Source organism: Marmota monax, unplaced genomic scaffold, assembly GCF_021218885.2.
Source record: "Marmota monax isolate L192 unplaced genomic scaffold, Marmota_monax_Labrador192_F-V1.1 WCK01_AAM20220418_F8-fsc00005, whole genome shotgun sequence".
Classification (NCBI taxonomy): Eukaryota; Metazoa; Chordata; class Mammalia; order Rodentia; family Sciuridae; genus Marmota; species Marmota monax.
In genome coordinates, this window is record NW_026692254.1 from 28,982,385 (window position 1) to 29,041,950 (window position 59,566).

Sequence of the window (59,566 nt, forward strand, 5' to 3'; positions counted from 1 at the left end):
ACAGACTGAACAGGCTATAGCAACTGAAAGAGGATTGTGAGAAAGGTAGACAATCCATTTAACCAGATAGAATCAGCTGGATCATCTCTGACTCTTAACAATGTTAAATATATTGTCATGAGGAGGCTGACCTCAGGTGCTGAAATAGTCCCCTACTATGTTATGAAGGGTTAGTTGGTCTTGGTAAAACTTATGCAAACAACCACTTTCGCAAATACCATCAAGAAAGAGGACACAAGAAGAGTCCAAGAACAAAAAAGAAACAGGATTAACATAAGAAAAATCTGGAAAAGGTACATGCAGCTTAAATGGAATCATGGAGAAATGAAGTTTTCAGATTCAAATTTGGCAAGATCAAGAGAATGTACTTACTAAATAACAGGAAAGCGCAAATCACTTTAATGATTCATATGCTCTACTCCAGAATAATAGTTCAGCAACAATGCTAACTGAAATTACTGCCTATGGTTCCAAAGCATGATTATACTGAACATTTAATATATGCTGCTTCATGTTACCAGGGAAATACAGCATAGTGTCTATAATATGAGACCCTTACACTGGAAAAGTTTCCAATCTGCTGGGGGATCTTGAGGCCATATCCATAAACTTAAACAGTACGAGACAGCCAATACCGAGTGGCAGTAGAATAATTAATTGTGAAGATGGTAAGACTCAAAGACTAGCAAAGATAAGGGTATATATACAATACTAATGTGAAAAATTGCTGGGGATTTAGCTCAGTGGTAGAGTGCTTGCCTAGCACACATGAAACCCTGGGTTCAGTCCCCAGCATGTCAGGGGGAAAAAAAAAAAGATGATAATGTGAAAACCCAGGGAATACAGAACAGGGATGCTTAATGTTAGCTGAATTCAAAGTTTCAAAGGTAGGAGAGACATAAAATTTATGGTCCAAGCAACAGACATTTCTGAAAATAAAAAGTACACTGAAACTAATTAGCAGGTGGTAATTATCTAAAATAGGCATACAATGGAACACTGTGATGGGAGGTGAACAGATATAGTAGGAAAATGAAAAATCTAGGGAAGTATTCCTTCACTGAACATATGAACACTGAAGGGGAAGTTTGAGGGAATCACTACAAACTTGAGTTTAAAGATGGAACAATCAAGTGAAAGGGTCCAGGGGGAAGAGAGACAAAAAAACTAGGACTGAGGATAGGCAGTTGGTGTTATGAGAGTAGATAAGTAGCCAAGAGATGATCTCATTATCAAATTCTTAAAGTTTTATAGTTCTCATACTGTTTTCTAATTCCTTTCATTCACCACGTTGAGTCTCCAATTTGCCACACACTCTGCTAAATCTCAAAGAGCTGATACGTCCATTCAATTACCAAATTAAACCTCTCTGGCATTTCTTGCATTTTTCAAAGAGCATTTAAAACATATTTACTAATAAAATCTCATATATTTAAGTCTTATTTTTAGTGCTAATCTACACAATATATAATTAGGAACATAAAATACCTCTTCCCAAAAATAATCTTTTTCTGGTTAATGAAATGGTTCAAATGTTTTTAACAGCTTTGAATACTTTTTCAGAGAGTTTTATCCATTGCTTAAAACTGGAGCATCTAGTAAAGGAGAAAGAATGATACTTTTACTGAAACATGCAAGTGAGGAAAAGTATTGTTTTCCTCCCATTTAGTGTCTAAGGAGGAGAAATTGGAAAGGAAGGAGATACAAATCTAAGGGTGTTTATATCTGGCTAGACAGGATTGCAGAAGACGATGTGATCCCAACTTTGGCCAGGAAAGCACACTATCTCCAGTGGACTGATAGGGCTGAACAGCTATCTTTCTCTATAGATGATTAGGTAGAAAGAAAGAAGGTAATATAGTAATATTCTGCCATTCCACACAAGGAGCTGTTTCAGCACTCTCCTTTTCATGAGAAAATGTAAATATTATATAAGGACAGGTTCAAAAGAGCATTTGTTAACAGTGACTTGACAAATTTCACACACTGTTGAGACCATTAAGCACCCATATCCAAAGTTAGAAGGCTAAAGCCTAGTTAATGGATTCAAGGGTGGCACTGTGCTCTGCAGGGGAGGGCTGCAGAAGTGTGTCTCTGTTCTCATTCCATTAGCATAACAGCTTGAACTGACTTCCACCTCAGTTGAACAAATAATAGAACTAGATCATGTAGCCCAAAACAGAAAACTTGCCTATTTTGAGACTTATGCATTAATACAAGAAGAGAATAGAAAGACTTAATGAGTATTTTGTGCTTAAAACATACTGGCTTACCCTACACTTCCTGTTTCCCTATCGGTCTCAATATTAAAAGAAAATGCACAACTGAGCTTTGCAGTCGTTGCTTTAAACTCTGCCTTAAGTTTGCATTAGAGAAAAGCAGAGCCACGCACTTAAAAGAACACATTCAGGCAAATTAGAATTTAAAGACAAGTACAATGCTTGCCATCCACCACCCTGTCCTGCCTCCTGCACATGCCCTGGTATACAAAGGACTGAGAATGTCTGAAGTGTACAAAGGGCTATGAGTTTTTACAGGCCAGTGAGATTTTCTGAATCTCTCAGGAACACTAGTTGGGTTTATACACATCTGAGTCACGCCCTAGTGAAGAATCAATTTTATGACTAAGAGATTGCCTATGAACGTCAATGGCTACTTTTGCTTCACAAAAACAAAAACAAAAACAAAACAAAACAAAACAAAAAAATAACAGTATTAGGGCAATCTTCTTAGCTGAAGGGCTCTTCAACCCAAAGCTTTTATACCCCCACAAGGAGTACTAAAACCATCCAAGGAAGGCAAATCTCAGGAGCTTTCTGGACAAACACAATCCAGGGATAAGGGGTTCAATGTGCAAAGTCTTTTATTTAAAATTCTGAAAAGTTAAAGACTTATGACCACCTCAGTATGTGCCATTCCCATTATAAGGAGGAATGACAGTTTCAAACTCGTGCAGAGCTGCATTTTCATTTACAGAACTCTGTAGGCACTTTAGAAGTGAAGCTTGGCTTCAAAATACAAACACTGGGGGCTTTGGCTCAACCTTTTAATATAAAAATTCACTGATGTACAAAAATGTGAAAGTGTGACAATGACAACATATGAAATTCTGTGATTGAAAGTCCCCTTGAGTGCACTCTAGTGCACACGCACCCGCCCAAACAGATTCTGGCGTGGAAACATAAACTAACGTAAACCAGGGCTACTGAGAAGCGCCAACATGTGTGTTCTCCATTCCACCAATCACAGACCAACAGCTACTCCAAACATTCAGTAACAAAAAGTACGGCATCTTCCCAGGAACAGCAAGGCAGACTTCTTACTCACGATGGACCAGCACGAATAAACCCAGCAAAAAAAGTACTGCATACTACAAAATAAAGACAGAAACACAAGTCAGAGATGCTTTTAAAAGTTCTTAAGTTCTCAGAATCAATTAATAAACTAGACTTTTTGGCCATGATATATTTAAACTATTATTTTTTCATGTTTCAACCATAATCCACTTAAAGTTTCCGAAATTAAGCAAAAGATCACTGTTTAGAGGCTTTAACCCAGGACCTCATGCATTCTAGGTGCATAAACTCTACCACTGAGTTACACCCTCAGCTTGAAGTCACTTTTTTTTTTTGGTGGTGGTACTGAGGCTTGAACCCAGGGTGGGCACTTTACTATTGAGATACATCCCCAGTCCTTTTTATTTTGAGATAGGGTCTTGCTAAGTTGCCCGGGCTGGCCTGGAACTTGTGATCCTCCTGCCTCAGCCTCCAGAGTAGCTGGGATTATAGGCATGCACCACAATACCAGGTCCAAGATCACATTTTTAATGAAACATATGGTATAATCTCTCACCTTAAATTTAGGATAGTCATTCATGAGGATCGTCACAATTCCAATATAAGGAACAAATCTAAAATAAACAAAAACATGATCATCACAGAATTTCCTAAGCAAAGCAGCTGTTATCATTTACCAAACATCCATATCTTTCAGAGAAAACTAATTTTCAGTTCACAAAGATCCTTTGTATATATTATTCTATTTATTCCTTCCAATAGCTCATGATAGGGAAGTTAGGAATATAACCATTTTATAGATGAGGAAACAGCTGATCATGCCCAAGGCACATAGCTTCCTTGTGGTGAAACTGCTACTAGACATGAGAGGTCTTAGATCTCTAGTTGGTAATACTGATACAGGGTGTGTCTTAACAAGCTTTAGGGAGCTGTCAACCTAGTTGGGGAGACAAGGCAAACACAGCCAGAATATTACAAGGTATTTCATGTTAAGTGGCCACAAAGTAAATGTAAGAGCTCTTATATAGATGTACTTAGGATTTCACTGCCCTCTTATTTGAACCACCTGTAATTTGGGTTTGGCCCTCTTAATCCTGAAATTTAAAACAGTTTAAAACACCATACAGAACAAACTAATCTCAGCCTCCATCTTTCTTTACATGTCTACAGCATTTGACGTCGATGACCACAACTTGTCTTGAAATCTCTCCTCCTTGGATATTTTTTATCTATCTGTAACAAATTTGTTTCTCCACCTACCTCTGCTATCATACAGAAGAAAGCCAAAGCGGAAGCTGATCTTTGTACACTTTGTAACAGCCCACAGATTTGTATTCAGGGCACGGACAACCTTCGCACCTTCATCCCATGCCAAAGGCAGCGGAAACAGAAATTATCTCCCATGTAACACTTCCACCATCAAAGCCTAAGGTAAATTTCAAGAATGGACATTTTGTCTTTGGTGTATTTCACTTCCTAATTCCAGTGGCTTGGGAGGCTGAAGCAGGAGGATCACAAGTTCAAAGCCAGCCACAGAAACTTAGAGACCTTGTCTCTAAATTTAAAAAAATACAAAAAGGGCTGGGGATGTGGCTCAGTGGTTAACTGCCCCTGGCTTCAATCCATGTTTTAAAAAAAAACCCACAAAAATACAAACAAACAAAAACGTCCCTTACTCCTGTCTCCTCTCCTCACCCTTTTCCTGTTCTCTCTTCCCACAAACTTCCCTTCTACATACATTGGTGTTTCTTAAAACTTAGACCTCCTTTGTCACAATCATTTGAATGACTTGTTAAAAATGCATATTCTTGCCAGGCACAGTGGCACATGCCTATAATCCCAGCAGCTTTGGAGGCTGAGGCAGGAGGATCATTGAGTTTAAAGCCAGTCTCAGCAAAAGTGAGGCACTAAGCAACCCAGTGAAACCCTGTCTCTAATAAAATACAAAATAGGGCTGGGATGTAGTTCAGTGGCTGAGTGCCTGAGTTCAATCCCTGGTAACCCCCCACCCCCACCCCCAAAATGCATACTCTTCAATCTTCCCCAGATTTACTGGGTTAGGAAATCTCTGAAAGATGATCTCCAAATGATGTTCTTGCACACTCAATTTCAAAAAGTCTAGCTCTAGTGTGAGGTACACAGCACAGGTGTGTGGTGAAAAGAATATCAACTCTTGGGGCCTATGTCTTAGTTTCAACTCCTGGGTCCTTCAAGAGCTGAAAAGTGACAGTCTCTATAGAATGGTATTGCTAAGCTCTAGGAGGGAAGATAGAGGCTGTCTATATTGTTTTATACATATTTTTTAAATTGCAATATATGTCTTGTCATTTTTAACCCTTCATAAAAGCAATCACTTTCAGTGAAGGTAAATCATCTAATTTAAGGACATAATGGCAAATGCCTCACAGTAAAATGCAGATTAAGACCTATAAAAACATCTGTTTTCTATAAAACATCAAGCTAATTCTGATCTGATGACCAGCAGCCATTCTCATAGGTAGAAGCTTTCTTCTGTTATCTCCACACAATGGTATATATGCCCAAAGAAACACAACCACAGACCACAATTTGCTTAGGAGAAATTCATGGAAACTTTTTTGTTGTTGCTGTTTTTGGCTTTTCCTTGTACAGTATAGGTTAAAATGAAAGCAACCTCATCTTTTTTTTTTTCAATATTTATTTTTTAGTTGTAGTTGGACACAATACCTTTATTTATTTATTGTTTTATATGGTACTGGAGATTGAACCCAGGGCCTCGAACGGGCTAGGGGAATGCTCCACCGCTGAGCCACCACCCCAGCCCCAAAAGCAACTTCATCTTTACGGGTAATATAAGAAAAACATATGGCAAGCCAAACCAAAGAGTTAATTACTTCTACCACTCCTTCCTGCCATAGACAGAGATAGCAGAATTAATAATGAAGTATATAAAGCGGTATCATCAATTATCTTAAAGGCATTAATCGTACTTTTTCCCTATTCTGCTCAGGTAAACTCATATATTAAAGGAGAGTTGATGATAAGCAGAACAAGGTTTAAAGTAAATAAAATAAATACCATTCACAAGGCCAACTCCAATAGCAGCCTTCGCCAAGTTAACACCTAAATGGTAGAGTATGGTTGAACATATTTCCCTGGGAACTCTTGGGATCAAAGGTGCTATTCAGAAATAGCCTCTTTGGCTGATGTTTTTTTGGGGAAAAATGATTAAAAAGAAAAGATCAAACAGTAAAGGAGATAAGCTTCCCAACCCTGAAAAAAAAAAAAAAATAAGAGGAGAACCCAGAACTGTTTTGTCAGATATTGAAAGGGATCTTAAGGGAATTTGGACCCCAGCAGCCAACTAAGAGAATATGCAATTATCCAAAATGGATCATTTTGTTTCTAGAATGATCTGTGACTTGTTTCAAGTAAAAATACATTTTAAAAGACTTATTTATAAAACTGATTTCAGTCAACAGAGAGCTCAGATACTCTGCTCCTTATATCTTATATCTATATATTTTAAATTTTGGCTTAACATGTAATACTGGTACATTTTTTCAACATTTTTCAAATCAAGGGAGTTAGCATTTCCATTTCTTTATCATTGCTTTGTTTGGAAACTTCAAGCTTCTCTATTATAGTTCTTCCTTATATTTTTGTTCTTTTCTTTTCATTATTAATACTTCTATTTCCTGATCTTCTGCCAGGCTTTTAGCCTTTTCTCTTGTTGCTCTTTGAAAAAGAGGTCCTCTCTTGTGTTTTTCAACTTCCTGAATTTAGAAAGAATCACCCCTACTAAATGCTTAATGGGGCCAATATCAGTTTCATTTTCTAAAATTGTTTTTACTATATGTTACAAGATGAATGAACCCTAAAAATTAGGACAAGTGAAAGAAGCCAGACATAAAAGACTAAAAATGGTATGGTTCTGTTATATGAAATACCCAGAACAGGCAAATCCATAGAGACACAAAGTAGATTAGTGGTTGTCAAGGGCTGCAGGGAAGGAGGGGATGGGAAGTGACTGCTAATGAGCATGGAGTTTTATTTTGGGATTGATGGAAATGCTTTGGAATTAGTGGTGATAGTTTCACAACCCTGTGAATAAAATAAAATCCACTAAATTGGACACTTTAAAATGGTGAATTTTATATCCCAATATATGAAAATTCTATTTCAATAAAAAATTTTTCTTAGATAATTTTGATTTGGGGCTTTAGGCCCCAGTGTACAACTGTTCAAAAAATCAAAACATTTTTTAAAATGCCTAAAGGGATGTTTGTACCACAGTCACAAACTTGTCTGCAGAAAAACTCTATTGTCAAGGTTTGGCACAGCCTGACTTATCAGCTTAGTGTTTTATAAATACAATTTCCACAAGAGAATGTGATAAATTACATTACATGTCAAAGTAAGTGGTGGTATAATCAATGGAAAGTGAATTTGTACAGTCAAGAGTCTGTCCTCCTGCTGTTCATGTACTGTATGTTTATACTTCATAGAAATTTACTTAATACAGAGAGTAACAGACTATTACTTTCTTTTCTTTTCCCTCCCTCCCCCCTTCCTTCCTTCGTTCCTTCTCCCTCCCCCCTCCCTTTTTTGTGGTACTAGTGATTGAAACCAGGGACATTCTACCACTGTGCTACAGCCCCAGTTCTTTTTATTATTTGGCAGGGTCTTACTAAGTTGCTGAGGGTCTTGCCAAGTTGTCAAGACTGGCCTCGAACTTGTGATCTTCCTGCCTCAGCCTTCTGAGTCACTGGGATTACAAGCATGTGCCACCACAGCTGGCTGCATTGTTTAATTAAAAGCCACCAAAACATTGTATATTTTTAAAGGTGGCAGTACAGAAATATTGGTATGTATAGTTTGGGATTTTTCAAAACTTCTTCAGAAAGATAAGTTACTTCAGTGAAAGTCTGGCTTCCCCAACGTTTTAGAACATGGTATCTTTTATTCAACAAAGGGCCAGAGTGAGAATACACAGCTGTAATAAATACTTTAGAATCAAGACCCACATAAAGGGAGACACATGTAGAAGCATACATAAAAGTATGGCAAAATTTGTTGAAAGACTTTAACATATACATGTTTTACCCAATAGTTCCACTGATTGGAATTACTGGCATTACAGTAATCCCAGCATCTTGGGAAGGTAAGGCAGGAGGGTTTCAAGTTAAAAAACCAGCCTTAGTAACTTAGCGAGGCTCTAGGCAACCCTGTCTCTAAATAATATACAAAAAGGGCTGTGGATGTGCCTTGGTGGTTAAGCGCCCTAGGTTCAATCCCCAGTACAAAAAAAAAAAAAAGATTGCTCGGGCAGAGGCACTGAGATATATATAACAAGGATGTTCACCATAACATTGTTCACAATTAAACAAAAAACTAGATTAAAAATAGAAGCAAAAACTAGATACAGTCAGAATATCTAAATAACAGGAGAATGACTAAATAATAATATGATCTATTAAAATAGTTGTCCTCCATACATGTGTTAATGTATCTAGAAACATATCTATTAATACCTGCATCTTTATCTCTCTATATAAAGACTTAAAAGAACTTAAACCAAAAGGCTAACAATAAATACTTATAGAAGTAGAGAAGAAGGACAGTAAAGTGACTTTGCTTTTTGATGACTGGTATTTCCTTATGTATCTACATCTATCTGTTTTTTTGCAATTAAAGGGAAAACAAAAATACTCAAAGGGGTTGACAAGTCTGAATAATATTAGGGGCATCTTTGGAATTGTGGGAGATGGGTACTATTATTTCTTGAAGCACTGATGACTTAATTTGGATTTGTCTGTCATAATAAATGAAATTCTCCTAAAGCAGGGGCATAAGTACATGTGTGTATGCGTGTACACATGCACACCAGCCCTGAAGGTTCTAAAATCTGATCTTTTTGGCTCAAAAAAGAGCATCTCTCATGCTATAACTGAGGCAACGTTCACTTGTAACCTGCACTTCAGTCTGTACAGTACAATTTTTCATTGTGGTGGCCTGCTTATCAGTGTAATAACTCTGGATTCACACAGTCTATTATAGGTCAGAAGGACCACAGATTGTGATAGCATTAAGAGTGCCATGAAGCACTGAAATAGTGAGAACCAGTAACCACCCTGTTCAGCAATGTTATGCCAGTAATTCTGGTGTGATGGTTAAGAGGGTAGGCCCTGGAGCTGCCAGCCACTTACTACTATCAGTGTGATTTTTGATAAGTAACCTAATTCCTCTGAGTTTCCTCATCTGTAGAATGGGAATATTAGGGTTGTTCCAAGGTTAAAATGAGGTAATACCTATAAAGCATTCACAATCAGTCTCTGATAAATAGTAAACCCTAATGAAGGTGAGTTATTGTTAATACTATTAATAACATTAAGGTAGTTAACAATTCCATACTTCTTTATACCAGTAACTTACAATTCCTGTTCTCCACTGATCTGTTCTCCTGATAAAATCTGAAATAAACAGGCTTAATATAATTTTTAAATTTCATATTACCTCATCAATTTCAAGACTAGAAATAAAACAGTATGGAATAAATGGACATGATAAAATTAATTTAGATGAACACTTTTAAGTTGTTGACTCAGTAAATTCCTAAGAAATTATTTCAGGAAGCAGGATTAATACTGTTCCAAATCCTCACAGCCTTACCCAATACAGACAACAGAGCATAAAAAAAGCACCCAATATTTCTTTTCTTTTTTTTAATTTTTTTAAAATATTTTTTTAGTTGTCAATAGACTTTTATTTTATTTATTTATATGTGGTGCTGAGAATTGAATCCAGTGCCTCACACATGCTAGGCAAGTGCTTTACTGCTGAGCCACAACCTCAGCCCCGCACCTGATATTTCTTGAGCAAACTGAATAAATATGAATTTTTAAATTGTCACATCCAATTCACTATCTCTTTTATTGTACCCAAGTTCATCCCCATATGGGTAAATTTTAAGAAGCACATTTTTCAAATGACACAAATATGATATGGTGAAACCAGGGCCAAAATGCTACGTATTCAGTTGCAAATGATCAGATAATATGATTGAGAGGGCCATGTTTCAAGTGACATAAAATTTCAAGACGTTCCCCTCTATACTTACCCTCTGGCTCTCCCCACAACATCTTTTTTCTCTAGCCAGTGTTGTCCTTGTTTATAGAGGCCTCGGTCATCAACAGCATTATTATCTCCTTTGGTCAAAAACTTGATATGCCCATTTTGCCTTGAAAGAGTAAGGTAAACTCAAGTCATTACATACCTCTTCATGGCATGTGAAAGCACAAAATATGCTCTTGTTAACCCAAAATTCCTGTGGCACTGAGGTACATTATCACAATTCCTAGCATTAAAATAACTCTTTAACTAAAAAATATAATTACTGTGTTTAAAATAAAGATTAAAAATAAAAAGTTCAATTTTTTTTTAGAGTGAGAGAGAGAATTTTTTTAATATTTATTTTTTAGTTTTCGATGGACACAACATCTTTATGTTATTTTTATGTGGTGCTGAGGATCGAACCCAGCGCCCCGCATGTGCCAGGCGAGCGCGCCACCGCTTGAGCCACATCCCCAGTCTCAAAAAGTTCAAATTTAGGAACTGAAATACTATGCAAGCATTAAAATTAAAAACAAAGTTGTAGAAGAATATTTAATGGCACTGGAAGATCATACAAATTTTACTAAGTGAAAGAAAGGTTACAAAACACCATGTACATACTGGGGAATGAAACTGACCAAATTATGTTATGTGCATGTATGAATATGCAACAACAAATCCCACTGTTATGTATAATAATAATGCACCAATTTTAAAAATAGCACACAGAATCCATCTCATTTTTAAATTTTAAAAAAATTATATGTGTGTGTATGTGTGTGTGTTATAGATAGATAGATAGATAGATATTTAGTTGTAGGTGGACACAACACCTTTATTTTATTTATTTATATGGGATGCTAAGGATTGAAATCAGTGCTTCACACATTGCTAGGCAAGTGCTCTACTGCTGAGCCACAACCCCAGCCCCAGAATCATCTAGTTTTTACAATAAAATACATACAATAAATTTTCTAGAAATATTAACTGAGTAAAGCAATACAGGATGTAACTGACAAAATGTAGACGTTCGGAAACAACAGAATGACCTAGTTATTTCAAATAATTTGCAAGAAACAAAGAAAGTTGGAGAAAGAACCTCTAGATGAAATAAGACTATAAAAACACATCAACCTATTTAGCCAAGGACTTTATTTGAATCCAGATTCAAATAAACTGTTAAACTTATGACCTATTTGGGAATTTGAACAAAGATTAGAAACAATGATGTAAGCAATTACTGTTCTTTTTTTTTAAAGTGTAACTGAGATAGAATAGAATGAATAAAGAGGTAGAAAGGAGACAAAAGAAAACAGAGACTGTAGCTGTAAATCTAAAAGCCCCACGATCAGACTTTACTCCCCAGACCTGATTTTTCCTCTAGGACTATTACTCCCTAATTTCTGAGAAATCTATAAATCTTAGAGTTACTGTAAATTTACTCATGTATGAAAATTAGCTAATTTTGATTAAAGCTTTATTAAGTGCACATTATGTGTTTTCAGATTAGATAAAACAAAGGGAGATTCTGGCGGGGGCGGGGGGCGGGGGGGGGAGGAGACCAGGGATTGAACTCAGGGGCACTCAGCCACTGAGCCACATCCCCAGCCCTATTCTGTATTTTATTTAGAGACAGGGTTTCACTGAGTTGCTTAGTGCCTTCATTTTGCTGAGGCTGGCTTTGAACTTGTGATCCTCCTGCCTCAGCCTCTGAAGCCACTGGGATTACAGGTGTGTGCCACAGCACCCGGCAAGGGAGATGTATTTTAAGAAACCTATAAAACAGGCACATTCCAAATGTTATGTAGATAGAAGAGACAAGTGAAGATCCTGGAAAACCAGACCACCATAAATATCACGTAATTCATGACCAAAGAGCTGAGTTTGGCAAAATGTCCTTGTTACCAAACACCTACCCACTCTCCCGCAGAAGAGGTGGGGATGTAGCTCAGTGGTACAGTGCTTGCCTAGCATGCATGAGGTCCTGGGTTCAATCCTAGTATCACACACAAGAACAATAAAAAAGAAGTATCCAAGGGCTGGGATTGTGGCTCAGCAGTAGAGCGCTCATCTAGCACTTGTGAGGCCCTGGGTTTAATCCTCAGCACCATGTAAAAATAAATAAATAAAATAAAGGTATTGTGTCCAACTACTTCTATTAAAAAAAAAAAGTTAGAAAAAAAAAAAAAAAAAAAGAAGTACCCAAGACCCCCAAAGCATTTTTAACTCTTCAGAGGGTGGTCTTCATTCAGAATGTATCTTCAGCTTTCACCTTCTAATGAAGCTTTTTTATGGTATCAGGGATTGAACCTAGGGATGACTACAACTGAGCTACATTCCCAGACCTTTTTATTTTTTATTTGGAGAGAAGGTCTTGCTAAGTTACTGAAGCTGGCCTCAAACTTATGATCCTACTACCTTAGCCTCCTGGGTCCCTGGGATTACAGGTGTATGCCATGATGCCTGGTTCTAATAAAGCTATACTCTGCTAAAATCCAAATCTGTGACATGTCGACATGTCATGTACCTGGACGATCCCCATAGAGGTCTCCTTTGCTTCTGGAGAAAACTCTTCAGAACCCTTTATGGTGACATAACCACACTAATTGTTAAGTTTTATAAAAGTTTAGTAGTAAAGCTTGGTAGATACTTACTGAAATGCTTATACATGACATGATATGATATCAAAGATTTGATTCAAAATAATATAGGAGAGGGGGAAGAGGAGAGAATGTAGATGGGGCAGAATTGGTTCCACATTAATTATTATTGGGAATGGTGATAGATACATGGGGTTTATAATACTCTTCTGTGCATGTTAGAAAATTTCCAAATTCAAAAAACAGAATATAAAAAAGTGTATTAAACAATATATAAAATAACATACATAAAGGCATAAACAGTGGCTATCTATGACTTTCTGTAGATTACCATTCTTTTTTTCTTTCTCTAACCAACATATATTACTTTACTAGAAAAAGAAGCTAACTTTAAAAGAAAAAACACCCCAATTCTTTTTTTTTTTTTTAAGAGAGAGGTGAGAGAGAGAGAGAGAGAGAGAATTTTTGATATTTATTTTTCAGTTTTTGGTGGACACAACATCTTTGTTTGTATGTGGTGCTGAGAATCGAACCCGGGCCGCATGCATGCCAGGCGAGCGCGCTACCGCTTGAGCCACATCCCCAGCCCCCACCCCAATTCTTCATGCTAGGATATACAGGAATAGAATCTTGCTTGATCAGAAACTGTTAATTTAATTCTACTATGAGGCTGATAGTAATTTAAATTTTTAACTAAAAGCAAAGCATATTTTATAGTCCAGCCTAAAATTAATTCAAGTATTTGAGCTAACCACTGTACTAGAAAAGAAAATTAGCTTCAAATTTCTACTGACTAATATTCACTTTAATTCTAAGTCAGAAACTGCCTCACTAGACACTAAATCTGCAGATGAAACTAAATTGGGAGGTGTTGCAAACACCAAAGACAGTTAAGTGCAAACTTCACATCAAAAATGGTATTCCAGTAATAAAAAAATGCAAATATATACAGAGAAAAGTAACCTGTAGCTTACAATTCAGTAAGTGAAAGAATGTCTGAGAAATCTTGGAGGGTAAAAGAGGGTAGGTAACAGAAGGGTCTGGCTGCTATAGTCCAAGTCAGGAGCATCAGGAAGAAAGAATCAGTTCAACCAGGAAAACACATCAACTGCATAGATGCTGAAAAGTGAAATCAGATATGAAGACAAAACAAAAAACAAACAAAACAAAAAAAAACCAAACAGGAAATGGGAAACTCTGCATGGAAGGAAGGGAATGCTACTGATCTGGTCTATTTCCAAAGACTTGATGTGTCAGCAAAACAATCAGATACAACCAATTTTCCTCTACTAGCCTGTAATCAGGAGAGATCACAATAAGTTTTTTTGAAAAATCATAGCTATCCATCCACTTAATGGTGGAAAAAATATTCTCTGGTGGTGAACAGCTCTTATTAGACCTATTAAGACATACTCTAGCACTTCACAATTCATTGACTCAAAATAGTGATTGGAGGAACATTTATATAGGACTCCTCCCCTGCTAACACAGGGACCAAATATTTAATATGATCTACCACCAAGGAGCTCAAAAGCATTAAAATTTAATTCATTCATCACAATACTGTGACACTAGGAAGGAAGAAATAACCACTTCAAAGATGAGAAAAAAATAAGACCCCAAAAGCCAATTAGGGGCAGAATAACGAATCTGTATACAAGAGAAAACAAAATAAAACAAAACTAAGGGCTCAAATCAGTCATCCCAATGGCCAAATTTCCCCTTTGAAATAATTAACTGGTCTCATGCCAGTGTTCAATATTATCATATTATAATACTTCTTAAAGACTGAACTTACTTATATTTATATACATTTGGTTGTCAACTGACCTCACATTTAAAGACAATGTTAACACTATTAAACCAAATAATAACTGCCAACACCAAAAGGAAAAAAAAAAACCATGATTCCAACAGGTGTTTTCATCACCCCAAAAGAGGAAACTGAAAACTTCTGAAAATTAATAGAATCTGTTACCTAAACAAGATGGTAATTTGGGGGTATCTCATGAATATAAAATAAATCACCCAAAACCCCTGATTATAAGTGCCATACACCTTAAAATTTTCAGAATTCTGTTAAAAATTATTCTAAAATATAAGGAACTTGTAATTAACATATTATCTGTCAATAAATCTGTCCTGAAACAAGATGAACTTTAAAATATATATATTATTTATTTACTTATTGATTTATTATTTATCTGTTTATTTTACAGTACTAGGGGTTGAACCAAGAGACCCTTTACTGCTGAGCAAAATCCTATTTCACTTTATTTTGAGCCCTTTCTATTTTGAAACAGGGTCTTGTAAAGCAGCCCAGGCTGTCCTCAAACTTGCCATCCTCCTGCCTCAGCCTCCTAAGTCACTGAGATGACAGGAGTGCACCACCCCACCCAGCTGTAAAACCTTTAGAATCATGTCAGGATGGATGTGGGGCATAACATCTAGGGAAAAAATTTCACTCTGTGTCTCAACCGCCTTATCTGTAATATAAAGAGCTAACATTGAGCATGGTGGCATAGGTCTGAAATTCCAACAATTTGGGAAGCTGAGGCAGGAGGACCTCAAGTTTAAGGCCAGCCTCAGCAACTCAGCAAGACCCTGTCTCAACATAAAAAGGGCTGGGATGTAGCTCAGGGTAAAGTGCCACTGGGTTTAATGCCCAATATCAAACAAACAAAAACAATCTAAAGGTTTATAAATATCTTTTCTGGTTCTAAAATGTTACAATTCTATATTTAAAGACATAGTTCATACTTCAGAAATTTTGAGTTTTAAAAGTTGATGAATTTATTCTAACTTATTTGAAATGTATGTTATAGTTACATTGTCTTATAGTTCTTTTTTTTTAAGATCAGAACTGCTTTATTCCATTATATCATAAGAATTTTTATAGGATCAATTTTTTATCATGATTATGGGAGTTATATCCATGCTTACTAATTGACAGGGAAGTAGAGAAGAACCAAGAAAAACCTCTGGAAAAATCAAGGAAATAAATAAATTAATAAATAACTACTTCAAGTTTTCCAAATGTTCAAATCCTCAGATGTTCATAAAAATGGACTGGGCCCAGTGGTTTCTTGTTCTATAATAATTGTTATGCTATCAAAACTAAAGACTAAAAATAATAATAATAATAATTAAACACTAATAAATGTTTAAAAACAGGAAAGAGCAGAGCATGGTGGCACATGCCTATAATCCTGGCAATTCAGGAGGCTGAGACAGAAGGATTGCATGTTCAAGGCCAGTCTCAACAACTTAGCATAGCCCTAAGCAATTTATTGAGACCTTATCTCAAAATAAAAAATAAAAAGGTCTGGGGATGTAGTTCAGGGATCAAGTACCCTCCCCATTCAATCCCCAGTCTCCCAAACAAATAAACAAACAACAACAAAAACCGAGAAAGACATAATGTGTACCTACTTTTCATGAATCTTTAAGACTCGGTGAACTATAGGAATTTCTCTTCCTTCTATTCTAAAAACAACAATTTCTCCCACTCGTATGGGATCTTCAACTCTATTTGTTAGAAAGAGAAGATCTCCTCTATGAAATGCAGGTTCCATGCTGCCGCTGGGAGAGAAAGAAAAAGCATGAGGTTAAATTTACTTTTTAAATTAGATATTCAACACTAAGTCAAAAGTATCAACCTTTTACTATACACAACACTTTAAGAACTATCTCTTGGGGCTGGGGATGTGGCTCAAGTGGTAGCGTGCTCGCCTAGCATGCGTGAGGCACTGGATTCGATTCTCAGCACCATGTAAAAAAAAATAATAAAGATATTGTGACCACCTAAAACTAAAAAATAAATATTAAAAAAAGAACTATCTCACCAAAATGCATATTTTTCTTAAAATACATTTTTAGAAACATTAAAAACTTTGCTGTACATTGAAATCACAGGGATCTTTAAAAAAAAAAAAAAAAAAGAAAGATGCCTGCTTCCCATTCCCAGACTTTCTGATTTTGGCATATGACCTAGGCATATGACTTTGGCATGGCCTGAACTAATAAAGAATTTTTAAATTATTGGTCTTTACTAACTAGTTCCATTTCAAGCATTTCTATTCAAAGGAGCTTAAGTCTTGAAAAGGGCAGTGTTGCTAATTCCTTAACCTTTTAAAATTTCAAATGACAAACAGAATATAAAAGAATGAACTTTAAAATACTGCCCTTATACCCACCTCATCTGAAAACACTAAACATATTCAAATAAGAACTGGATCATCTTCTTTTGCCTTTTATAAAGATAGAGACCAAGATGACCTTATGGGCTCAACCCATCATGGAGAAAAACAGCTCATCAAGTCAAAGAACTGTCAGCTACAGAGATAACACTGTGTTACCAATTTATTTATTTTTAAAAGAGAAACAAGAAAAAAAAAAAAGGTGGTTATGGCCGAGATTTTTAGTCAATTCTATGGTAAAAAGTAAGAAAATTCTACAGAACATAGTCTTAACTCTCACGTGTTTTACCTTACACCATGTTCTGATAAGGTCCTTAAATATTTCACTAATTAATAATCTCATCTCTGAAAAAATAGCACATCAGTATAATTTCAGGACACAAGCTTCAGTTTTTAATTTCAATAGTTCTGAAGTAAGACTAAAATAGGTAAGAAATAAAATTCAAAATAGGAATATCATTGAACATAATGATGCATGCTTTTAATTCCAGCGACTTCAGAGCTGAGGCTGGAAGATCACAATTTTGAGACCAGCCTGGGCCACTAAGCAAGACTCTGTGTCAAAAATAAAAAAATAAAAAGGGCTAGATATGTAGCTCAGTAGTAGAGCACTCCTAAATTCAACTATTAGTACCAGGGATAGTGGGCAGAAATAACTTCAAAGTACAAACATTTTTGTTTGAAGAATTCCGTTCCTCTAAACAAGGGAATAATGGAAGTGATTCCCAAACTTCACTGCACATTGGAATGACCTAGAGAACTTTAAAAAAAAAACATGTCCAGGTCAAACACCAAACCATTTATACCAGAATGCCTGGAAATGGGAGGTAGGTATCATTTTTCAGATCCCACCGATTCCAATGCATAACAAAATTTGGAAACCACTAAGAACATGGGTTTTTGTACATTTGTTATTAAAGCTCTTGTTCAGGTTCCTTGAGGAGCAGTGAGTTCTCTTCTTCGGCAAATATCCAGTCAGAAGGAATGCGTGTCTGGTGAAAACATTAGAGAAGATATTCAAGACACAAAAACTTCAAACTTTCACTTTGATTAATTTTTAAAATTAGTGACACTTTTTCTTCAAATAAAACCTTACCTGAAAAAGTATATAAATAAAACAGATAAAATTTGAGCTGCTCTGGTTGAATAGCTTGTCTTTATTGGGCCCTTATATACAAAGTGCTATTCTAAGTCTTTTTCAAGCAATTCCTTAAAACAGCTTTATGATATAGGTACTATAATTATTCCAACTTACAGATGGGAAGGCTGATGCTTATAAAAGTCCAAGAAGTTATACATCAATAAAATGAGAAGGGTGAGATTTGATTTAAAGAAATCCCATATAATCAACTCTTGCTAAGCTAAATTGCCTCTGAGCCACTCTAGAATTTTAAGCAGGGAGTACCATAATTATATTTACATTAAAGAAAAATCATCTCAGAAGTTATAGAGTATATAGAAGACACACAAATATTTTTAAATTAATAAGCAAACTGGAAAAATGATAAGACAGATTGGGAGAACAACTTTCTAGGTTATTATTATAAATGAATGCTTAGTTGTTACTGTAATTGGAACACTTGGTAACTGTTAAAAGTATCACTTAAAACTCTTAGTAGTGGGCTGGGATTGTGGCTCAGCAGTAGAGTGCTCAGTAGAGCACTCTCCTCGCACAGGCGGGACCCGGGTTTGATCCTCAGCACCACATAAAAATAAAGGCATTGTGTTGTGTCCATCTACACCTAAAAAATAAATATTTAAAAAAAAAAAAAAAAAAAAAAAAAACCTCTTTGTAGCTGGGCATAATGGCACAGGCCTGTAGCCCCAGCTACTTGGAAGGCTGAGGCTGGAGGAACTCAAGTTCCAGACCCTGGGTTCAATTTCCAACAACACAATAAAAACAAAAAAACCCACTTCTTTGTAAAAATGGATATAGGCAAATAATGAGAAAAAATAGACATTTTTAGACAAAGGATGCACATAGACAATTACCTCAATTATATTAAAAATATACATAAAAAGACTAAAAAGTTAACAGTTAATTATATCTCAGAATTACGAGTGACAGTTCCATCTAATTTTTTGTATGTTTTCAACATTTCCTATAATAAAAATATATTAACATTTTTCCTGATTATAAAAGCATTTTTTTAAAGGTCAGTACAACAGCCCAGGCAGGAAATGACAACAACCTAAAATAGAAAAACAGCAGGGAGAACAACTATAAAATGATAGAGGGAAAATAACAAATTTGGTGGCCAATTAGATATGGCAGAAGGAAGAATCAACAATGACTCCTAGGTTTTAACACTGGCAACTGAACAGATGGCAGTGTTAGTCGCAGAAATGAGAGAGTGGTTTTGAGAAAAGGAGATGTATTTCAAATTTATTTTGTAGAGATTTAAATGCCTGGTCAACATCCAAATAGAGATGTCCAAATATGGGGTGAAAACAAGAGTCTAGACTTCAGTGAAGCAAGCTGGGTGAGAAACAGACTTAGGAATTCAGATATATACAGCAATTAAAATATATGAAAGTATGAAGTGAGAGGATCATTTAAACTTTCATTATTATTTTTTGTAGTGCTGGGGATTGAATCCAGTCCTTTGTTCATTCTAGGCAACTGCTCTACTACTGAGCTACATTCCCAGTCCAAGAGGACCATTAGAGAATTAAACTGGGGGGGAGGAGGAGGGAAGGAAAAAAAAGTTCATTGGATTAGACAAAGGGGAATGAAGGGAAGAGAGCGGGGATGGGAATAGTAAAGACAGTAGAAGGAAACGGACATAACTTTCTTATGTCCATATATGAATACATGACCAGTGTAACTTCACATCATGTACAACCACTAGAATGGGAAATTATACTTCATGTATGTATGATATGTCAAAATACATTCTACTGTCATGTATAACTACAAAGAACAAATAAAATATTTTCTTAAATAATTAACAGGGGAAAGCTTTATTTTTATTCTTGTAGTACTGGGATTGAACCCAGGAGTACTCTACTACTGAGCCCACATCTTCAGTCCTTTTTATTTTTTGAGACAGGGTCTCACTAACTTGCTCAGGCTGGCCCCAAACTTGAGATCCTCCTGCCTTAGTCTCCAGAGGCATTGCGATTATAGGCGTGTGCCATGGTGCCAAGTTGGGGAAAACTTCTTAAACATTAAATAAATCATTAGCAAACCTTACTATTATCTGATTTAACTATACTTTTAAATTTATTATATCAATCATGATAAATTTTATTTATTTATTTATTTTTTAGTTTTTCAGCGGGCACAACATCTTTGTTTGTATGTGGTGCTGAGGATCGAACCCGGCCGCACGCATGCCAGGCGAGCGTGCTACCGCTTGAGCCACAACCCCAGCCCAAATTTTATTTTTTAATTAACACATTCAATTGTACATATTTACAGGGTGTCATGTTTTGACATGGGTATATGTTGTATAATGTTCAAATTAGGGTTAATACATCACTTCAAACATAATTTCTTACAGTGAAAACATTCAAAATTCTTTCTTTTTGCCCTTTTGAAATACAGAGTACATTATCATTATCTATGGTCACCCTAATTATGTAATGAGACACTAGAATTTATTTCTCCTAACTATAACTTAGTACCCACAGATCAGTCTTTCCCCACCTTTCACTCTCCCTTACTCTGCCTAGCCTTTGCTACCCAGTATTCTACTTTCAACTTGAATGAGAAGTTGTCTTTCTGTGCCTGGTCATTTCATGTAACACAATAACCATTCAGCTCTATCCATGCAAATGGCAGGATTTCATCTTTACGGTAGAATAGAATTCCACTGTATACATGTACCACATTTTCTTTACCATTCTTCAGTTGATGGACACACTGAAGTTGTTTCCATTTCTTCATTACCATGAACAGTGCTGCAATAAACACTGGAGTTGAAGATGTCTCTTCAACATATGATTTTACTTCTTTTGGATATATAGCCAATAGTGGGATTGCTGGATCATATAAAAGTTCTACTTTAATTTTCTGAGCAACCATTTTTTAGAAGGTATATAAAAAATGTTAATTTTTTTAAAAACAGAGTTATGCTTCATAAAGGAAAACATTAGGTTCTGAATATTACCTGAAATTTTAGTTAATAAAATAATATGGAAGTGTCTTTATAGCCAAAGCGTCACAAAAATCCTAAAAGTGGGGCTGGGGTAGAGCTCAGTGTTAGAGCACTTGCCTTGCATGCATGAGGCCCTGGGTTTGATCCTCAACACTACATAAAAATAAATAAATAAAAATCCTAAAAGTGGATATGCAGTCACCCTGAGTCCTCTGAGACATATTTGGTTTCAGGTAAAAATTATATTCCTTGAAGTTACACAAAACCCTGACCAGGTAAAACCTACCTGGCCTCCCTGTAATCATATAGATTACCTTCCTCTAGAGTTAGAGTGTAGCTCAGTATTAAAGCTCTTACCCAGCATATATAAGTTCCTGGGTTCAATTCCCAGCATAGAAAAAAAATTTTTTTTTAATTTTTTACCGTTCTCTAATGACTACTTTCCTTCTAGTCTTGACCAAAGTCTTCTCTAATATAACCTGGTCTCTCTTAATTTCTTTTCTTGATCTTAGATTCGCAAACAAAAAAGCTTATTAATATATAAACACCCTAGCTACCTAACTGTCCAAATGTGGCTTTTAAGTACCAACTCATAAAACAAATTTTTCAGTTACAGAAGAATAGGCTACTTTCAGGATCACCAATATTTTGAGCAGGTCCTCTAGTCTAATTCCCTGTTTACTCCAGTACCCTCAGTTTAGAGGCTGATTTTCCTTAAACACCTCCACTGAAGGGAACTAAATCTGAAAGAGTCCCAGAAGAATCTCCAAAAGAAGGCTTCATTGGCCCTTTCTCTACAACTTTTCCCCAGAGTGCCAATTAGTATGGATTCTCCTTCTGTTGGTTGTTTAAATACTTTGCAAACTGAAGCTCTCTTACTGAATTCAAGGCTGGGAATTTAGGGGCACATAATTTCAGAACTAGAGAGGTCTTCTGACATCATCCCCAGGTCTAACCTTCATTTCTTTTAAAAAAAAAATTTAACCTTCATTTCTTTTTTTTTAATATATTTTTTAGTTTTAGGTGGACATAATATCTTTATTCTATTTTTATGTGGTGCTCAGGGTCAAACCCAGTGCCTCACTCAATGCCAGGTGAGCGCGCTACCACTTGAGCCACATCCCAGCCCCCTTTATTTCTTTAAAAAAAAAAAAAAAAAAAAACTTAACCTTCATTTTATAGATGAGGAAACTGTGGTTTAGTGAATAAGTAAGTGATTTGCCCAAGGTTGTAGCTGGACAATCAAAGAGCCAGAGATCATTTTATAGACGAGGAAATTGTGGTTTAGTGAATAAGTAAGTGACTTGCCCAAGGTTGTAGCTGGACAATCAAAGAGCCAGAGATTTATACTCACAGAGTAATACATTAAATGCTTTCCTGGCTAACAAGATTCATACATTTCTTTGGATCTCTAAAATCATAGTTGCATTTGATTAATAAGGAGAGAATTAAAGTACAAGTATAAGTAATCAGAGACCTAGAGCTGGGGTTGTAGCTCAATGGTAGAGAACTTGCCTAGCATGTGTGAGGCACTGGGTTTAACCCTCAACACCACATAAAAATAAAGCAATAAAATAAAGGTTGAAAACAAAATCAAAGACCTAGCCAGTATGGTGGCATACATCTATAATCCCAGTGACTCAGGAGGCTGAGAAAGGAGAATCACAAATTCAAGACCATCCTCACCAACTCAGCAAGACTATATCTCAAAAAAAAAAAAGTGTGGGGTGCGGGGGCTGGGGATACGCCTCAGTAAAGTACCTCTGAGTTCAATTCCTAGTACTGAAAAGTAAAAAATAAACCAGAGACCTAATGTCTTCAACCTGGAAGTATGAAAAAATGAAAACAAAATAGTCAGGTTCATCTTGATAATGGTAATGTTAAACTGAGAGTGGTGGTGTACACCTATAATCCCAGCAATTTGGGAGGCTGAGGCAGAAAGATCCGAGTTCATGGACAGCCTGAGCAACTTAGTAAGACCCTGCCTCAAAATAAAAAACCAAGCTGGGTGTGGTGGTGCATGCCTATAATCACAGTGGCTCCAGAGGCTGAGACAGGAGGATCATGAGTTCAAAGCCAGCCTCAGCAACGGTGAGGGGCTAAGCAACTCAGTGAGACCCTGTCTCTAAATAAAATATAAAATGGGGCTGGAATGTGGCTCTGTGGTTGAGGGCCCCTGAGTTCAATCCCCACTATCCCCAAAAAATAAAAAAATAAAAAATAAATAAAAAACAAAAAAGGGCTAGGGATGTAGCTCAGCAGTACATGTTCCTGGGTCCAAATTCCTAGTACTGCAAAAAAGAAAAAGGGGAAGAAAAAAACAACAACTGCTTTTTTAATATCAACTGTACCTCAGTAAAGTGGTTAAGAAAAAAGTGTAATGTACTATTATCTACATTATAGATAATGTTAATGATTCTATTTATTTTCTATTTGTACTCTATTATTTCCAGAAAAGATTTGAAATGATTATAAAATTAAGCCTAAAATAAGATAGAATATAATAATTCAATTAAATAATTGATAATTCTCCAAAAATGAGATACTAAAATAGATTTTAAAATCACTAAGAGTATAAATACAAAGATGAGAGTGGAAAAAGAAATTTAGTATTATCTTCACCTTAGAAGATGGAATTAATACCTCAAAATTCGTACAGTCTAGTTTAGAACTGATATTTAAAGGTCAACAGAAAATAAGGAAATAATTAGTGATGCTTCTTACTACATAAAAACTCTTTTAATTTCTAGAGATACTATAAAATATAATGAACCAACAACTAAATTATCAAAGTAAGGAATGAACGACAGAATTTCAGGAAAATAAAGTACAGTGAAATTTTATTGAGGGATGTACCAAAAATAAAGCTCACCATAATATCCTTTTTTTAAATTGTTTTATTTTATTTATTTATTTTTATGTGGTGCTAGGGATGGAATCCAGTGCCTCCCACATGGTAGGCAAGTGCTCTGCCACTGAGCTATAGCCCCAACCCCTCCCATACTAACCTTCTATAGAAAGGTCATGGGCCCTTTAAGGTTCTGATGGAGTGCCTGAGAAGGTGAGAATTTCTCATAATTGAGAAATAGTAACTAATTTTTTTCTAGGCCTTCTTCTGGGAAAGAGTTTTTCTAAGGGACTGAAATAAAAGTTACTCAATATCTCAAATTTTTTCCAAGTAATGCCATGCAATTTCATGCCTTGAAAAGAAAAATTGTTACCTGAGCACCACTACAATTGGACTTTCACTTCCAGTTATTACCATTAACCCCTTCCAGATCATTAGTGCCGAGGAGACAATCATTCCAAAATTTAGGACTTGATAATACAGCTGTAGGAACAAAAGAGAACAAATCAGATCCACTATTATCCCCAACCAGGAAAGCAAGTGAAAGTAGTATCCATTAATTTAAAAGTTTCAAGTAGTACCCTTAGGGCAGCTGAAGTTCTGAGACATTCTTTAAAATACTATAATAATTAAACCCTGAGCATCCCAGAACAATCCTCCTCTCACCTAAAGTACCCTGCTCCATTTTTTTTACTAAAACACTAATTACACCTTTATTACAACATAATATTTTCAGAACTTTTCACATAAACTATTTCATTTGGGCTTCATAATAATTTAGCTTAAATTCAACAGCATCCACATGCACTAACAGTGACAGTAATGTAGCTTTGCTTCTGAACTTTAGAACTTAATTTTCTATAGTACTTCTTCCTTGACAACCACAAGATAGTCAACAACATTTAACTCCACTTCCTCATTTTATACTTGAGAAAACTCAGAGAGAAAAGACTTCATAGAGTTCTAAGCTTATCAGACACATAGTTAAGCCTTGAAGACCAGTTTCTGTCTTACTAAATTTCCACTACTCTACAAACCTAAAGTTTTTATGACTTGAATAAGCAAATAGAACAGAAAGGCATTTCAAGTGAGCTAAGTGTGTTGGGGCAAGATTAGAAAATTGGTAAACTTAGAGAGGATAAATGTATCCCAAGGCAAATATTTCAAGAAATGAAAGAATGGTGCTGGAAAATACTAGAGAAATCTGACAAAGCATACTAAGGTCAGATTACAAAGATTCTTAAATGTAGGACTAAAATATGGGCCTGAAAAAGCATTCACAATATAAAGTTCAAAAACAAGTTTCAAAAATATATATAATATAGGCTCATGCCTGTAATCCTAACTACTTCAAGGCTGAGGCAGAAGGATAACAAATTTAAGGTCAGCCTGGGCAACTCAGTGACACCGTGTATCAAAATAAAATAAAATAAAAAAAGGTCTGGGGATATAGCTCAGATGAAGAGCACTCCTGGGTTCAATTCCCAGTACCACACACACACACACACACACACACACACACACAAATTATTTTTACTTATTCTTATTAAGAATCTCTAGAGGTGCTGAGGTTGTGGCTCAGCGGTAGAGAGCTTGCCTAGCAAGTGCAAGGCATGGGTTCAATCCTCAGCACCACATAAAAATAATAAATAAAATAAAAATATTGTGTCCATCTACAACTAATATGTGTGTGTGCGTGTGTGTGTGTGTGTGTATATATATATATATATATATATATATATATATATATATATACACATACATATATATATAAATTTAAAAAAAAAACAAAAAACAAGAATCTCTAGAGGGCTGGGGCTGTAGCTCAACGGCCCAGTGCTTGCTCGCACATGTGAGGCACTAGGTTTGATCCTCAGCACCACATAAAAATAAACAAACTGGGGAGAGTGGCTGCCTCTGGGAAGAGAGACTAGGAGTCAGAGTGGAAGGGAAATACCTTCTAATACATAGTTTCATGTTTTTAAAGTTTCTACTTTATGCAAGTATTACCTACTCAAATATAACTGCTTAAGGGTCTAGAGGTGTGGATCTGTGACAGAGCACATATTTAGCATGCACAAAGCCCTAAGTTCAATCCCCAGCAATAAAAACACATAGATAAATAAACTGTTTATTTTCTTAAGTCCATACTGATAGCCAGGATACAATTTTTCTGGCATTCCAATTAACATGAATAACGTACTATATCAGTATAATTAACAAACATCATCCACAAAGAATACATGGACATTTTCTAAGATACATTTGGAAATATTTGCTGTTCCCTGAATAATGGAATAGTAGGAACATATAAGTCATCTGATCAGTCTGACACCTTCCCTTCTAGTTGAGAAAATTGAGGCACAGAGAGGCTAAATGAGGTACTGATGACTGCAAAGCAACTGGCAGAAAGAGCAGCAACTAATACCATCTCTTCAAGATGGAGGCTTTCAAAAAGATAAAACCAATCTTTTTATTCAGATGACTAATTTCAGGAAGTGGAGGGAGAGATGATAAAAGGAAGAAAACTAGCTTCTGAGAAGTAACCATGGTCAACCAGGGGTAAAAAATCATGAATTCAGCTTAGTCTTCATTTTTCAACTTTCCATACAAAAAATATCATTTATAATACCAATTTGTAAATGATAGGTTGTAGGCCCCAATCCAGAACCTCTGAGGGAGGGGTTGGGGGATTTTACAAAAACTAGGAAGTTTAGTTCCATAATCCCTTATTCAAAATCCTTGGGAGATCAGATATGTTTTAGAATTCAGAATCAGCCAGATTTTTAAAACACAATACCTGCATGGACCACATATGCTATTCTAAGCAGGGCCTATGGCAACATCCCATAATCAAACATATTAATATTTCCTCATAAAATGAACATAAAAATACACAGTAAAACAAATAAGAAATCAAAATAGTTACACCCCTATCAAGTCAAGTATATTGTGTTGAGGAAAACTTTTTGTCTTCAGAAAGATTGAGACATAGAACTGTCAGAAGAGTTACTTAATAAGATACCCAAAAAGATTACTTTTTTTTTATTTTGAGACTGGCTTTGTTGCCCAGGGTGGCCAGGTTGTCCTGCTTCAGTCTCCAGAGTAGCTGGGACCACAGAAGCACTCCATTGTGCCCTCTGCAATCATTTATTTAATTTTTTTGCGGTGCTGAGGATTGAATCCAGGGCCATGCTTGAGCTAGGCAAGCGTTCTACCACAGAGCTACACCCCTATTCCAATGATTTATCTTTTAAGTGAAAAATAAATGACATAAATTTTATAATTTCCTATATCTCTGGCAAGGAACTCATTATCCCATCCATATTTAACCTTTTCCTTAGACATGTCATGCTACATTTACTATAGAATCATTATTGTGAAATTTATCAAGATCCTCCTCTTCTTTTTTTTAGGGGGGGTGCCAGGGATTGAACCCAGGGGTGCTTAACCACTGAATCACATCCCCAGCCCTTTTTAAAATTTTATTTTATTTTTTATGTGGTGCTGAGGATTGAACCCAGCTCCCCACATGTGCAAGGCAAGTGCTCTATTGATGAGCCACAACCCCAGCCCCCCTTTTTAAAATTTTGGTAAAGGGTCTCACAAAGTTGCATAGAACCTCACTAAATTGCTGGCTTTGAACTAGCATTCCTCCTGCCAAGCCTACTAGGCTACTGAAATTATGGGCGCTGCCACCATGCCTGGCTTCTTTTTAAAAATGGTACTAGGGATGGAAAGCCAGGGCCTTGCACACACTAGGCATATGTTCTACAACCCCAGACCACATCCTCTTCACCTTTCATACAAAAGTTAAATGTCCCTCACTGTGTTTAACTGGTATGTTCATTAAAAGGTGCCTGTGTATAACACTGCTAAGTCAATCTATGGGCAAAAACTTAGAAAGAAGCATATTATTTGCTAAAACAAATACCCTATCTAAAAAACAGTTTGAAAAGTATTATACTCTACTCCCTTTCTTTTTCCTCCTCTTTTCCTGCCAATGATCTTCACTCAAAAGTCAAACTTATTTTTTAAAAGTAGGAAAAAAAAAAAAGTGAAACTTACTGCCCCTCTAGTACCTGCTTTCTTTACCACTACATCTGAATGCTTATGAATGTATATTATCAGAAAAAGGTTTTATCTGGTATTGGCAGAAATAAAGTGGCAGCTACTTAAACTCATACCATTTGACCACATCAAGCTAACTATTAATAAGACATTGTGGCGTGTGTAGAATAACAACCACAGAATTGAATAGCCCTATTATTGTTTTCTAAGAAGTGACTAGAACAGTATGTTCCTCAATGTTCAAGGTGAAACTAAAAACAATATTATTAAAACCAATGAGGTGGGTGCAGTGGCATATGCCTGTTATCCCAGCCGCTTGAAAGGCCGAGGCAGGAAGATCATAAGTTCAAAGTCAACCACAGCAACTTAGCGGGACCCTTTATCAATATTATTTAAAAAAACAAAATTAAAAAAGAACTGGGGATGTGGCTCAGTGGTTAAGCACCCCTGGGTTCAATCCCTGGTACCAAAAAAACAAACAAACAAACAAACAAAAAAACCCCTCTATTATAAGACAAAAAAATTCAGCAAATAATAGCTGAGATTATGGGCTGGGGATGTGGCTCAAGTGGTAGCGCGCTCGCCTGGCATGCGTGCAGCCCGGGTTTGATCCTCAGTACCACATACAATGTTGTGTCCGCCGAAAACTAAAAAATAAATATTAAAATTCTCTCTCTCTCTCTTCTCTCTCTCTATCTTTTAAAAAAATAGCTGAGATTAATTAAAATACTATAATTTAATAGTCCATAATCTGGAAATTACATCCAGTTATATCTACTACAGTTATCAAACATACCATTATGTTTCCAATTCTTTTAAGAGATTATGTGAAGTTCAATACATAGGATATTTGGGAGCAAGGGACAAAGTTCAGTGGTAGAGAGCTTGTCTAGCAGGTATGAGGCCCTGGATTCAATTCCTAGCAGTGTAAAAAACAAAAACATATAGAATATTTTCACAAAACTTAGACTTATGGCAATTTCAAGCAAAGATAGTATTGACCATGGAAGCAAAAATGTGTTTTAGACTACAAAACAGTAGTTTGTGTAAGTCTTAAATTCCATTTATTTTAAGACCTCAAACTAAGAAACCATTAATCTATAAACACAATTCTGTTTTCTAACTCACAGGAACAGGAGTACTTAGAAACTGTGAAACTTGTGGTGCTGGCAAAATTGAAGTAAGCTCAGGATACCTACTTTTACTGTGACCCAATAAAATCACCAAAGGCCCCAGCATGTACCTTAAGTGATAATTTTTAAAAATCCTTTTTAAACAAGCATAATATCAATAATAGTAAAGTAAATTTAAATTTAATTTTTTAAAAATCTGGGTTGAGGGTGTAGCTCAGTGGTAGAGTGTGTTTAGCATATACAAGGCTCTGGGCTCAATTCTGAGCACCAAATAAACAAATAAATAAATGTACGCTGCATCTTTCAAAAATCTGACCCATCAGCCCAGGTAAGGTGACTTGTGCCTGTAATTCCAATTAATTGTGAGGTTGAGGCAGGAGAATCACTTGAACCCAATAGCCTCAACGTTGAAATAACTCAAGTGTCCATCAACAGTGAGTAAATGAACTGCAATATTTCCAGATAATCAAACACTACTCAGGAATAGAAAGGAATGAATTGATACATTCAATATAGGTGAATCTCAAAAATATGCTGTTTTAGCCAAATTCACCTACCTGCCTAAAATAACTAAAACACTGAGAAAAACATATAAAACAAGGGTTTCAGGCATTGGACATGTGGCTGTGTCCAGGTAGCATATGGCTGTGATTACTTAGAAAGCAGAAACTAACAGGGGGAGACTAGTTGCTCTAACCTATAGACCAAATACAATTTCCAGACCACAGGATAGAGCTCAGTAGTTTACTTGAAGGATAAAGAAATGGTAGTTTATAGCGAGGAGCAGTGGCAAACACCTTTAATTCCAGTGGCTTGGGAGGATGAGGCATGAGAGTCATGAACTCAAAGCCAGCCTCCATAACTTAAGTGAGCCCTTAGCAACTTGGTGAGACCCGGTCTCTAAATAATATACAAAAAAGGGACTGAGGATGTGGCTCAGTGTTGAGTGCTCCTGGGTTCAATCCTTGGTATCAAAAAAGGAAAAGAAATGGTAATTCAAGGAGGTAAAGGCATCTAGAGACTACAAAACAGTGCAGAAATAAGAACTACACAGAGATCTGCAGAGGGTTTCTTCTCAAGTCTTGGACTAGGTGATGATCAGTGCATGCATGTGAGGAAACTGAGGATTTAAACCATTTAAAAGGAACAGACAGAATAATTCTCAAAGCTCACATGGGGTAGGAACAGTTTGCTTCTACCAGCTGGAGCGGAAATCTTAACAGATGGGGCTTTCAATAGAATATGCAGAAAGATTTTAGTCACTTATGGTACTCCTAGACTAAAGGCTACTCTGAATCTACCTAAGGTTCAAAAGAGCCTTGAAAGGACTAAACTGTTTCCAAGTAACCTGCCTGCATCTCTGAATAAAGCTCAAGAATATTTATGCAAACATGAAAATATCTAGTACCCAAAAAGGTAAAATTCACAAAGTTGGGCAACCAATAAAAAATTACCAGATGAAGGTTGGAGCAATAGCTGAGTGGTAAAGCACTTGCCTAGCATGTGTGAGGCCCTAGGGTTCCAACCCCTGCAGTGCAAAACAAAACAAAAACAAACCAGACATACAAAGAGAATAGCAAATATGACCCAGATGAGAAAAATCAATGGAAACAGACCCAGAAATGACTGAGGTGGTAGGACTAGTAAACAAGGACATTAAAATAGCATGTTCAGAAAAAGATTGAGCATGTTAAGTAGAAAAAGAAATGAATATCCAAGACAGCAGGGCACAGTGGCATATGCTTGTAATTCCAGAGGTTCAGAAGGCTGGGGCAGGAGGATCCCAAGTTCAAGTTCAGCCTCAGCAATTTAGTGAGACCCTGTCTCAGAAATCATCATCATCATCATCATCATTATCATCAAATAAAAGAGGGCTGGGGATGTGACTCAGTGGTTAAGTGCTGCTGGGTAATCCCTGGTATTAAAAAAAAAAAAAGACATAAATCAAACTTCTGCAAATTAAAAAACACAATGTCTGAAATAAAACTTACACAAGTAAAATAGCAGATTAGATACCACAGAAAAGTTTAGCAATTTGAAGTCACAGCAATAGAAATAATCTCAAATAAAAAAGTGATTAGGAAAGGAAAAAAAAGATCGGAAAAAAGGGAACAAAGCAATTGAAAAATAATATCAAGCAGTCTAACATAATGTAATTGGATTCCACAGGAGGGGTAAGACAGAAAAAAAAATTGAAGAAATCATAAACAAAATTTATCCAAATTTGACTAAGACCATAAACCCACCAATTCAAGAAGCACAGCAAACAACAAGCAAAAGAAACATGAGGAAAATTATAACAAAACACATGATCATCAAACTGCTTAAAATCATTGATAAAAAGAACATTGGCTAGGTCGGGTGGTGCATGCCTCTGATCCCAGCAACTTGGGAGGCTGAGGAAGGAGGATTACAAGTTCAAAGCAAGCCTCAGCAATTTTGCCAGGCCCTGTCTCAAAATAAAAAGTAAAAAAAGCTGGGGATGTAGCTCAGTGACAAAGTGCTCAGTATCAAAATAAATAAATAAATAAAAAGCAAGAAAAAATTATGTAAAAAGAAACAATGATAAAAAACATCAGCTTCTCTTTGAAAGCATCAAAAGCCAGAAGACATAGAGCAAAACCTTTAAGTACTGAAAGAAGTCAATTGTGGTGGTCTTGCCTGTAATCCAATGACTTGGGAGGCTGAGGCAGGAGGACCACAAGTTTGAGGCCAGGCTCAATAGCAATACCCTGTCTCAAAACAAAAAATAGGGCTGGGTTGTGGCTCAGAGGTACAGCACTTGCCTACCATGTGTGAGGCACTGGGTTCGATCCTCAGAACCACATAAAAATAAAATAAAAATATTGTGTGGGCTGGGGATGTGGCTCAAGCAGCAGCTTGCTAGCCTGGCATGTGTGCGGCTGGGTTCGATCCTCAGCACCACATACAAACAAAGATGTTGTGTCTGCCGAGAACTAAAAAATAAATATTAAAAAATTCTCTCTCTCTCTCTCTTAAAAAAAAAATTGTGTCTACCTATAACTAAAAAATAAATCAAAAATAAAAAAACAAATAAATTGAGCCAGGGGTGTAGTTCAGTGAAAGTTTGTCCCTGGGTTTAATTCTCAGTACTGCAAAAATAAATAAGTAAGGAAAAAGAAAGCAGCAGTGGCTGCATTAATATCATACAGAGATTTTTCTGCAAAAAAATATTACCAGGGACAATGGTGGTCATTTCATAATGATAAAAAAGTAAGTTTGTCCATGAGGATATAACAATCTTAAATGCTTATGTAACAAACAACTTAGCTTCAAAATACAGCAAATATAGGAATTTTTATAGTCAGAAATTTCTTTTCTGTTTTTTTTTGGATATTGAGGATTGAATTCAGGGATACTCTACCGCTGCACCACATCCCCAGTTTTATTTTGTATTTTTTATTTAGATATAGGGTCTCACTGAGTTGCTTAGCACCTCACTGTTGCTGAGGCTGGCTTTGAATCCTCCTGTCTCAGCCTCCTGAGCTGCTGGGATTACAGGCGGGTGCGACCGTGCCCAGTTATAGTCAGAAATTTCAAAACCACTCTGTTAGTAACTGATACAGCAAGAAAACAGAAAATCAATAAGGATATAAAAGATTTGAACAACACTTCCAATCAACTTGACTTAATTGATATTTACAGAACATTCAGCTCAACACCCAACACCAGCAAACGCATATTAAATTCCTTTTAAGTACATACAGAACATTTACCAAGACAGACCATCAGGACTACAAAACAAATCTCAATTATATAATGTAAATTATACAAAGTGTATTCTCTGTTTACAATGGAATGAAAATCAATAATAGAAAGACATCTGAACAATCCCAAATATTCAGAAATCAAATAACACATTTCTAGATAACTAATGGTAAAAGAAGAAATTGGAAATTAGAAAGTATTTGAACTGAATAAAAATACAACATTGTAAAAAGTGTGGGATATGCCTAATACAGTGGACATAGAGGGAATTTTTATAGTTTTAGAGGTTATAACTCAGTGGTACAGCATTTCCCTGGCATGCACAAGACCCTGAGTTGAAAGGGTTTACATTTTAGGTTGTTTTTGTTAACACTATGCATTCTACCCATGGTTCCTAACCTTACTACAGAGAGAGCTTCCTCCCTCACCCTGCATTTACTATCTCACAGGGAGTTCCCAGATGACTATGGAAGACTCTAGACCTGGTTTCTATCTTTCTACATAAATCACCTAGCACCAACCCAAAGTAGACAGCTATGATATTACAACCTCAGAAGTGATCATGAAGCCTGATGGCACGCTTCCTTGTCCTCAGTGTTCCTATCAAAATCACCATTCATAACGTTATGGAAGGCCTTATTCTGCATCACAGTGTCCCAAACAAACTGCTTTTGATCACAAAACGTATTTTATGGCAACTAAACCACAGTAGTAAGCACAAGATTGTAAAATGTCTTACTATGTCCTCCACAGCCTTCAAAAATCTTGTGTGAAAGAACAGTGGAGGTAGGCCAGTTATCAACTTATTCTCTCTCAACTTCAAATACACCCTTGTAAGTGTTACTTGAGGTGATTTTATAACATTCTCCTTTGCCAGCTGGTTAAACAATGTCAGGTTTTATTAATAAAAGGTGGGGCACATCTGGATTCCCACCAATTTGGGAGGCTGAAGAGGAGGTGCCCAAGTTCAAGGCCAGCCTGGGCAACTTAGTGAGACCTTGTCTCAAAAAAAAAAGCAGTGGAGAGGGTAGAGAGGCTGGGAACATAACTTAGTGGTAGAGTGTCACTGGGTTCAATCCCTATTACTGCCAAAAAAAAAAAAAAAAAAAAGTGGGGGAGGGAGCGCTGAAGGGCCACTGCTAGGCAACAGAGGGAGTAAGGGGATTCTCCTGGTTCCAGTGGTGTTTATATACGACACAGTAGTAGTGGATCTGTGTCTAGGAGCCTAGTAGTGCTCACCTCAGGGAACATCATAGTTGGGCTCTAGATACTACCCAGTCTCTGGCAAATTTCTCAGCTTCTCATTAGGCCAGATCCAGCTTACTAATCTGAACCAGATCCAGCTTACTAATCTGTCAAATGTCACTGCCATGCAATAACAGGTTGCAAATTCCTGTGGCAGTTACACATCTTCTTCAAAGAGGTCTAAATCTCAGTTTAGGAAGGGTGGTTGTAGGAAAGTACTTTGTTAGCTCTCTCCTTATCCTACTGGGTAATGCTATTTTCTGCCTATGCTACCTCTAAACCCCTTAAGAGTTCTCTTTTACCTTTCTTGTAGTGAAGTATCTTTTACTATTTAACTCCCCCCCCCCAATGTTGGGGATTGAACCCAGGGCTTCACACATGCTAGGCAAGCACTCTACCACTGAGATACATTCCCAGCCCTTAGTTAACAATGTTTTATATTAAATATTCATTGCTCAATTTCTGGTGACAGCAATCCTCTGATGCCCATCTAAGGCTCCCACATAAAAGTTAAGAAAAACAAGTCAGGTGCTGTGGCTTGTTTGGGGGAGGTTCAGGCAAGTATAAGAAAGCTAAATACATCATCATAAAATTTTTAACCTCATGTATTAACTACCTATTATGAAACAAGATAAACAATTAGTTTTTAGATACATGGGGGTAAACCAGAAAAAAACAATTGTAAGAAATGAAAATGTTGGGCTGGGGTTGTGGCTCAGTGGTAGAGCACTTGCCTAGCATGCGTGAGGCACTGGGTTTGATCCCCGGCACCACATAAAAATAAACAAAATAAAATAAAGGTATTGTATCCATCTACAATTAAAAAAATAAAAAATAAAGAAAATTCTGCTATAGCTAGAATATTGCTGTTTTTTATTATATATCTCTTGTATTGCTGTTTTTTATTATATATCTCTTGTATATAAGTATATATAATATTTTGATGAAAATAAAAATTGATTTCAAGAAGAAAAAAGTAGGTCATGAGTGATGGCACAAGTTACTCAAGAGGCTAAGGCAAGAGGATCATAAGTACAATGCCAGCAAGAGCAACTTAATGAGATCCTGTCTCAAAATAAAAAATAAAAAGGGTTAGAGATATAGCTGAGTAGAATGCTCCTGGGTTCAATCTCCAGTACCACACACATACAAAAAAAAAGGCAATTCAGGTAGGACTGCTCATGACATTAACTCTTCAGTAAGGAGAATTTGAGTCACTGCATCAGGCAAGAAACCATGACCAATTTAGGTTCTTGTGGAGGGTACAGGAAGAAAACAGCCATGACCATGTGACCAATTACAGAAACAAAGGATAATTACAGCACCTTAGACAGAAATATCTTAGCTTGAATTCTATCTTTCTTCCTTGAAATCAGAAGACAACCCTTTTGGAGAAGAGTTATACTGTAATCACAATTTCTGCTTAAGTAGAGCTCATCTCTATTGTTTTAGTCTTGTACCGTCTACTGTTGAGAATAAATAACCATGCTTGTTTTTATGTCCATGGACAGAATGTTATGAGGATGTGAAGTATGAAGGGACAGTAGCAAGAAACATCTGTAATCCTTGCTAGGTGCTACATTCTGGATTTTTCAGTTACACAGGGCAGAAAATGATTTCTAGATGGTCAAGAAGAACATACCTGTGGATGGCTAAAGGCAGTTTAATTTTTTTTTCCGTGTAATTTCCTTGTGTATGTAATGGAGATTGATGTTAATATTTCTACAATGAAATGTGGCAATTTGTTAAGAAATGCTGACACCCTAAAACTTTCCTGTTCCTAAACAAGATCAGATTAGTTTCCAATCATCAAAAAAGAAAAAAAGGCAAAGAACAGTAATGGATTTTCTGTGTTGCATACACCTCCGATTTGCTGCACATTTACTCATATTAGGTCCAACCTAAGAAAAATCTGGGTGCAGCCATTACAGTAGTGCAACACACTGGTATTCCCAGCTATTGGCGGCAGGGGAGGGGGCGTGAGGCAGGAGGATAGAAAGTTCCAGGCCAGCCTTAATAATTTAGTGAGCCCCTGTTTCAAAGAAAAAAAAATATGTGCACGTCTTAAGAGGGTCAATTCATTACAACAACAAAATTATCAAACATACCTTAAATTCAATCAGATACTGCAATAGCCATTAAGAGTTGGGTAGTCAATGATGGGCGTGGTGGCACACAGCTGTAATTCTAGCAGTGAGGCAGGAGGATCAACAACAGTTCAAAGCCAACCTCAGCAAAAAGAAGGTGCTAAGCAACTCAATGAGACCCTATCTCTGAAGAAAATACAAAAAAGGGCTGAGGATGTGGCTCAGTGGTTCAGTGCCCCTGAGTTCAATCCCCAGTACCTCCCCTCTTCCCAAATGAGTTTGGCAATCTTAAGAGAAAGATATTAAAAGAATGATGGAGTCTATCAAGTTTTAAGGACTTCACATTTAAGCAGAAAAACACAGAAAACCCAAAGAAAATTCAATCAAGCAAGTAAAGTAATAGAAAATTCAATTAAATAATCAACCTGGGGGTAGCTAAGCAAACTTCTATTAGAGATTAGTCACATCAGGACTCAGACACAGATCCAATCACATTCTTGCCAATATCCCCTAGCCATTAAAAAATTTCAGCACAGAGAAGAAAATTCCAAAAATTATATGTGAAAAAGTGAAAGGACTCACACCTCTAATTCCAGATACTTAGGAGGCTAAGATAAGAGGATAGAAAATTGAAGACCAGCCTCAGCAACTTAGTGAGACCCTGTCCCAAAATTTAAAAAAGGGCTGGGGATGTAGCAGTGCCCTTGGGGGTTCAATCCCCTGTAATGAAAGTAACCATAAAATGAAAGTAAACATAAAAATAATCCAGCATGACATATTTATTTACTTAGTGAATAAACATCTTTTAATTTCAGGTGATTTGTAATTGAAAATGAAATTTTTAGCATGGTGTGATGATACACACCTATAATCTCAGTTACTTTAGAGGCTAAAGTAAGAGGACTGCAGTTCAAAGCCAGTCTAGGCAAATCAGTCAGACTCTGTATCAAAATTAAAACAAACAAACAAAAAAGTCAGGGTGGGGGCTGGGGATGTAGCTCAGTCGTAAATCACACACTTGACTAGCATGCATGAAGCCCTGGGTTCAATCCCTGGTACTGCTAGAAAAACAAAATTGTTAAAATTTGCTACACTTGGGCTGGAGTTGTGACTCAGTGGTACAGCATTTGCCTAGCATGTGTGAGACACTGGGTTTGATTCTCAGCACCACATAAAAATAAATAAAGGTTGAGGCTGGGGTTGTAGCTCAGCAGCAGAGCTCTCACCTAGCATGTGCAAGGCCCTGGGTTCGATTATCAGCACCACATTAAAATAAAGGATTGTGTCCAACTACAACTAAAAAATAAATATTTAAATAAATAAATAAAGGTCCACCAACAACTAGTAAAAAAAAAAATTTGCTACACTTTATATAGGATAACATTTGTGTATTGATTTGAAAAGCTTCAAAACTAAATTGTTGCTTTTTTTTGTTAATTTTTTAAATTTTTAAAATATTTTTATTTTTTGGTACTGACTTAAACCAACTGGGCATTTTACCACTGAGCTACATCCCCAGTCCTTTTTATTTTATTTTGAGACAAGGTCTCCTAGGTTGTCAAGGCTCGCCTCAAACTTTTGATCCTCTTGCCTCAGCCTCCCAGTGTTGTTGTTTTTAAACCCCATATTCCAAAACTTAGTTTCAAAATTTTAGCTTTTATAAGCTGGGGATATAGCTCGGTGGTAAAGCACTGGCCTAGCACTGGGGAAGCCCTGAGTTCAAGCCTCAGCACTGCAATAAATGAATAAATAAAATTTAACTTTTATAAGTATTAATTTTTTAAAACTAAAGATAACACTGAATAGGCTTTTCTAACTATTGAGGAAAAAAAAGCCATCTCAATGTGCATCAGAAATGCTATTAACCAATGGTATGATGGAGTAAAAACAATAATATTTTTAACAATTCTCAAGCCAACTGCAGAATACACTGCTGTCAATAATAAATATAAAATCGGTGTGGTTGTGCACACCTGTAATCCCAGTGACTTGGGAGGCTGAAGCAGGAAGATCCAAGTTCAAGGCCAGCCTCAGCTCCTTTGCCAGGCACCAAACAACTTGGCAAAAATTTAAAAAGGTCTGAGGACTTAGCTCAGTGGTAAAGCGCCCTGGGTTCAATTCTCAGTAACCTCCCCCACCAAAAAAAAAAAAAAAAAAACAGAACACAGATGTTTATAGCAGTGCTATTCCTAACTCCCAAAACTGGTAAGTGACTAAGATGTCTTTAAGTAGGTGAATGGATACACTTTGGTACATCCAGAAAATGGAATACTATTCAGTTCTAAAAAAATTAGTGGGGGACCTTAAGTGCAAACTATTAAGTGAAAGAAACCTATCTGAAAAGGTTATATACTCTTATGATTCCAAGCACATGACATTCTAGAAAAGGCAAAACTATGAAGACATAAACAGATCAATGTTGTCAGGGTTTGGGAGGATGAACAGGTGACGCACAGAGGACTTTTAGGGCAATGAAATTATTCTTATATACTATAGTGGATACATGTCATTACACATTTGTCCAAACCCATAGACTGTACAATATCAAGAGTGAACCTTAAACTATGGACTTTATGTGATTATGATGTATCAATGTAGTTTATCAAATGTACAAATGTACCAGTATGATAGGGGATGTTGGTATGCCCAGAGGGTAGACACGTGTCAGAGGACAAAGTATAAGGGAAATTCTGTACCTTCCTCTCAACTTTGCCATGAACCTAAAACCCTCTTTAAAAAATTAAATAGAGGCCTGGCACAGTGATGCCTGCCTGTAATCTGAGCTATTCAAGAAGCTGAAGCAGGAGGATAACAAGTTTCAGGCCAGCCTGGGCAATTTAAGAGAGATCCGGTCTCAAAACAAAATTTTACAAGGGCTGGGGATGTGGTTCAGTGGGAGTACTTCCCTGAATTTGATTTTTCATGACCACAGAGGAGGTTAAGGAGATTAGAGAAAAAAATTAATTAAAACTGTACATAATCTGTGATTCCATATATAAAGTGTAAACCCCTCCACACCGACAAAAAGCAAAGCAGCAGTTGCTTAGGGCTGGGTGAGATGAACTACAAAGAGGAAAAAAGGATCCTGGGGGTAACAGAAACATTCTGTATCTTGATTGTGCACCTAACTACAAACTCATTAAATGGCATGCTTTGTACTCAATGTACAGACTTTATTTAATAAAATATTTATCCATAACCTAATAAGAAAAAATTAAAACAAGACTAAATAATCAGACATTTGTTATGTGTGCCATATATAAATAGGCATAAATAGAAAAGTTATGCAAGTGACAGCAATTCTAGGAGGAAGAAGACAGATCAAAATCCTATTTTCCTTCATTTGATTAACTCAGTCTCTATAATCACTGTCAATTCTTTTTTCCAAATAATATATACAGGTAAAACCTCATTTCAACTCTCCCTCACATCATCCTATGCTATCTAATCCTTCCCATCCATTCCTAACAACCTGAGAAGTTAGGGAGGACAATTTTACCATATACTCTTCCACTAATCCTGAATGTCCTGGACGTAATGGATTCTGAACCAGTCATTCCATAGTAGGGATATAAAAAGGGTAGCCTACTAATTCTCTCACCATGTTCCTGTCTATAATTTATTATAGAAGTTATCAATAGTTGACATTTTTCTTTGTTTTTCTTTTAGACTGGTAAACCACGAGCAGGAAGTATGCCCTGTACATGTCTGTGGACTCAAGAGCCTGCCACACAGTATGTCTACAAGTATTCAGTGAATGTTCTCCCATTCTTTTTCTCTTGAATTATCAAAATGCTAAACAACCCACAAAAACGTTAAGGTCTTTCAAGGCAAGGTGTGTAGCTCAGTGACAGAAAAGTGCTTAGACTGTGTACAATCCCCAGCACCAAAAATAAAGATCTTGGGCTGGGGATACAGTCAGTTAGTTGGTACAGTGCTTGTCTTGCATGCACAAGGCCCTGGATTCAAACCCCAGCATACACAAACACACACACACACACCAAAAAAAAAAAAAAAAACTTTCAAATTACAGTTTAAATGTCAGTTCCTCTTTAAAGATGTTCCTAATATCTGACTGGAACCTCTCAATTTTGTAGACACATTTAAGAGGTGATGATACCGAGCTAGCTAAAGTCTGAAGAAGAGTAAGGGAAGGGTGTATACCTACTTCCCTAAATGGCAATTATAAACCATGCGAAATACAAATGGGGGTGGGGGGGCTTTAATAGTGACATCGGGATAATTCTTAACAGCAAAACGAAAAAAAGATTGACTTCAAGCAAAACTGATCTACAGACATACATGGTGTAGAAGACAAAAAGGAGCAACCTTTTTGTAATAATCAAATAACTGCAAAAGTACTCTCAGTACCTTTTGGTACTAACAAGATCAAGACAAAGTAAGCTTTAGGGGTAAAATCTGGAGACCTAAATTTCAAGATCCTTGTGTCACTGACATCGCACGGTAAAACCAAAGATTCACAAGAATGCCCACTTCTTGCTAAGTGGACTCAAGAACAAGTAGAGTAACTATTTCAACTCCAAGCTTAGAGTCGTCCAAGTTAAAGTCGGTGCAGCCCGCTGGGGCCCAGCTGGACTGGAAAGATAGCGACGGAATGAAAATAGGAACGGCTTTTGTAGGGCCTACAATCACCTTTCCGAACTGCTAAATCTTATCTCCCTGGACCTTCTCCGGACCCCAGCGGCAGTGGCTTCTACTGGAGAAACCGAGTTGACTGCCTTCACTGTGTAAAACAATAAGAAACCTCAACTCCCATAAAGCGCTCCACGATTTCTATCTCACTGGGAAGAATGGCACATGAAGACACTCCGTCCCGCTGCGTCCCAGACAGACCCAAAATCAGTTAGGGGGTTAAACACAACTGGTGGACAAAGGGCGTCTGGCCACCAACTCCAAAGAAAGGGGATGATCCAGCGTCAAACCGCGCAGGCCCTCCACCCGGCTCAGAGCTCCTCCGGGGCCCGCAGAGCAGCTTCGAAACGACAAGAAGAACCCGAGGAAACAGGGGAGTCAACCTCACCTGCCTCTTGTTCATCCGCCGCACATCGTCCAAAAAGTCTAGAGACAGCATGGCGGGACCGACTAGCGGGACACCGGCAGCGAGGAAGCACTATTGACTACCCGGCGAAACCGCTGGCGCGCTGGCCGGGCTCACAGTGGACGGGACCCCGCGGCGCCTGCACTTCCGCTTCCGGGGCGGGAGCCGACGCGGCCCGCCCTCTCAGTGCAGAGGGACGAGAAAGTCACAACCCTCCTAGTGCAGTCCGGGGTGCATTTGCGGTGGGAGAACCTTCCGGGTTTGGCCCTTGACGGCTGGGAACCGACGGGATCATGCGGTGTCCGGTTCAGCTTGGCGGCTCCTGGTGGAAGTGATGGCTAGACCAGCCTGCGACCTTTGGAGGGCGGGCCTCGTGTGCTCCTGGCCAGTCGGAAGCCGAATCTCAGTGCCGGGCGGGCTGAAGCGACCCGAGCTCCCGAGCGGGCTTGCGCTGGCTGGGCGTGGCCCTGGACGTGTCTCCTGGCAGGCAGGCAGTTCTCTGGTCGAGCACTTGCGGTTCCGTGCTCCTGGAAGCTGACGACTAAGCTGGTGTCAGTAGGTGCTTTTCGCGTAGAGGTAGCAGGCTTGAAACTTTCAAAGCACTGTCTGATTTCACAGTCCGAAGGCTGTCGGTGATTCGGTGATAGAACACTTGTATCATGTTCAGGACCCTAGGTTCCAACCCCAGCGCCCCTCAACCCCCAAATCGAATTTACAGTCAGGTTGGAGAGAAAACAGCCTGATGCAATTAGAAAATGACCAAGCTCTGCAACAGCATGATGAGACCACCGCTGATGACCCTGGTCAGGAAGTCCATTCCTCCCCAATCTTGACTCTTGCTAACAAATTGTGGTTTTATTTCCTTGAATTCTACCTTCTGGCACTTTGATACGACCTGTTTTTCACATCTGCCTTCTGTCTCCTTTCTATATAAACATCCTTTGTTTTGACCTTTGTAATCTCCTAGTGCCCAACTGATCTCATGCTATTACTTCTCTCTCTTTTTTTTTTTTTCTTTTGGTACTGGAGATAGAACCCAGGAATGCTTTATCATTGAACCACTAGTTATTTTTAGATAGGGTCTTCTTTAGGTGAAGTTCTCACTAAGTTAGTGAGGCTGGCCTTGAACTTGCCATCTTCCTGCCTCAGCCTCCCAACTCGCTGGGATCATGAGCATGCCCCATGTAGGCAAGAGGACAACTTAGCAAGACCCTATCTTCAAATAAAAAGTAAAAATGTGGCCGGGCGAGGTGGCGCACATCTGTAATCCCAGCGGCTCAGGAGGGCAAATGGATCGAGAGTTAAGCCAGCCTCAGCAAAAGCGAGGCCCCAAGCAACTCAAGGAGACCCTCTCTCTAAATAAAATACAAAATAGGGCTGGGGATGTGGCTCTGTTGTCGAGTGCCCCTGAGTTCAATACCCTGTACCCACAAATAAATAAATAAAAATGTGAGAGGTGGTAAATGTAGCTCAGTGATAGAGTGCCACTGGGTTCAGCCTCTAGTGAAAATTTATTTTTAAATAAATAAAGCCCAAAAGTATATTGGATCACGGCTCTGATTTAAAAAAAAAAATCAGATAATAACTTTGGGAGAGGTCATAGGGAAATTGTAACCCTCAGAAAGATCTGATGGGAATGTAGCAGGCATTTTGTAAAATAGCTGCCCTTCCTCAAAAGGTTGAATATAAAGTTAAGCATATTAATCAGCAATTCCACACCTATGTGTTTACTCAAGAGAATTGAAAAAAATTGTCCACAAAAAATTTGTACATAAGGGACTGGGGTTGTGGCTCAGTGGTAGAGCACTCACCTAGGCAAATGTGAGGCTCTAGGGTTGATCCTCAGCACGATATAAATAATAATAATAATACATAAAATAAAGGTGTTGTGCCCATCTACAACTAAAAAATAAAATATTTTTAAAAATTCGTACATGAACCAGGGGTGGTGGTACAGGCCTGTAATCCCAGCAACTGGGAGGTTGAGGCAGGAAGATTGCAAATTTAGGCCAGCTGAGAATTTTTTCAGTGGTAGAACTTCCCTGGGTTCAATCCTAGAGCCCAAACAAACAAAAACTTGTACATGAATGTTTATAGCACTATTATAGCCAAAAATAAATAAGCTGGATATGGTGGCACATGTCTATAATCCTAGCAATTCAGAAGGCTGAGACAGGAGGATTGCAAGTTAGAGACCAGCCTTAGCAATTTAGCAAGAACCTGTTTTGAAAGAAAACAGAAAAAGGACAGAGGTGTAGTTCAGTGGTAAAGCACAGCTAGGTTCAATCCCTGGTACCCAAAATAAAAAATAACCCAAATGTTCATCAACTGATGAAGAGAAAAAGAATATGTAAGGGCTGGGATTGTGGCTCAGAGGTAGAGCGCTCACCTAGCATGTGTGAAGCCCTGGGTTCGATCCTCACCACCACATAAAAATAAAATAAAGAACTGTGTACACCTACAACTAAAAAATAATAAATATTTTTTAAAAAGAACATACAATATATGTACAATGGAATGATTTGACAATAAAAAGAAATACTACAAAATGGATGAACCTTAAAAAAAAAAAAAACAGTATATCGGCCTGGGGCTGTAGCTCAGTGGCAGAGTGTTTGCCTAGCACGTGTGAGGCACTGAGTTTGTTCCTCAGCCACATAAAAATAAATAAAATAAAGGTATGCTGTTTATCTACAACTACAAAAAGAATTTTTAAAAAAAACAGTATATTTAGTGTAAAAATCATATAATACATGGTCATAAAGGACCAAGTATTATATTATTCCATTTATGTTAAGTGTCCAGAATAGGCAAATCTATAGGGACAAAAACCTGGTTGCACAGGGCTAAGAGAGTTGAGGGTAATGGGTGAATGTTAATGGTTATGGAGTTTCTTTTTATATATATAAATATTTATTTTTTAGTTGTGGTTGGACACAATACCTTTATTTCACTTATTTATTTTTATGTGGTACTGAGGATTGAACCCAGGGTCTCGCACGTGCGAGGCAAGCGCTTTACCGCTGAGCCACAACCCCAGCCCATTATGGGGTTTCTTTGGAGGGTAATAGTGGTACAACTCTGTGAATATACTGAAAACCATTGAATTGCACATTTACTTATTTTGCAGACCTGGGTAGTGAACTCAAGTCTTTGTACATTCCAGGTAAGTGTTCTACCACTGGCTACATCCCTGGCCCAAACTGCACATTTTAAATTGGTGAATTGTACAGCATGGGAATTATATCACAATGAAGCTACTGTGAGAAAGAAAGAAAAACAAAACACTGGTTCACTACTAAATTCCCAATGGTATGTATACACATAGCCTGGCACATACCAGGTACCAATGAATATTTGTCAAATTTAAAATTGTGTGTGTATATAATCTCCAACTGCTACCACTAGTCATGATGCTACCATACCTGTATGTACTAACTTGAAAAATAAATTATTTTTTAATATGCTAGGCAAGTGCTCTACCACTGAGCTACATCTCAGCTCCAAAACATGAGTTCTTGATTTCTCCAAATTAGGAAGGCCTGTGGAAGAAAATACATGTAGACTCTGAGGGCAGGACCCTTATCTTGTTCACCTCTGTACTCCAGCTTCTGTAACAGTGCCAGTCTTGTAGCACAAACTAAACATTTGTTAATAATTGTTGAATATAGATTATAATCTAAATTCTGGCTAGTAGAACCTTTGTTCTATGCTTGCTAATGTTGAATTCAATCTAAAGGTGATCTTTGGATGTGGTGGTACACATCTGTAATTCCAGGGGCTTGGGAGGCTGTGGCAGGAGGACCTCCAAGTTTGAGGCCTGCATCAGCAACTTAAGCTCTAAGCAACTTAATGAAATTCTGTCTCAAAATAAAAAGGGCTGGGAGTATTTCTCAGTGGTTAGGCATCCATGGGTTCAATCTCTGTTACAAAAGAGAGAGAGAGAGAGAGAGAGAGAGAGAGAGAGAGAGAGAGAGAGAGAGAGAGAGAGATTGCTCATGCTGGCATTGAATTTGCAGTCTACCTGCTTCAGCCTAACAAATAACCGAGATTACAGGGATGTACAGTACCTGGCTCCACTTCTTGTACTGTGAAGAGCTCTAAGAGAGGCACAAATTCCTGTAGAAAAGGTCAGTTTAGTTTGGGAGCTGAAGAAAGATCTTGGAGAAAACATTTGAGGCATGCATAAAATTCCCTTAACACATGGGTAAGGTTGGCAGATGAAAGAATACACTGAATGAGGGGAATTGCAGGAATAGAGGTCCAGAGGCAGGAAACTGGAAAATACATTTTAAGAATTCAGTTTGAGCCGGGTGCAGTGGCACATGCCTGTAATCTAGCAACTCTAGAAGCTGAGGCAAGAAGATTGAGAGTTCAAAGCCAGCCTCAGCAAAAGGAGCATTAAGCAACTCAGTGAGACCCTGTCTATAAATAAAATACAAAATAGGGCTGAGGATCTGGCTCAGTTGTCGAATGCCCCTGAGTTCAATCCCCAGTGCCTAATAATAATAATAATAATAATTCAGTTTTATTTTCCAACCTTACCCATCCCATAAAGAACCAGATTAGTCTGGCCTGCAGGTGTTCTCTAGTTACTGAGGAGGCTTGAGCAAGCTTAAAATGTCACTTGTTAGAGTTATACAATTCCTGCTCACAGCCACATCTAAGTACTGCTCTAAAGCTAAAACATTATGCTCTCATAACCCACCTTCTGATAATTACTTTTTTCCCTCTATATATTTTAAATTATACAAAGACATGACTATATTTTCATTGTAAAAGGTTAAAACAAGATAAGCAGGTGAGGTGTGGTGCTATACATATATAGTCTCAGCTACTTGGGAGGCTAAGGCAGGAGAATATGTCATAAATTCAAGGTTAGCCTGGGCAATTTAATGAGATTTTGTCTCAAATAGAATAAAAGGATTGGGATGTAGCTCAGTGGCCCTAGGTTAAATCCCAGTGTTTATAATTAATAAATGTTTTGTGAATTGAAAATAAAGTGGCACATGCCTGTAATCCCAGCAATTCTGGAGGCTGAGGTAAGAGGATCACAAGTTTGAGGCCAGCCTCAGCAGTTTAGTGAGGCCCTAGGCAACTTAGTGAAACCCTGTCTTAAAATAAAAATAAAATAGCTGGGGTTGTGGCTCAGTGGTTAAGCACCCTGGGTTCAATCCTTGGTATGAAAGAAAGAAAGAAAGGAGGGAGGGAGGGAGGGAGAAGGGGGGGGGGGCGAAGGGGAAGGAAAGAAAGAAAGAAACAAACAAATTTGAGACCAGCCTGGGTGTTAGAACTTGCCTCAAAATTTTAAAAAAGGGGGCTGAAGATGTAGCTCAATGATAGAGTGCTTGCTTAGCATGTGCTAGACCTTATATTCAATTCTCAGTACTGCTATTTCTGGTCTAGGGACCATGTGTTGGAAAGATGCTGATAGGCTGGGGTGGCACCATCTGTAATCCCAGCAACTCCGGAAGCTGAGGAAGGAGAATCACAAGTTAGAAGCCAGCCTCAGCATCTTAGTGAGGCCCTAAGCAATTTAGCAAGACCCTGTCTCATAATAAATCATAGAAAAGGCTGGGGATGTGGCTCAGTGGTTAAGTACCACTAAGTTCAATCCCTAGTTCCAACAAAACAAAACAAAACAAAAAAAAGTATAACACAATGAAATTTCAAAATTGGTCCATAAACAATAACACACATATAAAATAATATGGTGATTTAGATTAGCTACATCCTATTAACTATTAGCTGAGAAATGCTGTGAATCAATACAACCTAAAATTTCAAAGCAAAATGGTTATTGAGAGTGTAACATGTTTTCTGAGAAAGTTTAAAATAATCTGTCATTTAAATTTTGTGAAATAACTGGTGAGTTAGCACATGCCTATAACCAACCTCAGCTCCTTATGGAGGCTCAGGCAAAAGAATCACAAGTAGAATGTTGGGGATTATACTTCAATAAAGTCAATTTTTTTATAAATATTTTTTTTAAGTGTAGATGAACACAACACAATGCCTTTATTTGTATGTGGTGCTGAGGATCGAACCCGGGTCCCGCCTGTGCTAGGTGAGCACTCTACCGCTGAGTCACAATCCCAGCCCCCTGAGCCACAATCCCAGCCCCCAAAAGTCAATTTTTTAAAGTCACAGGTTTTTGCTAAAGTTTTTAGATTATTTAAAGACAGTTTTGTTCAATGGTTTAATCATTTAGAAAGGATCAATTAGATTATGCAAACTTAAGACAAAAAAAAAAAAAAAAGGAAGACAGAAGATTGTACTTTTAAACTCAGGGAAAAAAAAATGTTATATTACCGGAAATCCAGTGCAAATAAATACACAGGGTGAATCTGACTGTGTTGGGTCTGGGTTATCCATAAGTGTTGTTTCCTGATGAGCAGCTGAAAAAGAAGTGCTAATAGGAAACATACTAAACCTCTAAGAATCAAGTTTTTTAAAACTGGTGATCTATTTGCCCATGGTTCCCAGTACATTATATTATGAACTTTGGTCAAACAGTGGTCTAAATTGGGTATAGTGACACACACCTGTGGTTCTAGCTACTTGGGACGTTGAGGCCAGAATTTGAGGCCAGCCTGAGAGCACAGTAAATGTTGTCTCTAGAACAAAGAAAAGAGAAAAATAATAGTATAATAATGGCAAAAAGGCCACTGAAGCTTTAGTGTTATTAGAAAACAATTAAGTAGCCAATGTGATAATTAAAACAGGTTTTTCAAGGGGAAAAACACAAAATAATGCTTTCTAACATACAATAGTGAGATTTTTTTTCCCTAAATATTAGAGAAGTGGGCTGGGGTTGTGGCTCAGCGGTAGAGCATTTGCCTAGCATGTGCAAGGCCCTGGGTTCGATCCTCAGCACCACATAAAAATAAATAAAATAAAGGTATGTGTCCAACTACAACTAAATAAATAAATATTGAAATTTTCTTTCCTCCCTCCCTCCCCCTTTTCCTCCCTCCCTCCCTCCCTTCTTTCTTCCTTTGTTCCTTTCTTTCTTTCTTCAGTACTGGGGTTTGAACCCAGGGACACTTAACCATTAAGCCACATCTCTAGCCCTTTTTATTTTTTATTTTAAGTAAGGGTCTTACTAGGTTTCTTAGGGCCTAACTAACTTGCTGAGACAGGCTTTAAACTTGAGATCCTCCCGCCTCAGCCTCCTGAGCCATTGAGATTATAGCTGTGCACCACCATGCCCACCAAAATTGTACTTTTCATAGCCAAAACAGTGACTAGTCATATTCTTGCCAAGAAATTTCTAAAGTCAGTGACAATGTTAATGATCAATATGCTTCCTAAAGCTGCCTGTGATCCCAGTGACTTGGGAGCATGAGGCAGGAGGATTGCAAGTTCAAGGCCAAACTCAGCAACTTAAACTTTTAACAACTTAGCAAAAATATGTATCAAAACAAAAAATAAAAAGGACTGGGGACATAGCTTAGTGGTAAAGTGCCCTGGGTTCAATCCCCAGTACTTAGAGCAGGGGAGTGGGGAAAATAAGCATGCGCGCACACACACACACAAACACACACTTCATAGGAAAGCAAAATAATCTGGCAAAATTCCTTTGCCAAAAAGATACTGTTAAAAAAAAAGATACTGTTGGCATACCAGTGGCATAGAAAGTAGATGAGCACAGAGTCTGAGTTGTCTAAAACTGCTGGAGAAGTTATCCAACTTTGCAAGGCCTGAGAAACTCATCCCACCACTTCGCTCATTTTCATTGATCTTCTGAATTTGTTATCTGTTTCTACAAAGTAACAACTTAAAACTTAACAACTTAAAACAATATTATCTAACAATTTTAGTCAGTCAGAAATTTGGAGCTAGCATAGCTAGATGATCTTTCATAAAGGGGCTACAGTCTCATTTGAAGGTTTGCATGGGAGAGGATCTTCAAGGCTCTATTCATGTGGTTAGTATAAGGTCTCACTTCTTTGTGCTGTTGGATTGAAGCCTTATTTCATGGTTGAGTTTTGACCTGAGTTTTGGGCCATGTGGGCCTCTCTATAGGACAGCTCACAATATAACCGTTGGCTTCCACTAGAGAAAATGATATGAGAAGGGACTAGGGTGACCAACTTGTCCTGATTTGCCCTGAACTGTCCTAGTTTTTGCACTGAAAGTTTCACATCCCAGGAAACTTATCACTTCCAGGTAAAACAGGACTTTTGGTGACCCTATCAAGACAAAAATCTGTGGGCCTCGGCCTGCCATCCCAAACATGATAGCTCTGCTGGGCAGTATGTTCTCCCAGCAGCCCTGGGGTTGCCATCACCCCTGCCGGGACTTCCTGGCCAGACCTTGTTTCTTCAGGCAGTGCCTGGCGCACCGAGAACTTGCAGCAGCACCTTGATGGGCGAGTTGGAGTCGTCATTTGTGGTTAGCTTGCTTCTAGTGTGAGTCAGGATTATGTCAGTGGCACCAATCAGGAAGAAATTTAAACTGATGTTGATCAGTGTATCCAGAAGTTTCTGGATATTGCAAGACAGACAAAATGTTTTTTTTTTTTAGGTGTAGATGGACACAACACAGTGCATTTATTTATTTATTTATTTTATGTGGTGCTGAGGATCGAACCCCGGTCCCTCCTGTGCTAGGAGGGCACTCTACCGCTGAGCCACAATCTCAGCGTAGTTATCATAAAAGACCTAAAACCAAACTATTTACCCACCCCCATTCTCAGAGTATTAATTTCCCTGCTCAGATCATAACACACTAACAACTGGAAAAAAGAAAATAGAAAAAAACTATATAAAGTCATACAAGAAAGAATCTGTGTCATCAAACTCATAGTCTAAACCTTGCTACAAACAAAAACAAAACAAAAAACCTCACTTCATTTGCCAAGCTATTCGCATTTCATAAAGTACTCAAGTTATTAACAGCTTATAAAAATTGGGAGAAATTGTTAGGTGGAAACAAAATTAACACCAACTCGTCTTTATCTACCAAATAGGTCTTCTAAAATACCCCTACACACAGAAAGAGTTTTGTCAACACTGTCTACAGGGGGCTGGCTACCTTGTAGGCCAGACTCCTCTCAGGTCTACTTCAGAGGCACAGGGTTATTGGCAGACGCCTGCTCCAGGTAGGCCAAGGAGCCCTAGGGACTTGGCTGGCTTTTTGTGTTGCTCTTCGATGTCCTCCAGCACGTGCCGGCAATGCCTTTCAAGTGCTTCAGCACCAGGTATGTTTCTGCTGCAATTCATTCCTTAGTTCCCCGACGTCCTCTTTGATAACTTGCTCTCTCTTTGATAACTTGACCCTGCCTCCCTAGTGTGACAGCTGGGACATAAATGAAGTATAAGGGGGTCAAACTTGGCCTGATTATTTTTCTTTTGAGTTTTGTTTTGTTTGCTTGTGTTTTTGCTTTACTTTTTAGAGAAAAGGCAGTTTACATGAAGGAAGATTCTTGCTTATGGATTTGATTCCCAGGGACTAGGGCCTTGAGGTGGAGGGTGACCTTCAGAGTGATCTTCAACTACTTCACCTTCTTGGAGAGTATGTGGATCCTCTGTGGGGAAGGTATTTTGTCCTGTTGTTGGTGGAGGTTTTCTTTTCTGTTTTATGTATCTCTTCGATTATATCCCTTCAGCCAGCACACATACTCCACTGTCTTCTGAATAGTCAGTAGGTCTGTGGCTGTGTCTTGGTGTGTTTTGTCCTCTCCAGCCCTGAAGATTCCTCCCCATGTGCCTTGATATCCACTCATGTTCCTTGTCTGACCTGGATGCCTCCTGGCCCACAAAGCCTCCACTCCATTCCAGGGCACAGGAATTTTTATTCCTTCTACTGTCAGGGCTAGGTTCTCCCTTGTTGGCTAGTGAATGGTATCTGTTTCTATACCTCTTGCTGCAGTGTATACCTATGAACATATATTGATAAGATACTTTGTACTCACTGTGTATATACTTATTACTCTTTTTGTTTGTGTGCTGTGAGGATGATATTTGGCCTGTGGAGCAATGACCTGTTATGACCAGCCTGAGACCAGCAGATCCCCTCTGTTGGACTGTATAGGTTATTTTTCAAGTGCTCCCCACTGAGCCACAACCCCAGCCCCAGCTTTAGGTTTCTTGATTTAAAACCTAAATAAACTAAGTTTGAGACAGTCTTTCAATGATAAAGTTGTTTTTGGTGAAAAGATTGGAAACTTGGTGCTTAGTGAAAATGTTTGAATTTATTTATATACAACTTATTGTCATTTCTTTTTTAATTCAGAAGTTATCTGTCAAATAAATAACAAATTTTCAATTAAAAAAAAAAGACAAAAGTTACAGCCTTTAATTGTGAGCCGGGAATAGTGGCACCTGCCCTAATCATAGCTACTTGGGACGCTGAAGCAGGAAGATTGATTGATTGAGCCCAAGAGTTCAAGGCCAGCCTGGGCAACATAGTGACACTCCTATCTGGGTAAGAAAAAAAAAAAACCTAATTGTGGAGGTAACATATCATTATTTCTTTCATATTCTTTTCACTAGAATCATCCAGGACAGATTCAAAAAAAGAGGAAGGACTAAGTTCCTCCTCCTCCTCCTCCTTCCCTACTTTCTTCTTTTTAAATCAGGGATTGAACCCAGGGATACTTATCCATTCAGCCACATCCCAGCGCTTTCTATTTTTGTTTTTAAATTTTGAGACAGGGTCTTTGCTTAGGGTCTCACTAAGTTTTTGAGGCTGGCTTTGAACTTTCGATCCTCCTGCCTCAGCCTTCTGAACTGCTGGGATTATAGACCTGTGCTACTGTGTCCAATTACATTCCATCTTTTGAAGGGATGAATATTAAAGAATTTGTAGACATTTTTTAAATACCACATCTGGGGCCCAGCTTTTCCCCCAGGGGAAAAGAAATAATTAAATACAAACTGTTTCGATTTCCTACCTTACTTCCTACTCACTTTATCTGCTTCAGTAAACTCCCTGTCAGTCAGACAGGATGGCATACACCTGTAGTTTCAGGTACTTGGGAGACCAAGGCAGAAAGATGGCAAGTTGGAGGTCACCCTGGATAATTTAGCCAGACATTAACTCTAAATAAAAAAGGACTAGAGATGTAGCTCAGTGGTAGTGCCCTTGCCTAATATGTGTGAAGTTCTGGATTCAATCCCTGGTCTTGAAACAAAACAAAATACCTCCTTGTCTCCTTTTATTCCTAGATCAGTGAAAGAGACATCTTTCCTCCTGTCTAAACCAAGTCACCTACCTAAGCTTATCCGTTCTACTTCCTTGGAACCTGTTTCCATTAAAAATGTCTTTTCTCTCTCACTTTGTCTTCCTTAACTTCTCTTTTTCTAATACATGATCATATTCAAATATTTTTATAATATATATATATATATATATATATATATATATATATATGTTGTAGATGGACATAATACCTTTATTTTATTTATTTATTTTTTTATGTGGTGCTGAGGATCAAACCCAGTGCCTTATGCATGCTAGGCAAGCGCTCTACCACTGAGCTATGACCCCAGCCCATATTCAAATATTTCTTACAAAGATTTATTCTGGATAAATTATGGAGGCATAATTTACAAACAATAAAATGCACAAGTGATAAATATATGACCCAATGAATCTCAACATTTAACCATAATCTACATCCTCTGTTTTTAACATGGGGTCTTGTTATGTTGCCTAGGTAGGACTCTAATTTATGGGCTCAAGTGATCCTCCCATCTCATGCATTCTTCTTTAATTTACTGAAATTTGGCTTTTGTCCCCATTCTACTGCTGAATTCGGCCTCCTACTTCTCTGGCTGATCATGCTCAGCCTCCATCATGGACTTTTCAGCTTGCTCCTTAAATGAAGGAATCTTGCAGTATCTTCTCACCTAACCCACTGTCTCTAGGTGATCTTATCTGTTCTCATGGCTTCAACTACTTCCTCTGTAATCAACTCTCAAATACCTATGCCCCTACTTGGGCACAGTGACACACACCTGTAATCTCATTGACTCAGGAGCCTGAGGCAGGAAAATTGCAAGCTCCAAAGCTAGAATGGGCAATTTAGTGAGATTGTATCTCAAAATAAAAAATTTAAAAGGGCTAGGGCCAGGAACAGTGGTGCATGCCTGTATTCCCAATGATTTGGGAGACTGAGGCAGAAGGATTGCAAGTTTGAGACCAAACTCAGCAACTTAGAAAGGTTCTAAGCAATTTAGGGAAACCCTGCATCAAAATAAAACATAAAAAAGTCTGGAGATGTGGCTCAGTGATTAAGCACCACTGGGTTCAATCCCCAGTACCAAAAATAAAAAAATAAATAGTGCTGGGATGTAGCTCAGTGGTTAATCACCCCTAGATTCAATTCTTCGTACAAAAAAAAAAAATCATGGGCTGGGTTGTTGCTCAATGGTAGAATGTTCCCCAGGTATGGCCTGGGTTCAATCCTCAGCACCACATAAAAATAAATAAATAAAATAAAGGTACTGTGTCCACCTACAACCTAAAATATTTTTTTAAAAAATCAACTATGGAGCTGAGGTTGTGGCTCAGTGGTAGCGCGCTTCCCTAGCATGTATGACACACTAGGTTTGATTCTCAGCACCATATACAAATAAATAAAATAAAGGTCCATCAAAAACTAAAAAATATTAAAATAAAATAAAATAAAAAGTCAACTAGGCCCTGGGTATCAGACATAAACATTGTTTTTTCCAAATCTCCATGAATGCCACCATCCAATCACAAATATAAGAAGTCTGATTGTCATTCTTGATTCTTCCCCCTCCCTCACTTCTAGCAGGATGCAGTGGTATACACCCATAATCCCAGTGAGTCAGGAGATTGAGGCAGGAGGATTACAAGTTTGAGGCCAGCCTTGGCAACCTAACCAGGACCCTCAACAACTTAATGAGACCCTGTCTCAAAATGAAAAAAAAAAAAAATTAAAGGGACTGAGGATGTAGCTCAGTGACAGCACCTCGGGTTCAATTCCCAGTACCAAAAAAACAAAACACAACAAAAAACCTCTCTCCCAAATTGTTCTCAAGTCCAATTAATCCATTTTCTTTCTTTGTTTTTTTTTCCTTTTCTAGTACTAGGGATTGAACCCAGGCCCTTGCACATTCTAAATAAATGCTGCTACTAAGCTATACCACCAGCCCTTTTTGCCCCTTTTTGTTTTTAAATTTTATTTTGAGACAGGGCTTCACTAAATTGATGAGGCTGACCTTGTGCGATCCTCCTGCCTCAGTCTCCCAAATTGCTGGGATTACAGGTGTGCACCACCATGCCTGTCTAGTCTACTTTCTTACTTTTGGGTACCAGGGATTGAGCCCAGAGGTGCTTAATCATTGAGCCACATCCCCAGATCTTTTATTATTATTATTTTTATTTTGAGACAGGATCTTGATAAATTGCTTAGGGCATTGCTAAATTACTGAGGCTGGCTTTGAACTTTTAATCTTCCTGCCTCAACCTTCTGGGATTACAGTCATGCATCACCACTCTCAACATGGCTAGTCTTCTTTCTTTCTTTCTTTTTTATATTTTGTTTATTTTAGTTGTAGTTGGACACAATACCTTTATTTTATTTTTATGTGGTGCTGAGGATCGAACCCAGGGCCTCGCACATGCTAGGTGAGCGCTCTACCGCTGAGCCACAACCCCAGCCCTAGTCTACTTTCTTAATGTCCACTTTCTTTATCCCCATTGTCTCTGCATTGGTTCTTGCTACTGACACTGCAGTCAACTCTTAATAGGTCTACTGGCCTGTAGTCTTGCTCCCACATCTTGCCTCACTCCAATCTATTCTCTACCCTGCAGCTGGAATGATATATCCAAAGCATAAATTTGGTTTTTTTTCCTTTAAAAAAAATGGGTATTTCAAGCTGTTTTGAAATTTTTCCTTTCTTTTCTTTTTTTTTTTTTTTGTGTGTGTGATATTGGGAATTGAACCCAGGACCTCATGCATGCTAGGAAAGCACTCTACCACTGAGCTATACCTCCAGCCCAGTTATGGACCACCCCCCTCCCTTTTTTGGGGGGGACTGGGGATTGAACCCAAGGGTGCTTTACAACTAAGCTATATCTCTATCCTTTAATTTTTTAATTTTTAATTTTATTTATTTTTAAATATTTGTTTATTTATACATGGGCACAATATCTTTATTTTATTTATTTATTTTTATGTGGTGCTGAGGATCGAACCCAGGGTCTCACACATGTGAGGTGAGCACTCTACCGCGGAGCCACAACCCCAGCCCCTATTTTTTTATTTTATTTTGAGGCAGCTTCTCATTAAGTTGATTAGGGCCTTGCCAAATTGCTGAGGCAGCCCTTAAAATTGCAATCCTCCTGCCTCAGCCTTCTGAATTGCTATTATTATAATTGTGCACCACTACATCTGACTTATATTCTGTGGGTTTGGCGCCAATTCCACCAAGCGGCCAGCGCAATGGTTTCATTAATGAGGTTCTTGGCATAAAAGTTAGCTAGAAGAGATCGAAATAAAACACACAGACTCAGTTACCTTATTTCTATTGCCAGGTCCGAGACGGCTCCCCTCTATATTCCTTAACTCAAAATCTTTCAGTGGATTCCCATGACTTTCAGGGAAAGGTCAATTTCCTTAGCATGCTATAAAAGGCACTTTACAGCTGGTCCCTGCCTACCTCTCTGACCAGGTCTCCTCTCCCGCTTCAGAGTATGGAATTTCCTGAATGATGCATGCTCTCACTCTTGTGTAAACTGCTTCCCCTGCCTGAAGCCCTCTCCAGCCCCATCCCACCACAACATTTACTATTGCTCCTTCCTTTGAGTCCAGCTCATGCATCACTTCCTCTGGAATGCCTTCAATGCACTTTTCCTCCCAGCAAATTCACCAGACCCTGAATTTCCTGGGGGCATGCGCCTTGTTACTTATCTTTTTACCATCAGCATTTTGCTTGAATAAACACTCAAAGACATTGATGAGGCCCCCCATGGTGGAGCTTGCTACTCCAGCAACTCAGGAGCCTGAGGCAAGACAATCACAAGTTCAAGGCCAGCCTGGGCAACTTAGTGAAGCCCTGTCTCAAAATTAAAAATATAAAGGGTTGAGGAGGTAGGTCCATGGTAGAGTGTCCCCAGGTTTGATCCCAGCACTGTTAAAAAAAAAAAAAAAGAGAGCATTTTGTTAGAAAGAGTGCTGGTTATAGGAGATGGTTGATATCCAGGTTGCCGTTAAGAGTTTTGTTGTTGTGGTGGTACTAGGGTTGAACCCAGGAACACTTTACCACTGAGCTATATTTCCAGGCCCTTTTTTTTTTTTTTTTAAATAGTGCTGGGGATCAAACCTGGGGACACTTTTTAATTTCTATTTTAAGACAGGGTTTTGCTAAATTACCCAGGCTGGCCTCAAACTTGTACTCCTCCTGCCTTGGCCTCCTGAGTTGGGATTATAGGCATGTGCCACCACACCCAGCAAGGTTAATAGTTTTGTGAAGACAGACTGAAAAAGAAATAATTGGTATTGTAAGAAAGCATTAGTAAGGAGCAGAACTAGGAGAAAGTAAGAGGGATCTGGAAAGGCTTAATGAGATTTCCTGCAGTTGTACAACAGATACAAGTGTGTCTTATGAAAATAATTCAGATATTTAGGACAGGTGATCCCGACTAGAAAAAGATGTAAAGCCTAAGGAATTAAATTTTCCAAATGTCGGACTCTGACATGCTATCTTCTCTGCTGACTGAGATGCCAATCTTCCTAACACATAAGTCTTTTGGACCTCATCAATCACAATGGCATGTCTGGTATTTTCTTTCAAAGATAGCCTGCTGCCTGTCTAAAGGTTAAGTCTGACTCACTTGACTTTGAACTACAGATCATCTTGGGCCAATCAGTTAACTCTATTTTATCCTCAGTTTTCTGGTGTGTAAATTGGGAATAACAAAGAATTCACATAATTTGTGGATGAAACAAAATAGTACATGTAAGTATGTCTAATAGCAAAAGAAAATAGACTCGACAAAAAAACTCTAATTTACAATAACTGTAGCTAGGCTTGGTGACATATGCCTGTAATTCCAATAGCTCAGGAGGCTGAGGCAGGAGGATCAGGAGTTCAAAGCCAGCTTCAGCAAAAGGGAGGCTCTAAGCAACTCAGTGAGACCCTGTCTCTAATAACATACAAAATAGGGCTGGGGATGTGATTTGGTGGTTGAGTTCAATCTCTGGTATCCACCCCGCCCCCCGCCCCAAATAACTGTAATCCTAGGAGTTGGGATTTAAGATCATGTGTTCAGTGTGCCTGAGGCCCTGGGTTCAATTGCCAATACAAGAATAAATAAGCTGGGATGTAGCTCAATGGTAGACCTCTTGCCAAACACATGTAAGGCCCTGGGTTCAATTCTGAGCACAGAAAGGAAGGAAGCAAAGAAAGAAAGAAAATATTATATCACTGGCTGCTGCTTGACCTTTTAAATGAAGGAAGTGGTGGGTAAAAGGGGAAAGTTTCCCTATAACCATCCCAAGAAAGGAAGTGGCCCAGGCATATCACAGTAAGCTGGTACATAGACCACACGGGAGACGTGGCTCTTCCTGAAACAATCTGAGTTTACTGGGAGGGTCCATCCATTTCATCTCCTGGAGGTCAGGCCAGGGGCTGCCAAGATGCATCTTTCTGCTTACTGACTCAGGTTAATGGAATCAGATACTATGATATAAAAAGATGCAGCACCTCTGTACAGTATGGGGTGTTGGAGAAAAAGTTTAGTCTCCCAAATCAAAGGAACCTTCTGTGAAGAGAGATTACTAAAGTCACTCAAGTCTCCCTGGAAAGCTCTCTTTAAAAAGAAGTCCCAAACAGCTGCAAGAGCAGCTGAGAGAAGGAAGCACCAGGCTTCTGGATTGATATGTGTATATATGTGATGATGGAGAGAGAAAGTGAGGGGGACACATTGACACCACAGTTTCCTGCTTGGTAATACTGCTTTGGCTAAAAGAAGAAAGGGGCTTTGGTTTTATAAGGTCTTAGAAGAGAGTCTTGTGAATGTGGAATGCCCGCAGGTAGAGGGCCAAGAGTGGGAACCACATCACCCATCACTTCAGCCTCTCTTCTCCAACTGGGGATTAATTAACTAACTTATTTTTTGGTACTGGGGATTTAACCCAGGGAGGAATTACCATAGAACTACATCCCCAGTTCTTTTATTTTTTCTTGCTTTGAGACTAGGTCTTGCTAAGTTGCACGGGCTGGCCTCGAACTTGTACTCCTCATGCCTCAGCTTCTGGAGTCACTTGGATAACAGGCATGTGCCACCTTGCATAGCTGTAATGTTCTGTTGTTGTTTTCTCTTTTCCAGGGATTGAACCCAGGGGGCTTAACCACTGAGCCATATCCCCAGCTCCTTTGCAAAAATATTTTATTTAGAGACAGGTTTTCACTAAGTGGCTGGGGCCTTGCTAAGTTGCTTGGGGCCTTGCTAAGTAGCTGAGGCTAGCTTTGAATTTGTAATCCTCCTGTCTCAGCCTCTTGAGCTGCTGGCATTACATGTGTGTGCTACTGCATCCGGCTGTAATGTTCTTTTAATGCAACCACATTCAAAGATTAGTAATCACTTATATATGGATTTAGTAATAAAAATTATTTACCTAATAATTGTGTTCATGCTGAAACTTTGGCATTTGACCCCTGCCTCCTTTATCCTTCATTGGCGTTATCTCTAATGTTTCTTGCCAACTCTTTACCCTATACTCCAGACGTATCCAATCATCTACAGGCCCTGGAAAGGCATAGGTGTTAATGAAGTGAACTCTGGAGTCAAGCTGCTCTAAATCTTACAAATGTGTGATTCTATACAAGTTATTTTATATACCTGTATCTCAGTGTCTTCATCTGTAAGCAGTGATTATAATGTCTAGGTTCCTCCTCCTCTTTCTCCTCTTTGGTCTTTGCAATACTGGGGATTAAACTAAGGGCCTTGCATGTGCTAGGCAGGAACTCTACCATTGAGCTACATCCCCAGTTCTTTTAAAATATTACTTTATTTTGATACAGTCTCACTAAGTTGCCCAGGCTGGCCTCAAACTTGGGATCCTCCTGCCTCAGCCTCTGAAGCAATCTGGAATTATAGGCATGCTCAGCTCCATTCTT

The 59,566-nt window shown here is 38.1% G+C and overlaps 1 protein-coding gene across 2 annotated transcripts; it reads right to left on the reverse strand.

Annotated features, from left to right (window-relative positions):
* Window positions 1-2,845: 2,845 nt before the first annotated feature.
* On the reverse strand, window positions 2,846-41,833 carry Sec11a (SEC11 homolog A, signal peptidase complex subunit). Of its 2 annotated transcripts, XM_058577433.1 has the most exons (7): window positions 41,445-41,833; window positions 24,512-24,621; window positions 16,421-16,570; window positions 10,396-10,515; window positions 9,711-9,748; window positions 3,853-3,910; window positions 2,846-3,370 (listed from the first exon to the last, which is right to left on the reverse strand). In XM_058577433.1, the coding sequence occupies exons 1-6, from the start codon at window positions 41,493-41,495 to the stop codon at window positions 3,885-3,887; spliced, it is 495 nt and encodes a 164-aa protein (XP_058433416.1). In that variant the 5' UTR covers window positions 41,496-41,833; the 3' UTR covers window positions 2,846-3,370; window positions 3,853-3,884. The 2 variants fall into 2 exon arrangements, with proteins under 2 accessions (XP_058433416.1, XP_046294005.1); XM_046438049.2 differs by lacking the exon at window positions 9,711-9,748 and having other exon boundaries at window positions 41,445-41,822.
* Window positions 41,834-59,566: the final 17,733 nt, after the last annotated feature.

Bases quoted from the DNA above. Each gene is read 5' to 3' on its own strand.
- Sec11a (XM_046438049.2), bottom strand. From the start codon at position 41,495: ATGCTGTCTCTAGACTTTTTGGACGATGTGCGGCGGATGAACAAGAGG. The intron at 24,622-41,444 runs GTGAGGTTGACT...TTGTTCCTACAG, and splicing joins GGCGGATGAACAAGAGGCAG to CTGTATTATCAAGTCCTAAA. The intron at 16,571-24,511 runs GTAACAATTTTT...TTTCTCTCCCAG, and splicing joins CCAATTGTAGTGGTGCTCAG to CGGCAGCATGGAACCTGCAT.